The following is a 60,969-nucleotide window of genomic DNA, read 5'->3' as shown; positions in this document are numbered from 1 at the left end:
TTTGATTTAATGACATTTTACAGAGATCTTCAATTGAGAGTTTGAAAAAATGAACGATTTTTTATTATGAATTATGTACAATAAAAATACATTAATTATAAGGGGTGGACAAGGTGGTGCACGGTACACCTCATCTAATACAATTATTTTCGTAAAAGGATGGGGGTCGATTAAAGTAGAGGGAATCAAAGGAAATGAAGAGCAGCACTCAAGCAATTTGATTCGTGCTAGAATCGCCAAAATGCTGTTAATTCAACCTTTAGTTTTCTTTCGCCCAAAAGTTGGTCCCTAAACTTTTGGAAGTGTCGGTTACATATAGTTGAGCATGACCATGTTTTGAATGGCACTTTGTAACGCATATATTCTTTTCCCACAATGTACTTCTCTACTAGAACGTGACTGCTTGGGTCAAGGTGCATTCATGCTTAATATGAAACAAAAGGTATACGTTAGAAAAGGAGTGTGAATGCCCACTGGAAAAATAATGTGAATGAAGACCTTAAAAGATGATTAAAGTTTACTATTTACTTGATGACTTTGGTTTCCATTAGTATATTTTTTTTTACAAGATGAGTTTGTTAGGTCCTGACTTTTGCCCATAAAAGATTGAAGAATAAAGGAAAGAAATGAGGTGAGAAACATAAGGAGGAAAGGAAAAAACAAGAGGATAGGAAGAGAGAAGAAAAAAAAGAGATGAAAGAAAATTTAAGTGAGCTAGGCTAGAGAGAAGAGAGAAAATAATGAGAATTATTTTGTATTTCTATTATTTCAGATAATGAAAGAAAGTACTATTGCTGCCTCGAGGACGTATGCACATTTGTCAAACCTCGTAATATTGTGTTTTATTTACTTTATTCCACTACACACGTATAGTCAATCTCACAATATCCCTTTTCTTTGTCTCTTATCTTTCTCTTCGATCTTCAAAAGTTATGATAGTTTGGTATTGGGTTGAAAAAGTGTCTTGTTGGCCTAATGAGAATACAATATATATATATATATATATATATATATATATATATGTATGTATGTATGTATGTGTATATATATAAAACAAAATCAAGAGCTGAAAGCGAAATTATCATCAAACGACTTCTACAGATTATAATATTATCTCAACAATGTAGGCATTTGTGCAGTTCATGTGAAAGGTGACACACATACGTGGGACAGTAGAAAATAGCGTAGAAATTATGACATGAACTCGTAGTCGTTATATACATATACACACACAAGTAACTTAAAGCATTCGCAACCAAAACGATATAAAATGATAGTGAGTTGTTCAGTCTTCCTCATCAATTTGATCTTGTCTTCCTCATCAATGACATGAACGCCGCAAAGCAAAGAGCCAAAAGTATAGCCGTTAGTGCAGCACTTAGTCTAAAAAGAATGATGATTATGCGAATATTGCTTGCATGCGTATATAGTGCAACAACTTGTTTAATCAGTAATCAGGAATGTGCGATTAGGCGAGTATAATCTGCTGCGTACCACGTCAACTCTAAAGTCAAACAGCAGCCGTTCATAGGGACACCAGTATTCCACAATATCAACTACATGGACTTGACTAATTTATATTTCTGTTTAGTAGTATTCTTTTTAACTAATAGACGAAAAATCTCAATTTTGACTCTCATATATGACGATGGTGTATTATATTTATGATGAATTTAATACATTGTTAATAGTTGATCAATGTGTGTCCCAATTCCTAACTCAACTCCTCATCTTACACTAGTATATCCCTATCCCCTAGAATATCATTATATAAAAAAAAACTAAAATGACTTGCATAGAATGAGAGTCATGTTGCGTTCCAATCCAAGAGCAAATTATTATATATAATTATTTTTTACATGATAATATATTATTGGACCAAAATGATATAGCAACAAGGGCCGCATAATTCAAAATAAGTGGTCCTTAAACTCTGGAAACAAAGATTCGGAGAGAACATCTCAATTCCTAGAAACCCTAGCTAGATAATATATATTTTTATTGGATTTAAGTTAAAGAAGAGTCAAGATTTGCTGACATTAATTTGTTTGAAGACAACATACAGAGGAGAAGAATAGAAGCTCCTGAAAGCAGCTCCAGTGTACGCTGGAGCCCGATGGACATGCCACTTTGAAGACCCACACCTCTAGGCCAGGCAGGCGATTGGGGAAGGAGGGCGCCCAAGTGAGAGGCCCAATGTGAATTGGTGGATTGAGAGCCCGAGGGCTAGATGAAGCAACACTAACGTCAGGGTGGTGTCAGCCACTTTTTTATTATTTTTGCATCAGGCGTTTGCATAACATGCGCGTGTGGGGACGCATCTCTACAACATTTCAGAACCTTGGGGTTCGCGATGCAGACAACAGAATGTTACAGTTGGTGGCCACATGGCTTTTCTTCGTCTGTTGGATTTCAACGGTTACTTGTTTTGGACCATTGGATTTCCAACGGTAAAAAAGATTTGAAATCTACCTAAACATCAATCGTTGGATTTGAGATCAACGGTCCATGTTATTCGCCTTTATAAATAAAAAAAAATCACATTTAAAAATCATGAAATGTTATCGTTGTGCCATGTGGCACAATCTGGAGGGTTGGATTTCAATTTTTTTTTTAATCCAACGACATAAATTAAATAAGTTAATAAAAAATGTTAAAAATTAATAAAAAGATATGAATTTTTTTTTTAAAATTAAAAAAAAAATTTGATTGTACTTTTCTTTAAATACATTCTCATTATCTTCTACGTTATTCCAATCTTTCTCTCAAATGCTTTCAACCATATTTTCTCAAAGTTTCAACCATAATTTCATATTTTCTTAAAGTTTCAACCACAATTTCATATTTTCTCAAATACTTTCAATCATATTCCAATCTTTCTCTCAAAGTTTCAATCCAATTCGTTTCCAACAAAATGACTAATGATGTAGGTACGAATTGAACACTTATTGAAGATGTTACATTGTGTTCTAGCTGGGTTGAAGTTACTCATGATCCAATTACGGGTAATGTTATGTAGTTGCGAGAAATGTGGAGTCTTATTCATACCAATTATCTTGAGAAAATTGGTGGGAAAAGAACCAAAGAATCGATATTCAGTCGTTGGAGAATGCTCAGCCAATCGTTTAGTGTTTGGAGAGACGCCTTGGCATAAGATCTTCGAAGTGGGGAAAATTTAGCGGATCAGGTAACAATATATTATTTATTTGTTTATACTATACCCAAATTTAGATTAGCTACTTTGATTATAATTAGTTCTTTTCCCACATTGTGTAGACACTTCAAACACAAGCTTGGTATAATGCCAAAACCAAAAACAAATCATTCACCTGGTGGGAATGTTGGAATATTGTCAAAGATTGTCCTAAATTCAGAGTTGTACCTGTCAATCCAGAAGTTGTCATGAACATCACCCCTCTACTACTCTACGTTCGTTCATGACTCGCATGTTCATGAAACCAAAACAGAAGAAGTGCCGGAAACGCCCCTTGAACAAGCATTAGGGTCGACCCGATATCCAATTAGGCCTCCAGGTAAGAAGGCTTCAAAGAGAAAAAAGAGTTCTTCCAAGAATGATTATGGAAAATATATGGAAGAACTTGCTTGCCAAGGTGGATTGACTGTGGCGCGGGAAATGGTTAAATTTGAGGCTGATAAGGCTAGAGATGAGGCAAAAGCTACAACTGCTGAGAGATTATTTCAAGCAAATGAGAGAGAAAGAGAGCTACTTAGGCAAGAAAAGGAAGAGATTAAAGAAGAAAGAAGGGCTCAACAAGATCGTGACATTATGAAGGAGCCTGTAGAAGGGAAGTCACCGAATTCTAAATATTTTTGAAATTTGGAGAAAGCGGATGTGGTGTGAATGAGGTGTGCAAGGGAAGTGAGAGCAAAAGGAGATGGTCCTAGCACCACAAGAGGAGATGATCCTAGCACCACAAATTGGTTAGGTGATGATTTTCCATTCACGAGGGACTACGAAATTTGTTTTTAATCAGAGCCCATAATTTTCCAATCACTTTGGGTTGTAATTTCTTATTTATTGAATATAGTACTTTATATTGTTTTCAATTTATTGAATTTAGTACTTTATTTAAACTAAGAGTATATTTATTTAATTTGGTAATTTATTTAAACTAAGAGAATCTTTATTCAAAGGACATAAACACACCAAATAAAATTACATAAAAATACCAAATAAAACTACAAACACACCAAATAAAAAAAAAAACTCACTAAATGAACTTAAAAAACACACCAAATAAAATTAAATAAACACACTAAATGAACTTAAGTTTCTTTAGCTTGTTTCAATTCCCACTGGCGCTCTATCAAGTCAATTTGCCAGGCATGGTGCATATATGGATCCTAAAGTGCAGTATATCGTTGAATGAGCCTTTCATTGTAAAGTCCATCGCTTTGTAATAGCTCGTGTTGCACGGGTTCTTCGGTGGCGTCATGAGCACAATATATTTGTGTTCTGGAATTGTTCATCATGTATGGCTCTTATTCATCAATGACATCATAATCGCACTCATCTTCCACAATCATGTTATGAAGAATGATGCACGTCATCATGATGGATCATGATGGATCGAAGCGACTCTAAATCAAACATTATGGCAGCACTTCTGACAATTGCCCAACGAGCTTGGAGGATACCAAAACAACGCTTTACATCCTTCCTACACCCCTTTTGACAACTTGCAAAGTGTTTTTCCTTTGCACTTCAATGACATGGTAATGTTTTGACAAACGATGATCACCTAGGGTAAATGCCGTTTGCTAGGTAGTATGGCCCATGGTATTTACATTCGTTGACCTAGTACGTGACTCTTAGTGCTTTTCCTTGCAGGACATCGTTGAACACTAGGGATTGGGCAAAGACATTGAGGTCATTTTGAGCCCCCGGGACACCGAAAAAAGCGTGCTAAATCCATGTATTAAATGATGCCACCACCTCTTAAATGATACTTTTTGCTCTTTTTTTGTCCTCATAAGCTCCTTGCCATGCACTTGGACAGTTTTTCCACGTCCAGTGCATATAGTCGATGCTTCCAATCATCCCAAGAAAACCTCGCATCTCGGTCTTCTTCAGAAGTCTTTGCAAATCCATCTCAGTAGGTTTCGGAGGTACTCTACGATGTAGATAGATTCGATTGCGGAGCAAAACCTCATCAGAGACTCAAGAATGGTTGATTTCCCCATCCTCGCTATCTCATCCACTTGGTCTTCAGATGCTCCATATGCAAGCATTTGCAAGGCAACAATAATTTTTTGCCTAGGAAAGAGACCTAGAACACCAAAAGCATCATTCTTTTGCACAAAGTAAGAATCATGGTTGCAAACAGCAATCATGATTTTGTTGAACAAATGTCGTTCCATTCTAAAATGACGTCTAAAGTACATATCAGGGAATGTATTGTTAAGGAAAAAATAATCGTCCAAGAGATTCGTACCTCGTCTTTACCTGCTTCTGTCAAGGTTTACGGAATGGCTGGACCTGGAGATCTAAGCCACAGCTTAGATGACTCGACGGGAATGTGAGGCTCTTTGGCTTCTTGCTTCGTTATCTCTCTTTCTACGCTCCTCATTCTTTTCCTCTTCTTTCACATTTTTGCCCACCTGGAGATTGAACATTTTTTCCCCTTGCTTAAATAATTCTGTCTCTTGCTCATCGATTTCCCACAACATCCTTGAAGAAGACATTGTAAGAAGGAAACAGAAACTATGAACAATGATAGGGATTTTGATTTTGATGAGTGATTTCTTAGGATGGATGGTGGGTTATATGGAGGAAAAAGAAAGGATTAGGTTGTAGATAATGCCACGTGGCATGTCGTCATTTGTTAAAAATCTGATCGAAATCTATCCTCAAAGATTGTAAACAAATTGTGATACGTGGTGCGACGTGATTGGTTAAAAATTTTATTGGAAATCTATCCTCAATGATTTTGAAAAGGTAACAACACGTGGCTCTTTGGCATTGGATAAATATCTTATCGAAATACATCCTTAACGACGACATTGGATAAATATCTTATCGAAATCTATCCCCAAAAATTGTCTTTTCGGATAATGACATACGGCATAACGAGAACGATTAAAAATCTTATCCGAAATTACAAATAAAATTATTTTGTATTATTTTATAAAATAAAAAATAATAATATTTTATTGCCTATTGCCATGGCTATTCAGTGTAGAGGTGGAGATGCAAAATGCAGTTACTGTTCATTAAAGGCAATTATTGTTCATTGGAGGCTATTCAATAGTGACTTGCCCTAAAGGGCCTTTGCAACGCTGGAGTTGCTCTGATTGTCTTTCCCTTTTATTCTTCACTGTGACAAAGCACATAAGGAACTCCATCTGTGTGTCACTACTATAGCACTGTCAAGCGTCAAGAATTTATTTGTGTCACGATGCCACTCAATTTGTACCTAACCCAATTAGACTTTATAATTTTTGCATTTCTGTGCTGGTCCATTCAATTTTGTAAATACTACGACTTATTTAGGACTTGGCTCGAAACAATTTGGGCTTGCATCGGGTTTTGCTCGTGTTTGGCTTGTCAAAGCTCAGTTTTGCTTTACTATGTTTGGCTTGTAAAGCTCGTGAGCAGTTCGAAAAATTTTACAAGACAGCTCAAAGTAGGTTCAAGCTTAATTGTTCAAGCTTGACACGTAATAATATTTAAATAAAAACATGTGTCATCAACTCTTGATTAAATGTATTGTAAGAATATTGTTTTTCATTTCTTGCCTAACACGTATCTGGAGGCCCAAGTCAAATGAACCCAATTAATAATACAACTTGTTGCTAAAAGAAAACAAACAAATTACAAAATTTCAAAAAGCCTAAGTTCTATTGCCGACAGCCTGAAGTGTTCATTATTTTTAGTGCTAGTGTCTACTTCAAAACGTTTTAGAAATAAAATAATGCTAATTTTTTTTTATTCTACGCATGTCGATGAAATTTTTTATGCAAGGTATTCTTTTGAAATGAAGATTATGGGTTGAGATTTTTCTTTCCAAGCGTAAAGAAACTATGGGCTTGATGACATAGCCTCTCACTAGCTTGTAGTCATAAAGAATTTTTTTTTTTAATGTTCCTATCTTTAAGTAGCGTGTTTGAAAATTTGTGTTGCATTTTTTTATGTTTTATATATTTTATTATTGACATGCATCGTCAAGAAATAGTTGTGGGAGAATAGGATCTCATATCTAGTATATGAAAAAAGAATATTCAACTTATATATGTGATGTTGCACTCCTAGTATCACTGAGACTCTTGTGATAAAACTCAATATTTAGCAATAGATGGTTAAGTTGAGACAATATATCTACGACCCCTTCCTAATTTTATTGTATTTTATGCCTGTAAAAGGGCTAAGTGAAATTCTTACGTGTCTACTTCAAAACGTCTTAGAAATAAAATACTACTATAAATTTTTTTTCTATGCATGTCGATGAAAATTTTTTATGCAAGATATTTTTTTGAAATGAAAATTATGTGTTGAGATTTTCTTTCGAAGCATAAAGAAACTATAGGGGTGATGACCTAGCCTCTCACTAGCTTATAGTCGTAAAGAATATTTTTTCTAACGTTCCTATCTTTAAGTAGAAAATTTTGGGTTGCATTTTTTTATGTTTTATATATTTTATTATTGACATGCATCATCAAGAAATAGTTGTGAGAGAATAGGATCCCATATCAAGTATATGAAAAAAGAATATTCAACTTATATATGTGATGTTGCACTCCTAGTATCCTTGAGACCTTTGTGATAAAATCCAACATTTAACAATAAATGGTTAAGTTGAGACAATATGTGTACGACCCCTTCCTAATTTTATTGTATTTTATGCCAGTAAAAGGGCTAAGTGGAATTCTTACTCGTCTACTTCAAAATGTCTTAGAAATAAAATACTGCTATAAATTTTTCTTCTACGCATGTCGAAGAAATTTTTTATGCAAGATATATTTTTTTGAAATGAAGATTATGTGTTGAGATTTTTCTTTTGAAGCATAAAGGATTTATAGGTGTGATGACCTAGCCTCTCACTAGCTTATAGTCATAAAGAAAAAAAAGTATAATGTTCCTATCTCAAAAAATAGTTGTGGGAGAATAGGATCCCATATCTAGTATATGAAAAATGAATATTCAACTTATATATGTGATGTTGCACTTATAGTATCACTGAGGTCTTTGTGATAAAATCCAACATTTAACAATAGGTGGTTAAGTTAAGACAATATATGTACGACCCGTCCCTAATTTTATGGTATTTTATGCATGTAAAAGGGCTAAGTGGAAATTTTACGTGGATATTTGAGCTCATTTCATATTTTGAATCTCCTTTCTTGCCATTTTTAGTAGTACTTGTCGATACGACACTTGAGCTGTAATAACCCGTCCCTAATTTTACGATTTTATTAATTTTAAAAGAGTGAATTAACGAGAATGCCTCTAGTGGCGAGATTGTTGACTTTCGTTGACCGTCATTTCGTGATGCGTACGAGCTACTATTTTACTGTATTCGTGTAGTACTCGTTACTATAAACACGTAGGTGCAACCATAATCGAAATTGGAGTTACGGTTAAAATTTGTTGGAGATATGAACGTGAGGGTACTTTAGTAATTTTGTATTTTGAATTTTGGTACTTGATTATTTAAATATTTTTTGTGGGATATTTTATTATTTTAATAAATTTTTAGGCTTGGGGACCCACACCTCACCCAAGCACTCTTACCCATTTCTGCCAAGTGTCTTCCTTTTTCCCCAACACTCCCAGACCTCTCTCTCTTCACTTACCCTCTCTCTTGCTGCCACCCGAGGCACCACCTTGCCTCGCCACTCCGGCAAACTCATCCACCACCAGCCATCACCATCATCCCTGCACTTTCCCCTTCCCCTCGTCGCAAATCCATTTAGTGAATTCCTAAGTTTTAACGTAGTTGACCTGCTCGAAGTTTCGGTTGATTTTTTAGGGTTGATCGTTGACTTTTTACGAAAATTGTCCGGCATCCTTCTTAGAGTATTTTGACACTTTGATTCCAAATACGTGCTCGATTTTCCCAAATTTAGTTGTCTCAATTGAGTTTTACTAATAGGTCCCAATATTATGCTTAGGTGCGATTACTATCGGAGACTCCGACTTTCCTAGTTCAAATGGCTGCGACCTTGCAAGTATTTGTGAATGAGTCTTTTCTTTTATATAAATTAACACTTATAAGAAAGGTCGTATTGTTGAGAAATTATGAAATAATCCTACGAGATGATTGGTAAACTTACTATGAGAGGATGCCTTAATAGATTTATGACTATGAATAGTATTATGTTGACTAGAATTATCGAATTACTGCGGCATGACCATATTTACGTTATCAGCTCATCATGTGCTACACTGGTGTTCGTACTTACCGGGCCAGGGCCAGTCTTCAAGTTTATGTTCACATCGCACAGTACGCTTACTTTGGATCCATTGTAGGTGTCAATCCATTCCTAGATTGCTATAGGCAATTAGGATTAGTATGTGATGCGCATAGTGCCAGTCTTCACGTGATTGTAGTACTAACGCGTAAATCATTTCTTTACATCCAGTCATGTTCATGTCAGAATACCTCTGCATGAACTCGTGTGTCAACATATGTCGATGAGCATTCGATATGATATGTTTGTTTATGCTATATTGTGATTACCAAACATTATGTGTTTATTTACAAATTATTGTTAAGTATTGCATTCTTGAGATATTGATGGCTACAATAAGTATTTTCATATTATACGTAGTATGTTATATTTGGAAACTATACTTGTTTTACAGCGAGGGAATATTATGTTTTCAAAAAGCTTTTACAAATTTTTATTTTTAGGCCCACTCACCCTTGTTTTTCTCCCCTCCAGGTTTTAGTGGCAGAGCTTTCGTGTCAAACAGGATTCTTAGCAAATGTTGGTATAGGTGACTACCTTCGATGGTATAATTCTCATTCTACTTCTACTGTACTTTACTTATACTCTGACATCACGGGTAAAATGGGTTCATTCCCACTCACATGTGCAATGCACCATTCCATTTAGGCACTTTTAGGTTTAATTTATTCACATTTTCCACCTTACTACACTTTATGGCTCATTTTGGGCGTAGGCCAACAAAGCTCGATTCGGAGTCCAGTGGACATTTTGGGCCAGGGTATGTCATGAGCACAAGCGGAACATAAATTAGACGTGAATGAAGAAGTAACGCATGTTTTAAGGTCAAGGGCAATTTAGTAATTTTCTATCTATACAATTGGATGAAACCTTTCAGATTTTGCACATGGGCTTTATTTAATTATTTTCTATTTACTGTAATGTGTTGTTTATTCACCTTTTTCCTTCTAGGGAATCAGCTCACACTCTTTCTCCTTCATCATCTCTCCACAGACACTCTCTCTCTTCCTTACTTTGTCTTCACTCTCTCTTTCTCTCAACTCACTGTCACATTCCCTCTCCTTCATGTTGCAAACATGATGAGTCAATTTTATATTATACATGTTACCTTATTCTTTGATAGTTTGATTTATATTTCTAATATAGGACATGCAACTTACTCTTGAGCAAAAAGTAATCAAACGACCGAATTTTGGAGTGATTTCTATTGGAGGGTGTTCACAAATTTTCAACATGTTCGTGTCAAAGTTTTAGATTTTTTTACCAAGTGGTTAATTTATGGCGGACCAGTGCTTGAAGCTGTCAAAGTGACATTTTGGGCTAATTTGGGCTTTTTGCCGTCCAAGATGGTGTTTTTTGGTGATGGGCCATTTTGTAAATATGTTTAAGACATCTTAAGCTTTAAATTAAGTCGTTTTGGGCCTGATTGGAACTTTGATGGACTAGAAACGTGATAAATTACTTGTTGGACAAATTTCCTTTGTTGATTTAGATTGTGATTTTAAGTATCCTTTTATTATTTTGTTTCTTAGTTTTTAGAAGACCTTTTCTAGGGAGGATTAAAAATTGTAGTAGTATAAGACCTTTTCTGAGAGGGCCCCACGGAATCAGAGAGGGCTAAAATGCTGGAGGGCTGGCCAGAAAATATAGCATTCCTATCGGTTATAACCGACAGGATTGCTTAAAAAAAAATTTGAATACAATGGCTAGTTAGCTAGCTGTTGTATTCACCTTTTTTTTTTTTTTTTTTTTTTAAATTCTTAAAAATTCTAATTTTTTTTTCCTATAAATACCTAAACCATTCATTAAATTTAAGTTCTAATTTTTTTGGTTTTGGGCCAGTTATTGTTGTAGTTTTTAAATTTAAATTGTTGGATTTGAATTTAAGTTGTTGTAGTTTTTAAATTTAAATAATAAATTATGTTTGGCCTTATGGCCCTTTGGCCCTCAGTTAGAGACGGTTTTTCGTGACAGGGCTAAAACGAGCCATATGGCCCTCGGTTGGAGACGGAGGCAATTATAGCCCTGTACTGTTCATTAAAATATTAATATCTTAGAGAATCTTGGAGGGCCAGAGGGCTAAAATGAGCCTTGTGGCCAGCCATTGGTTGGAGATGGCCTAAATATAGCGAGCCATCAATTAGAATTATCTACGCACAACTTTGAAGAACATGGCTTAGAGAGCTTTTAATGATTCAACTTTATTTTTACAAGGTGTTTTCTATCCATGGTTTCAATAATATTTTACTTTTTAGTTATGAATATGATTAAGTAATCTCATTTTTTCTAGGGCGAGGTTATGAGCCTGTATCTTTTTCGTTTACTTTCACTTATTATCAATAAATTGGTGGACAAGGGACCAGCAGAGGGTTTCTGGGTGTAACGATCGTCACCCCTTCGAGGGAGGGTAGGTGCCTCGTACACAACCATTGTCGTAGAGCTAATCTCATCTAATCTTTATCCATTTGAAAAAAAAAAGAAAATACACACCTGAATAAAAAATATCGCAAGTGTTAATGATGATTGGATAGTAATTTCTATGGGTATTATAGTAAAAAGAGAATAAAAATGGCAAAGGGAGAAAAGAAGAACTTAAATATTCTAATCTCACTCCAACTAATATTGAGGCATTTTGTGATAAAACCTCACATGTGTTAGATTATGCAGTGGTAATTAACAAGTTAGGGACAATATTAGTATTGTTGGAAGTAGGTTTTTGGCTCGTCTCTCTGATGATTTGACATGGTATCAGAGCCAAAGAGCATGCTCGTACTACCAAGTAATGAGTGGGTCCTTTTGGCCCCGCTCGATGAGGGTGGATTCCTTGGCCTCACGTGTTGGGTGAGTCCTCTTGGCTTCACATGATGACCGATATGTGGATCTCTCAAGTCTGACCCAGTCATTGGGTCTCACGTGAGGTGGCGTGGTGAAATATTCTAGATTGACAAGATGAGGGAGAAAATAAGCGTTTAAATGTCCCAACTCCACTCCAACTAATACCAAGATCTTTGATGATAAAACCCCACACCCGTCAAACTTTGTAGATAATAATTAACAAGCTGAGACAATATAAGTGCTAATGAAAGTGGGTCTGGGCACCTCTCTGAGAATTTGACCGACGGTTATCGGAAGAGAGATGGAGTCCAAAACGTGGAATAGAAGAACAGTTCAACGTCTATTTGTTCTCGATTATCTAAAGAGTAAATTTCTTGCTCTCTTTTTATTTAATCTGGCGGGTTTTTCACTCAAGAATTTATTGCTAAACTACCAATCTTACATTATTAAATTTTCAGTCTTTTTAATGGATGGTTTAGTTTTCTTCCCCTCTCCGTCTCCGTTCATATATTTTTCTGTAGAAGTATGACTGATGTCATATGCAGGTCTGCTAAACAGAATATGGCCATCTAATATAAGCAGAAAATTCAAGCATGTAGCTAGAGGCGGATGAAGTTGGTTTCTCAACGCTTCTTCAAAAAACAAATGCAGTCAAAGAGGTTGAGATAAATGCTAAAGGCTTTGTAGTGTTTTTTGCTGTGCTGTGAAAAAAGGGTTATTTTCAGAAACAGGGTTAGACTTACTTCTGTTTTTTGCTGTTTTGAATCCATAATTTTAATAAAAGATATTTTTTTTTTAATTTATCAAACACAACTTCAGCGTCAACTTTTTTGAAAAGTTACTTTTAAAATAATTTCAGCAATGCCAAATCAGCCATAATTCAAGAACATTACATAATTTATTAGTGTATAATATACTTTAATTAGCATCTTATTAAGCATTGTATGAACACTCTTCAAAAGCCTCATCATACGCCAATTACGGCATGGAATATTCTCCAAAAGCTAACAAAACTATTTGATTTAGGGTATAATGACAAACGAATAACACTTTAGTTCATAAAATTATATCCAAATCGCTAGCTCCTATCTCGTCATATCCATCCACATCGCCCTAGAAATTAAAAAAGACAAGGCCAAATACAAATGTCAATTGTGGAGAGAAACTATCTTGCATTCAATGTATTTCAGTGGCACACTATTACCACTGTAGATGATTGTTATGTATTTAAATAATATATTATACATTTGTTAAGTCATTGTCACGTGATGTCATCGGTTGCAAGAGAGAATCACTTCTCAATAAGAAGAATGACTTATAAGAAGCAAGTTTGCTGTAACGGTGATGTCAAATAATGAAATGTGTAAATTTTTCAACACATATTATTGTTTTAATTGTAATGCTATATGGCGGTGAATCATTTTCATGTGAATTGCTCTCTTCAATGAGAGGAAGAAAAAAATAGAGGAGAGATGTTGCTATCCATATATCTTTATCATGGGGAGACTCTCAATTTACTGGTCAAGCGTCAGACTGAGAGAAGGGAAAATGATGCTTCTTGGCAAGAGGTCTAGTAGCTCAATTTTCTACTAAAGTCTACTTTGGACGGGATCGTATACATTTGTCAAATAATAGGTTAAGGACCATGGAATACTAGTGATGATTTGGAGATCCTTCAATCCGTATTTGAATTCAAATCAAATGACCCTACCATAATTAGTAACTGATCTTTTGCACCTAAAGCTTTGGATGGTAACTTTAATTTGAATAATAATGAAATTAAATTTGAATAATAATGCAACTAAGGCCAATAATACTATGATTTTATTTTTCATTATTTGTTAGTAAGAAGTTCTAAGTTAGAGTTCTAGATTCCAGGTTTTGGTAAATTCGATGCTAAATTATGGCCCAGCCAATGTATGATTTAGCTTAAATCATCCCCCTTCACTATCGCATTATTACAAAAATAATGGAAATAAGGGCATGTTTGCAAGTATAAAAGCAATTTAAAATCAAAAGCACTCGTACTAATCTTGACCTAATCACTTCAGCTACAAATCAGCTCATGTGATTTCCTCTATATACAAGCAAATTCAAGAAAGCTAGTGCTCTCCCCACTAGCACGTTGAATTTTTGCTTAGTAAGTGGGAATTCTCCTAAGCTCTACTAACATGCTTCAAATTTAGGTTCTCATTTTGGCTTTTTTAATCATTGAGGAGGACATCAATGCCTAACCAATTTAGAATGTTTATTTTAAAATTAACTGGAAATAAAGTGATTAGTTAGATTTTTTGTAAGTACATGTAAGATTTCTTAATTATACGATGTGAAACTTTAATGTCACATTCTTACGATATAAAGTAATGCTATACTTACCATATGTGGGTCTCATCCCTATTATACAGATGATACAAATATATGGTAAAAATAACATTTTTACACAATATAACAAATCCCTTATGTCTATTTGGTCTGAGTCATGCTCGGATTTAAGTACTCGATCACATTTTCTTTACAATTATTTTATGTCTTATACTTTTCCTTCATTCCAATCCTTCCTCCAATCTCTGAACTTTTTCATTTTCTCAAGCTATATTTCTGCCTTTGACTTGAAGGACTTCGTTGTGATTTGCTCATGTGCTTTTGGCCGTCTTTGTCATCAAAACTTTCAGCAACTATTATATGCAGTTCGATTGGTAGAGACTGATTCTTCCCTAAGCCTCTACATGTTTATGATGAGATGTCGTGGTTTCTACAAGGGAGTGACTTCGACTCGTGGTGGTAGTTATTCTTTACGCTTATGATTTCATACAGGACATGCTAGAGTTATAGGAAAGCAATTTTTAGACGAATTATTGTACGTTTTTCTAGTTGTTTGTGCAAATTATATATGCATATGTGTTTTCATAAGCATAAAAATATTTAAAATTTGGCTTAATCTTCAAGAAGATTGACTAGTAGTGGTGGCTTCCGCTATTTACTACTAACAATGAGGTAATTTTGGTGTAAAACGAAAACGACAAATGAGATTTTGCAATTTTTATGATTTAAAAATGAGTTTGGCAGTTAATGGTGGATATGATGGTTGAGACGAGAGTTGTGTTGGTGGCAATGTCGGTTGTAGTGGCGGTAGCAGTGGTGACAACAGAAGTGTCAGTAGTGGTCAGATATAGGTGGTGGCAATAACGGGGTAGGAAGATATGCTAGAGGGAGTGGTGGTGGTGGTGGTGATGGTGATGGTGGCGGCAACTACGATGGTGGCAGAGGATGATTGTTTTAATAGTTGTTTTGAGGGATGATTGTGCTAATGGTGGTGATGATGATGGTAGAGATGGTGGAGGTGGTGGTGGCCATGGTGAGGGCAATCGGGTGAAAAATGTGGTGATGGTGGTGAGAGGTGGTGATGGTGACCACAATGGTAGATGGTAAAGATTTGTGATGTCCATGGTAGCGGGGTTTGGCAGTGGATAATATGGTGGCGGTGATGGTGTAAATGGTGGAGGTGGAGGTGCATGTTGTGGTGGTCACGGTGAGATAGTGGTAGCAGTGTCAGCTGTGGCTATGGAGAGACGGTGGAGATGGTGATGACCATGGTGGTGAGGGTGATGGTGTGGACGATATGATGGTGGAGGCAATAATGGTAGGAGGTGTCAAAGATGGTGGCAATGGTGGTGATGACGGTGAGATCGTTGAGAATGTTGTGGCGGTGGTGGCAGCGATGATGATGGTGGTGGTAGTGATGACATACATGATTGTATTTTTTTTATTAAAGATTGTTTTTTGCGATTTCTATTTTTTGAGTTTATTTTCACAAAACAATCTGCCAAACGTATTTTCACCCTTTCTGTATCTATAGAACGAGAAAAATATGTTTAGCAAAACGTTAACAAACATACCCTTAATTTGTTTATATATTTATTCCTGTTCAAGCTACCCTCCAACAAATGAGGGTTTTATTTATTTATTTATTTTGACAGTGGTGTCGTGATCACAGATATATTATTTTAGTCCCCATATTTGACAAAAGGTTAGTACAACACGACGATTATAAGTTTTTTTTATACAAAAACACGTCAAAATTTTAAATAGATAGAAAACAAAATTCATCATTTATCTACTTGTAAATTAGGATTTTTCGATGCTGTTCTCTCGTTACAAAGTAAATTGAATTTGTTGTCATTTTAAATTATTGAATTTGAAGTATTTTTGTAAATGTAATTTTATCAAAGCCTACAAGTGATTTTATATATTTTTTCTATTAGCACAGATAATAATAAAACAAATTAATTTTCTTATATAGAGTTAGAACGTTTTTTTAGCGTTACCCTGAGCCTCAAAATCTCAGAATTTACATTGTTGGCCCATTAAAATTGTTTGTGCAATCGTCTTACAATTCGTGTTTATACAATTGAGGCTTTTATTTCAGTAGAGATTTTTAATAAAACACAAGGTGATAACTGTGTGTTATAATAAAAGTGCACGACAAGGTAAACATGTGTTATTTGGATACATTTTTAATATCCCCTTCTATTATGACACGTAATATGCTGCTCCGGGACTCGGTTTGACTGAAAAATCTCTCTTATTCAAGAATGTCGTTGTTTTGTTCAAAAAACAAAAAGAGCACAAAAATGTTTCTCCTTTATTTTCTCTAGAGAAAAACCAATTTGCATCATAAGGTGGGACTGTTCCTTTTTCCTTTCCTTTAGTACAACCATTATGTAAATACAAGCCTAATCCATCTACATATTTTATTTAATTCTCTTGTCAATTAATCCTAATCAATCTCCTTGCTTAAAAACAAACTTGTATTTCTTTACTTAACAATAATTTACCTGCAGATTTTTACAAAATAATAATAATAATAATAATTTACCTGTAGATGGAGCCATTTGTTAGGTCGGTAGCATATTTTTCTTCCTTGTCCTTGTCCTTCCCCCCCCCCCCCCCCAACCCTATTTTCTTTTTTGGGATCTCCTTTTATGCACAAAGACAATTATTGTTTGGAGTGAATAGTAAAAACAATTTCATTGCTTGTGCCCTCTAATTACCTTTGCCTTCCACTAACAGGTGGAGATGCTCTTAGAGCTACTTAATAATTGATCTAATATATATGCTACGTACCTTAATGATTCAATATTGAAAACTCATAAATTTGTAGACACACAAAAAACTAAAATTAGTGTTCTTTTCCTAGATGCGATAGGGCTTTACAAATAAGTCTTTTGTAACATGATGATTGACTAATAATGCAGTGGCAGGAGAAAGGATAAGCACTTATGCTTTTCCTTCCTCTCCTTTGCCATTTCTATTTTATTTTTAGTATATTGTAGTGATAAAACTCCCTTTTGTGAAGACTTAGTCTTTGTCTATGCTGTTCTTAAATTTGAGTCCTGTTATAAATAGACAAAAGTTAGCGAGATAACCTTTGCTAGGGACAGGAGTGAAGCAGGTGCAATGTATCACATTGTTTAGTTTCGTCATTATAACACAAAATGATTGTAGGTAAAGAGAGGAAGGGAGGGATAGTGATATTATTACTTTCACTTCTTTTCTTTGCTATGTGTTGTGATCACACATGGAGTGCTCTTTACATAGAGCCACATCCGTGAAGAACTGAAAAAAGGAAATGATTGCTTTTTTGAAAAACATCATACAACAACAATTACACTACTATTCTCAAGTCTTTCTCACTTTTAGCTAAAGTATGTGGGCATTCATTCCCACAACTTTTACAACACTCCCGCTTGGATGTCCATATATCAACATCAGTTGCCTCGTTAAAACCTTTCTTGGAAAAAGCGCAGAGGGAAAAAACCATAACAAAGGAAAAATAGTGCAACTTTGCTTGGATTATTGATATAGTGTTAAGTATGATTATGTAGCCTCATTAAAACCTTGATAGTAAAAAACCAGTGGGAAAAATCCTAGTCGAAGGAAAAAGAGTACAATAGGCATGTATCATGGATGCTTCCCTTGATTTCGCATTCTTCAAATTTAACTGATTGGTAAGCCGACGTAATCTGATACCATGCACTAGCTTCTGAAACATGCACTTTGGTAGAGATTTGGTGAATAGGTTTGCCAAATTTTCATTGGAATGGATTTGTCTAACTTCAATAACTTTAGCCTTCTGAAGCTCATGTGCACTGAAAAACTTTGGAGATATGTGTTTAGTCTTATTGCCCTTGATGAATCCCTCCTTTGGAGATTTGGGTAACACAGACAACATTATCGTCATGAATGCCTGTTGGAGTGTCTGTCTTTGAAGGTAGATCATTGATATTAACCAAAAACATTCACGATTGGCTTTATGTAGAGCAGGTATTTTCAAGTGATTGGAAGATGTAGCGACTAACATTTCCTTTGTTGAGCACCATGAGATCGCCATATCTCTATTAATGAACACATATCCAATTTGTGAGCAGGTTTTATGTGGATCGGAGAGAAAACCATCATTTGCATATCTAACAAGGTTATGGTCGTTTGTGGACTTTCTTTGAGTAGAAAAAACCAATTTCTGTTGTCCCATGAAGTTATCGTAAAACATCTTTGATTCCCTTCCAATGACAAATTGTTGGAGCAAAGCTATACCTTGCTAACAAGTTGGCTGAAAAAGATATATCTGGTTTAGTACATTATGCTAAATACAATAAAGCACCTATTGCACTCAATATATGGTACTTCTGGACCAAGGACCATTTCATCATCTTCTTTTTGACGATATAGATCTTTCTTAATGTTAGGAGAACGAACGACCATTGGTGTGCTGAGTGGATAAGCATTGTCCATGCCAAATCACTTCTGGATTTTTTCAATGTAAGCTGACTAATGAACCAAAATTCCATTAGCATAATGCTCAATCTGCAAGCCGAGACAATATTTTGTTTTCCCAAGGTATTTCATTTCAAATATTTAGCAGTATTATTGAGCTCTTCAGGGGTTCCAACTAAGTTCGTATCCTCAACATATATTGCCACTATAGCAAATCCAAAATTGGATTTCTTAATGAACACACAAGGGAAAATGACATTGTTGGTATATTCGTCTTTGATCAAATACTCACTGAGACGATTATACCACATTTTTCCAGATTGATTGAGCCCATATAATGATCGCCTTAATTTGATTGAGAGCATACCTCGTGGTTTGTTAGTCGTTTTAGGTAACTTAAGTCCTTTTGGGACCTTCATATAAATGTCAATGTCTAATTTTCCATATAGATACGCAATGATGACATCCATAAGTCGCATGTCAAGTTTTTCAGAAACCACCAAACTTATTAAGTAATGGAACGTAATTGCATCTATTACATGAGAATATGTCTCCTCATAATTAATTCCAGGTCTTTGTGAAAAACCTTTTTCAACGAGTTGTGCTTTATATCTTGCCATCTCGTTTTTCTCATTTTCCTTTCTTGTGAATACCCATTTGTAACTGATGGGGTTTACACTTGGTGGGTTTAGACTACCGGTCCAAAAACACTTCGCTTTTCCAAGGAATTTAATTCTGTCTAGATTGTATATTTCTACTTAGGCCAATCTTGTCTCTGTTTGCATTCATCAACAGAGCGGGGCTCAATATCATCGCTTAATATGATTTCAGTGGCTACTGCGAATACGAACATGACGTCGATGATTATTTCATTTTGATCCCACAATTCGTTAGTACATGCATAATTTATGGAGGTTTCTTTGCTTTCATGTACTTCTGTCTCTTCAGGAACATGTGTCTAATTAAGGACATTTTCTTTTTCTAGAAGTACAGAATCATGAATTGTTGTTTTCTTTTCCTGAATGAATTCATTTGGATTCAGCTGCACCCTCATCTTTCTTTTTCGAGGGGCTAAATCTGTTGAACCTGGGGGTCTACCACGCTTCAAGCATGCACTGATTGAATCATTTGCTGCCACTTTATTTTTTCTAACAGGGACATCAATTCTTGCAGGCGCATTTGCAGCTGGTATATGTGATTTTGTCACTTTCGTAGCATCATTAAATGCATTTGACATTTGATTAGCAAGAAGATGAACGATCATTTTCACTTCATTTTCACATTAAGTGCTTCATGGATCAAAATGAGATAAGGTGGGTACAACCCATGTCAATTCTTGCCGTTATTTTGGAACGCTATTTTCTCCCACTAATGATGGGAAGACTGTCTCATCAAAGTCACAATCCGCAAACGAGCTGTAAAAATATCACCTGTCAAGGTCAAGGGTTCCAAATATCTAATGATAGATGTTGAATCAAAACCCACATAAATTCCCAATCTGAGCTGATGTCCCATTTTAGTGTGTTGTGGCAGTGCAAAAGGCACATAAACAGCACAACTAAAAACTCATAAATGTGAAATGTTTGGCTGATATCTAAACACGAGTTGTACTAAGGAGTATTGGTGGTCGGCTATAGGTCTCAATTGAACCAATGATGCATCATGTAAGATGACATGTCCCTATGCAGAAACTGACAATTTTGTTTTCATGAGCAGTGTGCGAGCTATTAATTGAAACCGCTTGATAAATGCTTCTGCTAAGCCATTTTAAGTATGAACATAAGAGACATGGTGTTCAACATCAATGCATAGTGTCATGCAGTAATCATCAAAGGTTTGAGACATAAATTCATCAGCATTATCAAGTTGGGTAAACATCAATGCTTGGTGCTCGCAACTTAATTATCTAAGCAAGAAGTCTCACAAAAGCTACATTTCGAGTAGACAAGAGGCAAACATGTAACCATCAGGTAGATGCATAAACCAAAACTATAAAATATCGAAATGGTCCACAAGGTGGTTGAATAGGCCCACAAATATCCCCTTGAATTCTTTGAAAAAATGATGGGGATTCAACATCAATCTTTAATTATGATGGTTTAATTACCAACTTTCCTTGAGAACAAGCCTTGCAAGGGTTACATTTGATATAGCAACATGTCTACTCAATAATGGATGTCCATTAGAGTTGTTAATGATTCTACGCATCATGATAGATCCTGGATGACCCAGATGGTCATGCCAAAGCATGTAAATTTTTGGATCAATGAACTTCTAGTTCATGACAGTATGTGTTTCAATTGTCTTTATGTATATATAATACAATCCACTTAATAAACCACACAATTTCTCCAGTATACGCTTCTGGGTACCATTGGAAGTAATGCATAGATACTCCACATTTTCTGCACTTTTTGTTTCAATGAGGTATCCATTTAAACATATATCTTTAAAACTCAACAAATTTCGAGTAGATCGAGTAGATACAATGTATTTTGTATGGACAATATTGTTCCATTTGGTAACATGATCTGGGCTTTTCCTAAGCCTTCAATTACATTTGATTGGCCTGATATTGTTGTTACCTTTACTTTTGTAAACATCAAGCTTGAAATTTTTTTTTTATCTCAAAGTATTGTATGCGTGGTTACGTTGTTTGCAAGACAAATATCTCTACCATTGCTCTTGTTTTGAGAATAACCATAGTTTTTATCCATGCTCTCTAAGTAAGGGAATCATAGTCAAAAGCATTTTATTCATAATAAAAGGAAGTTGAAATGCAAGCTTAAACTACAAGTTCAAATAATAAGAGTACATCAAACAAAAATGATTCAATTGGACCGATACACTTCATTCCCTCTTTCCACAATGAAGTCTGAAACATCCAAGTGGGTTGTGTTCAATTGCCCTGATAAATCAAACATCGGATCATGTATATTCATTGGTTTAGCCAGGTCGATGAAATTGGTTTTGACACCCTTCTTCTTGAGGGAGACTTGATGCAAGTCCACCAATTATTCTGGGGTACGACAAGTATACACCTAGTGCCCATTGCTATCACACCTATGTCATACTCCTTTAAGATTTCTAGGAATGTTATTCATATGAGCTTTACCCTTGTGACGGTTTACATTTTTGAAGCTCGGGCCTGAATTATGCCTTGGACCCTGGTTGTAAAACTGGACACCATTATTCTTGCCTTTCTTGTTCTACAAGCCTCGCCTATGGCCACATCCTTGTTTGTAATTATTGCCACGAGAGGATGTAGTGTTCACTTCAAGGGAAGCAACATTCATTTCTGGAAATGGCACCGAACCAGTGGGTTGGGACCAAGGATTGAAATATCGGCCGATACACCGATATATCGATATTTTCAACTGTTGATACCGATACTAGGGGGTAAGGCCATATTTTCCCCTATATCGACGATATATCCCCAATAAATGCGATATCTTCGATATTTTGCCAATATTCTCGGTATTTCTCGATACCTATAACAAAACCCAGAAAAATTAATAAGTTTTGAAGCAAATTGAAACCCTAAAGATTTTTTGGAGGTATGTGGGCAGTGATTAGATATGTGTGAAGGCTTTTGGCAATATCCAATTCAAAAGATTTTATGGAGTATCCATTAATTATTACTATAAAGAATCTATGCACAATGAATTGAGGGGACATACGTGTCTTATTTGAAGAGAAAGAAATACACAAATCCAAATATTAAACTTTTGGTCAAATATACCTTTAATACCCGCAAGAAAATGATGCACATATGTATGAGCTTCTTGTGGAACTCTTTATCATTTAATATTTGTTTTGTTTTTTGGATGTTTCTTTTTCACTTTTTGAAGTCAGGCAATTGGCAATATGCAATGCACTGCCCATATACCTCCAAAAAAATCTGACTACCTTTATTTCCATCAAAGCCAGAGAATCATCCAAATGGAATCCATAAAATAAAGTCTGCAAAGCCTATATACCATTGTCCCCCAACCCCCAAAACTTCCCATTGTTATCACAAGAGAAGCCTTCTTTAAATCAGAGGTTGTTTTACTTTTTTGGGGCACCAAATCTTCACTTCTCTTCTTTCTCTGCGAGCTTTTCAAATTTTATTTAGTCTGTGAGCTTCTTTCCTTGTTTGCAAGTTCTCTTTGACTGCTATTTCAGGTATGTGGCTCTCCCTCATGGTCTGTATTATTTTTGTGATAGATTTGATATTGCAAGTTAATTTAATATATTTAAGTGTGATAGATTAAAAATGGCAAGTAGTAGTAGACCGAGTGGAGCTAGTGTGCCTGGTGGTCTTGATGTGGCATGGAAATATGATCGTCCAATAGAAGGCAATAAGCATGGCACAATATGCACATTTTGTGAATCCACATTTCAAAGTGGTGGAATTACACGGTTAAAGTATCATTTGGCCAGATTTGATCCACATTAAGAGTGTAAAGAAGTGCAAAGAAGTACCACCAGATATTAAGAATGAGGTAATTGCATGGATAAAGGATAAAGAGTCTAGCAAACAATATAAGAAATTTGTTGAAGAAAACATAAGATCTACAGCAAGAGGGGGATACATGGGCAATAAAAGAAGCAATCCTGTTGATGATGATGATGATGAAGATGGATATGCATATCCTCCAGACATGCACCCTGCGGAGAAAGAAGATTACCTTGCTGCCATTAGAGCGTCAAAGGAAGAATAATGGTTTAGACAAGGAGGAGTTTACGGAATGGGAAGCAAACGATTTGCAAGGGGAGCAAGTGGTAGTAGTCAACCACAATACCGTTGCACTTAAAGCCTTCGAGACCCACTCCGATCTCCTCTGGTACCAATGCCACACAAGAACACCAGAGCAAAACAGAGAACAATCAAAGGCATGATTAGAAACTTAGCAGAGGTACTTGGAAGATACTGTAGCAAATTCTTCATACTTGAGAATGTGGCTCCTCAAAAAGCAAGTTCCCCTCATTTCAAGAACATGATTGCTGCAGCCCAACAAGCAGGTTTTGCTTTATTCCTTATGACTTTCCTTTCTTGAACTTAAATATTCTAAACACACCAATTGCTAATATGAGTTCGATTATATTAGGTCAAGGCATAACCACACCATCGCCGTATGAAATAAAGCATAAGTACTTAGATATGGAACACACAGATATGCAAGCCTATGTGGAAAAGGTAAAGGAAGATTGGGGCATGTATGGATGCACCATCATGAGTGATAGATGGACTGGCCCGACGAGGTTGTCCATAATAAATTTCATGGTTTACTCAAACGAGAAAATAATTTTTTTGAAATCAATGGATGCTTCAAATAAAACCAAGGATGCAAAGTACATTGCCAAATTGTTGAAGGATGTCATAAAAGAGGTTGGGCCGTTGAATGTTGTTCATATTGTCACCGGCAATGGTTCAGCCTTTGTTAAAGCTGGAGAGATAATGATGGAGCGGTATCTTATTTATTGGACTCCTTATGCTGCACATTGCATTGATCTAATATTTGAAGATATTAGGAAGCAAGAGTCGGTGGCTATGTCATAAATAAAGCCAGGAAATTAACCAACTACATTTACAATCATGGTTGGCTATTGGCTCAGATGAGGATCTTCTGTCAAGGAGATTTGGTCCGACCCAGTGTAACTTGGTTTGCGACAAACTAAATCACCATCAATAACATCTTAAATAAGAAAGCTGGGCTGAGGCAACTTTTTACAAGTGAAGAATGGTATAATAGTCGATTCAGTGAATCAGAAGAAGGGAAGAGAATTGAAAGTCGATTCCTTGATCATAGATTCTGGGATGCCATGGAAGGAGTGCAATCCATCTATGAGCCTTTGTATAGCATCCTACGAATTGTTGACACAGAGGTAGTTCCTAAAATGCCTATCTTATATGATATGTTTCATATAATGAAAGAGAAGATTTCTAAGTTGAAGGGAAAAAAATGGATTCTCAAAATCATCAATCACAGATAGGATGTCACATTATCTCGTCCATTACATCAAGTTGGTATGTTTTAATCTCTTAGTAAAAATGTGCATCAATTTTTAAATTTATACAACGGGCATTAACTAATCTTCATATTTGTAGCCCACTACTTGAACCCTAGATATCAATATGAAACAAGGGTTGGCCACAATAAAGAGTTACTTTCAGAACTCCAACTCGTATTTGAAAGGTTGAATCCAACTGGGGATAGAGGTTTGCAAGCATTTGGGGCCGAGGGAAGTGAACACAAAACAATGTCTTCCTTATTAAGTTTAGTTTTATGCATACTGAACACAAAACATTGTGAATCCAAGTGATAAATTTTAGAGACTATAGAAAGACATTTCACACCGAGATGGCCGTCAAATCAAGAAAATCGATCCCCCCAGCAGAATGGTGGAATCTTCATGGTGATTCTGCCCCGAACTTGCAAAAAATTGCTATGCGTATATTGTCACAGACAGCATCATCATTGGCATGTGAGCGAAATTGGAGTACATTTACTCTTATTCACACGAAACAAAGGAACCGTGTCGCATATACTAGGCAGGAAAAGATTGCCTTTTGCTATTATAATATGAAACTTAAGCTACGTGATGAAGAGGCCGAAATGAACAAGGTTGCAGAAAATGACTACTTAGACCTTCTTGACATTGCAGGGAAACCATCTAATGATGATAATAATCCAATTCAACAATGGATTATGACAACTCACTTGGATGATGAACAAGGCAACCCTGATGTCGTTATAGCATAACATGCTGCCCAAGAAGGAGTTGATGTTGATAGAGTCATATCCGAAGATGTTAGGAGTAGAAATACTTCATCATTTAAAAGGGATATGCTTGGCATTCGGCAAGGTCAAAGACGTCCATTGAGAGATGATGTCAGTACTAGTAGAAAGGAAAGTTCATCCAATTCATTAGATAATGATGAAGGAAGTAATGCTGGATCAGAGGTAATGAAGAAGGAAGACAATAAAGCCCATTTACTATCGAGGCTGATTTTACTTATGCCACCTAAGATGAGGATCATGGATGCAAAGAAGCTGAACCAGGCATTGGCACAATTGGGAAGCAATACTCAGGGAAAAGAAGCCAACCAATCAATCCATCTAAAGATGACATGGCGATCAATTTTGGATCTATGAGCATAGGATAGTACTAACTCAAATGAATCTTATGATGGTTATGGGTATGTCATGTCTGATTATAGTGAAACTAGTTATGGAGCTCAAGATGATGAAACAGACTATGGACCTACTAGTTGGGTTAATCCTAACTATCCCATGTAGGCGAGGACAGTAGGGAGCTCAAGAGCGACATATATGCACCATGTTCAAACATGGCTTACAAACTGGTCGGGTTACATGACTTGGTATGACTATTGTATGAATCTAGATGGTTGTTCCTCATTGTTTGAACCTCATAGGAGCTCTTCATTTATGTAGTTGGACACTTATCTAAATTGTAATCTAATGTTTAAACAAACTATGGATTTATGCATGGTTTATTCATTCTAATAAACATTTTATTAGAAAACTTTTCGTTAACATGCATTACATACCACTTATATTTCATCATATGTATATCTTATTATTAGTAAATTTTGAGTTTTATTTGTTCAATACATTCATTGATAATGTACATGACATCTATGAAAGTTTCAGACCAAAATTATGTGTTTCAATGCCTATATCTGTCATTTTTGTTGATTTTTTCCCGATACCTAAAACGATAATGATATATCCCCCGAAATATCAATAAATTGGAGGCCCGATATTATTTGCACGGCCGATATTTTAATCCTTGGTCGGGATTAATGATTTTTCATCAAGAGCTCATTGTTTTGTTCAGCCACAAGGAGCACCGATATCAGTTGGCTGTACTTAGTAAAGCCTCGCTCTCTATACTGCTGCTGCAGGAGCACGTTGGAGGCATGAAATGTGTTGAAAGTCTTTTCCAGCATATCTTTCTCAGTGATGGTTTCCCCACCAAGCTTCATCTGGGAGCTAATTATGAACATTGCAGAGTTGTACTCATCAACCGACTTGAAATCTTAGATCCTCATGTGTGTCCACTCATAACGAGCCATTGGGAAAATCACCATTGGATCCTCATGAGATATGTAAGAACTTGCAATAATATGTATTATGGAGGAATGTAGTGTTAGAACTTTTGGTTCTTACAAATTTTTCATTTTGATCTTTAGACCAAAATGATAAGCACTCAAAACTTTAGGCTCGATATTTACATAATTAATGAGGAAGTCGATTGTACCGAACCACTCTCATTGAAACAATATAGCGTAGGATGAGCGATTATATCGCACCACTCAAGCAGCAGAAAAATTTAAATATGTAGAGCAAGGTGGGCGATTATACCGCACTGCCTAAAATTGCAGTAAAATTAAATCTGCAGTTGAAGATGGGCGATTGTACCGCACCGTCTTTGATCGTAGTAAAATTAAAATAAATAAACACTGAGTTAGTCATCAAGAGCTACACAAAACAAGAAAGCAAAAATATATGTAATTGTTATATTGAGAATTACGATAAGGCGTAGTGCTAGCAGATCTTGGCAAGGTACATCAAGCAGGTGAGGTAGAGGAGGAAGAAGAACAGTAAGATCCTTGAAGGAAGAATTTTTCAAAAGCAAAGGGAAATGAGAACTAGTTAGGGTTAGAAAGTCGTGTTGATAAGTGTGATATTTTTTTTGAACGAGATAATGTGTTATAGACATACAAAAGTTAGAGAGATAACCTTTACTAGGGGCAGGAGCGAAGCGTGTGCAATGTATCACACTGTTTAGTTTCATAACTATAACACAAAATGATTGCAGGTAAAGAGAGGAAGGGAGAGATATTGATATTATTGCTTTCACTTCTTTTATTTGATGTGTGTTGTGATCACACACAGAGTGCTCTTTATACAGAGCCACATCCGTGGAGAACCCAAAAAAAGGAAATGATTGCCTTTTTGAAAAACATCATTCAACAACAATTACACTACTATTCTCAAGTCATCCTCACTTTTAGCTAAATCATGTGGCCGTTCATTCCCACAACCTTTACAACAAAGCCACCATTATTTTTGTAATGTCATTTTTTCAATCCAATCATTTTCCCAAAACCCCTACTGAATCTTTATAATTTTCTCTAAGTTTTTTCACCTTGCTTATAAAGTTGGATCATTGGTGACCGACCTCAAGATCCACCCATTAATATATGATTGTTTCTTAAATAGTATGATTGAGTTGATGGCGTCGTTGATTCAATTTGTTTTTTTTTTTTTGTAACATATGATATTATCAATACTAAGGAGAAGATGTGGGCTTTGCTTTATAACGGGCTAGCAATAATGTGGTTCAACTTCGTCTTTGGCAAGAATCAAACCTAAGACGTCTCACTTATAAGTGAAAAGAAATACCACTAGACCGTAATATAAAGTGACTTGACTCAAATTGTTTTAGTGGTACTATTTTGGGTTTAGGTTGTTTTGAGTAGCCTAGGTAAGAGATTGTGAAGAAATTAAAATCTAACATTTAAAAAGTACGAAATTTCTTATTCTGCGGAACACTGTAAATTTCTCCGTCTAATTGAATGAGATTTTTTTAGAGATAAATCTCCAGTTTCTTGAGTTAACCAAAAGAAAAAGATTAATTACGTAAATTTAAAACTAAATTTTTTCTTAATAATCAGTTTTAGCTTTACTCCCACCTTCAAAAAACTAAAGCATAAACATTTTTACAATTATTCCAATTTTCTAAAAAATAACTATCTCGATTTCATATATAAATAAATATAAAATATTTGTAGAAGACCTTCCTTCGTCAAAAGGAAAATACTCACATCTTCGGGATCTGATGCAACACAGCTCCTCAATACCACAGGAGAATTTTTTAACAAAAAAATTCATAGACTGATAGTTATGTATCATTTTCAGCTTGGAAGTGAGTGGAGGAGCAAAACAAAACAGAAGTGGAAAGCGTCGGCAATGACGCAGGAACACCAATAAGCGCGCACTCATCTCTTCTCTGATTGGTCTGCCTTTCCCCAACGCGTGGGACGGTGTTTCTGCATACCCCATCCCTCTGAATCATAAAAAAACAACATTAAAATCCCTCACTGTAGTGCCCAATGGCAAAAATACCTTAAAAGGAAAATAATACCCAAGGGATATTATATTTGAAATACTACCTACCTTCACAAAACATAAAGTAGCACATAACGTATTAACAATATATATGAAGTCAAACTAAAAAAATATATCATTTGTTCACTTATGTTATTACACATGGTATATTCACTTATGTTCTTAGTATATGAAAAATTTCTCCTTAGTTGGATTTTCCTGTTCTATCTTGTTGATTTTATTTTTTATACTATAACATTTCAAAATTGTTTACTTTTTAGTTTAACATTACAAAATGAGACTAAAAGGAAATTATGATACATGCTAGACCGACTTATGTTCTGAAAACATAGAAGAATCTCTCATTAGTTGGATTTTGTCATACTACTTTGTTGGTTTCATTTCTCATGCTAATATACTGTACAATAATCGGACTTGTTTATTTTCTCATTTATCATTACAAAAGGAAAATGAGAGCCGAAAAGGTAAAATGTGAACTCTCAAATGAGAAGACTGTATTTATGTTGTTATATATGCTCATGGAATACAAAACTTCATAAGCTTTCCAACAAGCTTCAACCCACACCCGAATTTCTCTAGATTATTATCCTTACCAATATTCCTTCTTTGTCCTTCAGAAAGTTTGGTTCTATAGCAGCAGCAGCAACAGTATAATCTCGATTGATGAACTGATTGTCTTTGGGTCTTGGACGGATCTTCAATTGGAGCCACATATTTCAAATTTTCAAGCAAATCGCTTTGACTTTGGAGCTAAAGAGCCAAAGGTGATGGGAAAAAAGAGCAAACCCATCTCAGATTTTTCTTTATTTTATTGTTGCTCTTTTGGGAACTCTTTGTCATTTTTTTGGTTCGTTTTATGTGACTTCTTTTTTTTTTTTTTGAACGCTTTTATGTGACTTTTTTGAGGCTTCAAAGGTCGAATTTTGTTTTTGGAATTCTTTGGCACGATCTTGGTTGCTGTGCTTACCTTTCCCTGTTTTGCTCCTTGGATTCGTTGGTAGAATATAATCTATCTGTGTAGAAAAGTAGGTAGCTTTATTGGACTGTGCAAATATCTTTGCATTAGTGTGAAAGGGTTTGCTTCTTATTAAGTTTGGAGGAGCTTACTGGAAAAGTGCTTTTCTGGGGTTTCTGGCTTGTTTTGGTTTATGTGACGGATTTCAAGGTTAAGATTTTCTGGATTTTGAGCTTTGTTCAAGTGGTTTTTGTTCTTTGAATTACAAGAAATTTTTGTTTAGTTTTACACCTTGCATTATTGGGCTTGCTTGTTTTTATGTTTTGGGTTGTGGGTTTTGGAGGAGCTTACCGGAAAAGTGCTTTTTTGGGGGGTTTTGGCTTCTGGGTTTTGCCTGTTTTTGGCTTAAGTGACGGATTTCAAGGTAAGGGTTTCTGGGTTTTGAGCTTGTTCGTGTGTGTTTTGATGTTCGAATTACAAGAAATATTTGTTTAATTTTATATTTTGCTGAAGTTACAGGTTTGTGTACTCTCAGTTTCTTGTGTTGCTTATTTTGGTTTGGGGAGGTTTAGGGATTGAGCGGTCCTTATGAAAGTTCCTTCGATGAATGTTTGGCTTCGAAATTCTATATTTTTGAGAATTGGTGTTTGTTGCTGGACATGCTAGGATTTAGTTATATTTGGGGGTCTCGTTTTAAGCATCATAGAACGTTACAATTTGTATTCAACTGACGCCTTGAATTTTGACTAAAACATTATGAGTTTCTAATTTATGCTGTAATGACGCCTTGGATTAACTAGAACTGTACGAATTTCTAATGTATTCCGTAAGGTGATCTATTTCGAATTGGCTTTATATGTTTTTAGTATAAAATTGTTCAGTTTAGCTAAATGCTAAATATCTGAGCTGAGTCTTTGGAATTAACTAGGTGGTACTTTCCAATTTTAGACCTTTAATTTTGGAGCGACTCGAGTTTTCTCAGAAGATCTTTGTTGTGCTTTGCCAGGTTAACTTCCTAGGTGTTTATTAGCATGGATTCTCCTCAATCTGTTGTGTCTCCATTCAAAAGCTCTGTTGCCGAGCCTGAGAAGCAGTTCATTTGTACCAATGGGCCTGTATCCAATGGAACTGATGCCAATATAGATAGTAACTCAGAGAACTTCATTGGTGTTCTCGAGGTTTACGTTCATCAGGCTAGGGACATCCAGAACATCTGCATATACCACAAGCAAGATGTCTATGCTAAGCTATGCCTGACGAGTGATCCTGAAAAAACAGTCTCCACCAAGACCATTAATGGTGGTGGTAGAAATCCAGTCTTCAATGACAATGTCCAGCTCAATGTTCGGACTGTTGATTCCTCCCTCAAATGCGAGATTTGGATGCTGAGCAGGGTCAAGAATTATCTTGAAGATCAGTTGCTGGGGTTTTCTTTGGTGCCTTTGTCAGGGGTCCTCGTTAAGAATGGGAAGTTAGAGAAAGAGTTCTCTCTTTCTTCAAATGATCTGTTTCATTCCCCATCAGGGTTTGTCCAGTTGTCCCTCTCATACACTGGAGATCTGCCAGAAGTAATGTCCCTGGCCTCAAATCCTATTGTGCAGGACTCGGAGATAGCTGAGTCATGTGAATTAGATAGGTTAGAGTTCCCAGATCCGAACATTGACAATGAAGACCAGAGGATGGTTTCAGAGTACATTAAGATCCCATCTTCTGAGTTTGAGTCTCAAAGCTCTGACAGCTTTGTCACGGCTGACACTGAAACTCAGCCTAGTTACAAAGTGGGTGTTCATGCTGTAGAAAGCTTGTCGACTGCTACTATTGAGTCTGCTCATGTTCGGAAGCTTGATTCTCCCCCAAGCAGTGTGTCAACTAATGGTGTATCATCTGCGTCGGGTCATACAAGCTCAGAGTCATATGATGCTCCATCAGCTTTGAAATCTCCAAATCAAGAACAAGTTTCAGCTTCGGAAGAGAAGAAAGTGGATAAAGATGGTGAGATTAATTCGTCTGATGCGGTGCCGAGTGATACATTTGAGAAGCCTACTGTCACAGTCACCGTTCCAGAGCATACGGCGGTGCAGCAGGATTTTGTAGACATGTACATGAAAAGCATGCAGCAATTCACTGAATCGTTGGCGAAAATGAAGCTTCCTTTGGACCTTGAATCACCAACCAGTTCAGGAAACTCGAGCACTGATCAGAAAATAGAGACACCAAAGAGCAGTGGTTCCCGTGTGTTTTACGGTAGTAGGGCGTTCTTCTGATCTTCCGTTTCACTTGTTCGGAGGGAAAAAAAACAGGTGACTCTAGATTTTAGATTCCTCGTACTTATGTATAATAATGCTCTATGTATTGTGTTGTTTCCCTTTGTATGTTGAGTTGCTTTAGATGACACGAGAATCTTGACGTACCGGTTACAAGCTTTTGTTCTATCACCAACCTTGTATTAGTAACTTCTGTTACATCTTTCCTCTTTGTATCTACTTTTAATTTTACCTTAATTATTGTGATATCGAATTCCGTCTAACTACGTGTTAATCATGTTTATAAACATGAGTTATGCTGTGTGATTAAGCTCAAAATTTTGAAAGGTGGCCAAAAGAATACAATTTGGTTAATCTTCCATTAAGTCATTCCATCTCCTTTACAAGTTGAAGTTTTTGTGCCCTTTGAAATTTAGGTGAAATCATAGGCTCTAATTATGATAGCGAAGGTAAAGTAGAATTCAATTACGTAATTAGTGTAATCTCTCTGACAACTGCTAATGTTAGTGAGAAATATTTCAAAAATCAAAGTATAGAAAAAATCCCTCGCGGTTATCAATCGTCAATATCAGGTGCAATAATAGTTGGGTCCCGTCCTGAGTTTCTTATCCTTCACGATGATGCTTCGAGCGATTTTTACTGTGAGCTTATATCGAAATTCTGGCATATAAACTTAGCAGCAGAAGCAAATGCTGCAAATAAAGGGAAATTTAGATGCATAATATCGAAAAATATGCATTACAACATCAAGGGAAATTTAGATGCATAATCTCAAAGTGGCACTTCAATTATTTCATGTGCTCTGAGGTTAATATGCCTCCTGCAGATCCATGCAATCTGACCGTCGTCTCTGTACCGCACTCTCCACAAACCAAACTTCTCGGCAATATCCTTTCCGGTTGAGCATTTCCGGTCCCTTAGGAAATCCAGAACCCATTGTTGTGCTGTTCTTTGATCTTGCTGGATGTCTCTTGAGCTTTCTGCAGCCCTACTTCTGTTCCTTCCCTGCCCAATTGCTGCAGCTCCCACTGCGCCAGCATGCAACTGCCCCTGCGGCTCCATAAAGGAGGGAAGAGTCAGCCAGGTGAGCGACTTCCCTGCTCAAATCTGGTATCATTTCTCCCATGCCAGCGGCTAGATGTGCTCCTATCTTGAGAGCAAATGTAAGCAGTTTCATGAACTTTGTGGTGTACGGTGCCAAAGACTTCACGGTCCTGTTGTCAACCTGCATCAGTTCACACCCCATTTGATCTTCAACAACATGCATTTCTCGTCGAAATTCACATAACATGTGCAGTCGAATAGCATTCATGCCAGGAACCATGTTGGTGATCAATCTCCTCGAGTAGTTTTCTGTTCTAACAAAGTAGAACATATTCGGCACTTTCCTCTCTTCAATTTGGACATTGTATGTCACAAGGTAATTCACTTTGCGATGAAGCTCCGCAAGGAGTCTGTGCTCGTAATATCTCAGCCCTTGGATCTCTTGCTTCAAGTCTCTGATTTCTTGCTCAATGATCTTCAGCCTCTGCAAAACCGCTTCAACCCCCTTGGCAATTCCACCGAAGGTTGGATCAACTTTGTCAGGCTCGTCACTTGTGGATAATGTGTTCTCTGGGTCGCTCTCAGGTGGTATCTGCAGTTCCTGAGCAAGGTTGTATAGGTCATGATATCTCCGATGGAGCACTTCACGGAAGTCATCATCTGATAGGAGGTCTCGGGCCAGATCAAAACCAGGTCCTAGAATTTGTCTTCCGGAGTCCGAGATTGGATCCCAGGTATGCTGGTAATCATACATGCTGTCTGCAGGAACAGAAAGTAATGCCTGTTTTAATTGTTGCAAGGGCGCAAATTGCGTCTTCCTGTATCTTGGAGGAGTGAGATTTTGCACGCATTCTGGCCGTATGACATTTTCAGTCAAGGTGATACCGTTACAGAGGCTATGAATTGCTGGAATTATAAGCTGCTGGATAACCCTCAGGGTTTCTGTCAGGTTCTTGGTGGAGCATGCAAGAATATCGACGTAGTAACCCAGCTGTCCTCCCAGTTCTACTCTGATATAGATTCCATTGATAGTTATCGAGATCAGGTACTTCTCAAGGCTGTAAGTCGCTCCATGTTGGTTTTTCAAGGCCATGATTCTGTTATGCAGATGCACCTGGGTTCACAAGCATACAAAGTTTGATAAGAACAGATACAACCAAGGGTAACTTGATGAATGTTCAGCACATTGTAACCGTGGAATCGCTAGTCACAAGGAACATTAACTGGTACTGGTTTTTATTGAGTAACGTGACTCATAAATCTAAAATAGTTTGAAGACAAAACTAAACAAGAATCGAAGAGCAAGTTAAAACAAGGATTAGGGAAATTCTTGCCTGTAATCGAGGAAAGAAGCCGGGTGTGAGGAACATGTGGCTGGAATCATCGCATTCAAGATGCCTCCCAGCATAAAGGGACTCCGGTCTGCTTAACTGCCATCGTTGTGGCTTTCCTCTTCCTTCTTCAAGAATGGAGGGGATCAACAGCAAAGAATTACGATCTGAAGGGTCTTGTTCGTAACATAGTTCCAGTTTAAGCATCATTCTCACAAGATCAGTTGCATCCAAGTTCTCAAATACCTTCGTACCCACTCCAGGAATTGGACTCTGCAAGCTTCCTCTTAGAATCTTCTCCAAATCTTTCTTGCTGATGAATCCATTGTTCTCATTTGAGCTTCGACTTCTTAAATCTAGTCTTATTAGTTGGCCAAGCACCTCGCCGCAGAACCACTCACAATCTAAGATCAGAAACCCGAGCTCATCAAAATAAATTACCTCTCCTATGTGGTGAAGGCAAGTAGCAACAACCCGCCTCCTCATTTCCACCTTCTCTTTGTTATCATGTCTTGATCGGACTCTTAATGATGGAACCTTAACTTGGCATAGCTCGTTGAACTCCTTCCACTGCATCGCTGGCTTGTTGTAGTTCTCTGATCTCCAATCTGATAATATTTGTGTCAGGTCATTGCAGAGCTGATAGATTCTTGGGACTCTTTGGAGAACTGTCTTGCTTGTCTTTAGAAGGTGATGAGTGAGCTTACTCACTGATGCCGATGATCTTGCATCAATTGTGAACACTGTTGGATAGAAGTCAACAAATCCCTGGAACTTGTCTCGCAATTTTTGAATCGAGTTCACTGCAACCTGTAAGTTTTGTGACGGTTGATTGATTTTGTCATAGTGCGTGAGTACAACCGTGACATTTGGTAGCATGCATTGCTGCACTGCTCTTCTAGAGTTTGAGACTATGAACCTGAGCCAGTACTGGAGGTCCTCTTCTATCTCCATTGAGTTTTTCGGTTCTCTGTTGTTCGTTTTCCTGAATAAACTGGATACGATGACAAAGAATGACGCACTGCCATGCCCCGGGAACATGAGATCATGGAGAGAATAGAATTCATGCTGACCAGCAAGATTCCATATTGAAATCTTTGTGCTGTCATCATCTTTGAAAGTCTTAATCTTCATTCCAACTGCTCGAACAGCTTGCTCAACCGGGTTCACTAAAGATCGTACTTGGTCCACATACGGAACCTTTGAAGAGGAGACACTCTGCAATATGGAATTGCACAATGTAGTCTTACCTGAAATCGAAACCCGAAATTTTTTATGAGATAAAATACACTTGAGCGAATACAACTTTATAAAATAGTTGATAAACTTTTAACTTTCACAATTACCTGCATATTCTTGCCCACAGAAGAACACTCTACAACTTTTTGGTACTGTAAGTGGCATGTCTTTAAGCAAATCCATTTCCGGTTCAGGCTTCCCATTCTGCCCGAGTCTTTGATAGACCCCATCCGTCTTTCCTGAATTCTGCAGCGGCGTTCTTGCAAGATCAATATTTTCAAGCCAAGGATTTACCTGCAGTGTCTCCATGATTGCCTGCAGAACCTGCTCTCCTTGAACGCCTTTGCAGCCCTGTAACGACAAGTGTCTCAAGCTGGCATTCTTCTCCAAGCTTTTGAAGAGTTTAACAAAATCATCGGGCCTTAAACTCTCATCATCGTATATCCCTAACCGCGTCAAACTTTCATTAGTTGTCAGCATCTGTAAAATTGCTGCAAGCCCCTCCCTTCCAATCTTGGTTCTTCCACCTCCAAGTGTTACCGATTTTAAAGTAATGTTTGCTTGATATTGCAAGGCAGAGAACCTGCTCAAAGGGCAGAGTAAATGCTCAACTCCGATACCTCCAAACGCGTTCCCATCTAAACACAAGCACTCCAAGCTCTGGTTCTTGAAGAGTCCAGCTGCTACATACACAACCCCCTTATCTTTCAGCCAAGTTTTAGACAAGTTTACCTCTTTGAGGGTCTGGTTCTGTTCCAAAACCCACCGAAACTCCTTAGCCCACCTTGATTTCAACCGCACTCCAGTAAGGTCGAGGGACTTAACCGTTGAGTTCCACCCGAGAGCACAGGCAACCCTGCAAGCGCCCGAAAGGTCGAGCCTGTAAATCCTAAGCGTGCTGTTTTCGGGTAGAAACTCAACCACCTTCGAGCTTCTCTCTCCGTTTTCTCCACTCCAAACATGGACTTCCATAGACCTATTCCTTGCTAAAACTGCAGAAATAAGTGGAGTTGCAGTGATCGAATTCGAGTCAAATATTGTCAACACCTTCAGTGTTGAGTTCACTTCAATCATCTTCGAGAGCTCCTCTGCGCCTTTCGACCCAATAGAGTCTTCCCATATCTGCAACTCCTCCAAGCTCTCATTGACCTTAAGCGCAGAAGCAAGAAACCCGGCTCCAGCAAACCCGATACCTGATTCCGAAAACATAATCTCTTTGATCACTCTATTCCTCTTCACGATCTCACACAACTCTGCCAAGCATTGTTTGTCAAATCTGTTTCTCCGAAACCCCACTTGCTTGATGCTCGAACTACTCTCAAGCAACGCCGAAAGATGGCGAAGCTGCTGCACGTCCCACTGAACCTGGTGAAACTCCAAGTTCATCAGAAGTTGGTTGGTTTTGGATGTTGCTAAAGCTGTGAGGAAGTGGGAGAAGAAAGAGAGGCTGTCGTTCGAAACGTTGATGTTGACGGAGTTTTCGGTTTCCTGGAAGCCGAAGGAAGAGGGTTGAGAGAGGTAGAAGGAGATGTTGTGGAGGCTGAGGCTTTCGGATTTGATGGCATCCAGAAGCCATTGGAGATCCTTGAGATTGTTCTGGCTTGTTGCCATTGCTAAACGAAACAAAAGGTCCAAAGATTTGTTTTGTGAAATTGTGATGATAATATCAGGATCAAGATCATATCAGTGACACTTTTGATAAATTGGTCGGTAAAATAATAAGAATTTGTAGTTAATTAATTGGCAAACCGCGTATTCTTTCGGTGTAAAAGTCCAGCTTTTGCCTTTTTATGGTTCATATTCTCAACTTCCATCTCAAGGTATGTAGCCTTTAAGCCACATTGTTTCAAAAGGAACAATATGAACATTTCTCTCCTTGTTTTGCACTCACTTTATTTCATTGGCACGGGATGCCACCGTAGCGGTATGCTTCTTTTCCATCTGCGGAGGTCAAGTCTGGTGTATATGATTGGACTTGATTGGATAACTTATTAGGTCCGTAGAAATGCAAACTAACTTCCAAATTTTGTCCAAGTTGAAGTTAGAAGGTGATTTAGTCACGAAGGAAACTAGGCACCACATTATGTCCCTTCCAGTCCTACCATTTTGTGGGATTTGGAAGCGATACATTTCTTTCATGACTAATCCATATAATTTGATCCTAGACACTAAACGTAACACGAGTCTTCTAAACCACATAACATGTGTTTGTATACACCGCAAGATCGATGCACTACGCTCCACTGATATGTTGATCAAAACAGTTTATACAATTATTTTTTGTTACATTAGATGATTTCGAACTCTGAACCTAACTTAGTCGTACGCATTATCTTACCGACTTCACCACTAGGCTAACCCCAATCATCAGTTTATACACTTCAGTGTGAAAAGTCTAGGCTGATCACTGGCCGCTTCAACAGAGGAAAAAGACAGGTTTTTAGGGTAAAAACAAATGGAGTAGTACACTTTATTGACATTTTGAGCTGTGAGCACTGAGCAATGCTCCTTTTCCTTCTTTTCCCATTGAAAAGAACAAGGGAATCCTATAAAGCACAAGAAAATGACAGTTGAGTGTTGGGGGACAGATAAAAATCTCCACATGGGATTTCCAATCATTGGGACTCTACCGTTTAGTTTGAATTATGATCATCAGGGCGAGAGCAATTTTCATGAAATGAATTAACCGTCAACATAGCATCACAGCTCAATAATGCGTTATCATGTGAAGGAAAACTCACACATGAGAATGCATTGTTGAACCAAAATGCCACGTGACAATGAACTTGTTTCAATGCCACATGAGTGCAAATGTACTCAATAAACTATTTACATTTTCCACATAATGTAGAAGAAGCAGAAAATAGCATGGGAAGAAAGATAAGAAAACAATGAACTTAAAAACAATGAATCTAAATGTTAACTTATTGATGGGGGTTTCACCAGTTGGGAGTCCTATTGTTTCACACGAGTAAATCAGAAACCTCACATACAATCTGAGAGAAAAACCAAATCCCAGAAGAAATATAACCACCAGCAACTTTGCCAGGCTTACAGAAACGAAATGAAATGGGAAGAAAAAAACACGAAAGTTAAAAAATCAATTGCTCTATCTCTCTCGACAGACTAACGCTGGCTCATCCCACTGGAGATGGAAGGTGCATTAATGAAACCGTCTTCCTGAGTATATATCCCGCGATCTGATACTACACCTCAATCGAATTTTAAGAAAGGAACCTAAATTTTCGAGGAAAAAAAGCAAATCCCAAACCTTGGCACAAATTTCCATGTAACTGCTTTCTCTCTGAATATGTATACTTCCAAATCAAGGAACCTCGTTAGAACTATATGATCAGTTTCCTTACAAGCTGAAAATCTTAATAAGGGAGACATAATATTCACAATCCTTCAATGCTTGACTGGTTTCGCTTCACCTCTTCATACCAAACAAATCACCTAAGCAGCAATTCCTGAAGTACATATTTATCCAGCAAAAAAGAGCAGAAAAAAATAAAGTGAATTCGATGAAATAACATTTAACTGTCACTCTGTCAGCATATAACTAATTTGACAAGTAAAAAGAGAAGCATTCGAAATTCTTTATATCTGTGACATATAATTTAGTTAACTTCAACGTGCATGACTTCTAGTTAATGAAAAGTCGATTAACACCATCCACGTCAACTTTCAACAATTTAGGTTGGGCTGCTGGAATGTTATCTCTTACATACATGAATGTGAACATAAAGTATGTCGTGGAATCAATGTTATTAGTATGATTGTAGAAAAGGGGGTGGTAGTTTTTCTATGTTGTGTTTAAACATGCATAACTTTCATATGAATTATTCGCAATCGAGAAAGATATAGCTTCAAATCAAGAATAAAAATAACTGAGCCATGGTATGCAGTCAAATCTTTCATATTCCAGAAAAGAGTTGTTCATTTGGAATTAATCTGTTCTCTTAATTCAGTTTTAAGGAGATAGTTACCTCTATTTGGTTGTCTACTGGTAACATTGTAACCTCCAATATAGCCACCAGAACTTTTGGCTGTGACGTCTGCAGGTAAATCGCCCAGCCCATAACCAAATGTGCTAGAACCATCTAGATCAGGACTGCTAGAGCGCCAAGTTGAGTCGCCATAAACTGAACCGTTCTGGTACAAGTCCCCATAAGACCCCTCATAACCAACAGTTGATCCATGAAATGATGATGTTGGGGCTACACAAGTGTCACCGTTTCTTCCATATCCTCCCCCTCCCAATCCAGAGCTGCTACTTCCACTTCCATAACCATTAGCACTATTATAGCCCGAAGCAATGCCTCTACTTTCAGTTGTAAAAGAATTAGCGCCCCAATTTGAGCCATTATTTCCAATCGCAACTTCAAAACCTCCATTTGAAGAGTTCAAGTAAGCCCCGATACTGGCAGGGTTCGAGTTATTGTTGATGCCATTATTTCCCCAGACATTCCGAGTAGTTGTGTTTAATACAGGACTGCTCCTCCCATTACCCACATTATATCCAATAGGGGTATTATACCTGTTTGAATTGCCATTATAGAAGGGGCTCAACAGTCGTGCATATCCTAGACTACTGCCAAAGTTGGAATTACCACCATACGTTGGTCTCAACCCCGGCTCCAGATTCATACCTAATCCATATCCAGAAGGGCCAAATGGAGACAACCCGCTACGACCGCTAGAGATTGGACTGAACCTGGTGTCCATACTGATGCCAAAACCTCCAATCGGGCTCATATTATAACTTTGAGCATAGCTGTTGAGGAAACTATTGGTCCTCCCTGGACTATAGTTGTGTCCTATCATAGGGCTCCGGCTGGGCCCTGGGGATAGCCCTTTAGGGACTGCCCTCTTGACCTCAACCATCTTACCATTGAGTTCATGAAATGTTTTATGCAGAACTCTGTCAACAGCCTCCTCCGAGTCATACGTAATAAATCCGAAGCCTCTTGGCCTTTGTGTGTTGTGATCATACATTACTACAACATCAGTGACTGTGCCAAATTGATCAAAGTACTTCTTAAAGTCACTCTCGGTGACTGTGGACGCTAAACCTCCAACAAAAATCTTTTTTTTGCTTCCAGGACTGGAGGAACCATTGACAACCCCAGTTCTGTTTAAAATGTGCTGATCCTCCTTAGGAACAGCCTTCTTTGCTTCCACCTAAAATTGGAAACAACAAACTTTACAAAACTATTGGTGCCATCCTAAATTTGCGTGTTGCAAACTCAAAATAACTAAGTCTATGAGAATATGATCCCTTCTAAAAATACAAGTCTATAGGATATATTGCAGCACTGCAACTAAAAATCTATAGCAGAATTGACATAAAGATCGATTAGATGCTTTACTCACTGTGCGGCAATCGATCATGTGCTTATCCATAACTACTCTTTCTGCAACAGCAGGATCCGCAAAGACAACAAACCCGAAACCACGAGCACGACCAGTTACACGATCCCTCATGATCACAGCCTCCACCACCTCTCCATACTTCCTGAAATATTCCTTGAGCCGTTCCTCATCTGTGTCCCAGGAAATCCCACCAATGAAGAGCTTCCCATGATCTGGTTCCATCTTTTTTCTGCAACAAAACATCACAAATCCAACAACCCAATTCAATTCAACTGAAAAAACACACTTAGGAATATATGCAATTCAATCTGAATTGAAAATCTGCCAAAGAAACTTCATAATTCAATAGTTAAAGGCAAACTTTTCATCGGGATTACATTAATAAATCCGAAAAGACTCCGATATTCAATCGAAAAATAGAAACAAAGAGATCAAAATGTGGATAAGCACAAGACATTACCTTGTCCAAAATTCAGACAGAACCCAGATAGTGCTCTGACTGAAACAACAATTAGGAAACGTCAAATCCAATCTTGGAACCTCCGATCTTCATGAACCAATCAGAACAACAAAGCGGATTTCCTAAACAAACAAAAAAACCCAACAAATAAAAAAATTGAGCAGAATTGTGGATCAGAAAATCAGAGAGACCCAACAATTCAAATAGCAAGATCAACCAAAAGAAAAAAATAAAATAAAAAGCTGAGAAATTTTACCATTTGAGGAGGACCCAGATGAGAAAAAAGATGAAAGCTAAGATCTAAGGAGTGGGATTGGAATATATGTAATGAAAAAAACAGAGGAGGATGTGGTGCTCATCCTCTCTATTTCTCTCTTTTGCTATTCTATGTTTCGTGGCTATCCCACTTCCTGTCTTATAAGTATATTTAAATTTAAATCTAATTTATAAAAAAGAAATGGGGAATTTGGAGGACTTTTTATATAAATAGACTGACAATCCACTGGTTTAAGAATATTTGGAGGAGCCAAAGGAGGATGATGACAGTGGATGTTTCTTTTGCTCGAAGAAATTAAAAACAAAACACAAACTAAAAGTTTCTCGATTTCCTTTCGAAGCAACATGTTGCATTGTTGTACTACTCACCACACGCTCTTACTACAAATTACAGACAATTCAAATACAGTTGCTTGACTTCTAAGTTTTTCTTTTGGAAAAAACGTATGATATTCATTTACGAGAAGAATGAAAAAGTACGGATTTGGTGCATTTATATGGGCTTGGGTAAAATTTTTGTTTGAAATTTTAACTCGGTCAAAGTGAAAAAAAAAATGTCATGCACTAAATTTTACAAGTTATGACCATCCTGAAATAATATATCATCAATTAACTCCTGAATACCTTGAACCAAATCAATTCATTTTCCACCGATAGTTCAAACCGTGCAGCCCCTAAGTTTTTTCAAAATTATTTTTGTCCATCTTAATTCTTAGATTGGATTGCAAACTTGCATGGAAGCACCAAACTAACATTAGACATTTGCGTTTTGGTGCCTTTAAAACATGCTCGTGTAATACAAGTTATAATTAAATTTAAGGTTTTGGGATTATAATGTGTATATGTTTGACAAGATTGCCAGTGTAAATTAAAATAAAAGCAAAAGACAAAAAGTACAACCAAAATACAATTCTGGTTAAGATTTCTATGGGATCTCAAACTGCTAAATTAAGTAATGTGGGCACTTTATGAGATTTATGGAGTTCCTAAAATAATCCACATATCCAAAAATTACCACGCAACAACAAGAAGTTTGATTATCACTGCATAAAGTATTTGATTTTTTTCAGAATTAGTTTACATCATTTTCCAAAACTAACTTTAATTATCGACACTCTAATTAGAATCATGAACGTGAGAACTACCAACCACCAAATCTCCATGTGACACTAATTCAATGAAGTTTTGCAGGTATATATCCATCTCTCAAAATTTCTTAATATAGTACCCAAAGTCGTGATGTATTTATTGGTTTATAGAACGGGGATATTATAATTTATACTCTAATTAATAAGCCACATTATATTAGTCATCATTAGTAATTAGATATTCAAAATACGTTGAATTTAAGACATTTTACTTATAAGCAGCAATAAATATCACTAGTCGCTTTGCATTATGATCGCATTATTACGAGACTGTAAATGCTGATTAGTCGCCTTCTATAATGATGAGGTGCTGTTGTGATACTCGCAACTTCTCAAACAGCCGACCCTAATAAAGAAAACATATGCAAACATGAATACTGTGGAGGTTGCACCCATCGTTATAAGCTTTAGAAATTTTCAAGAATGTCATTTTTTTGGGGTAAGAAAATGTCGTTTTCAAGTTATAGATCAAGGGAAGCTTGGAAATGTCCTTTACTTGTGGCCAATTTGTTCCTTTTCTTTTGTTCAATACTCGATAGAAGGCCTATTAATTTGTTCGTTAGTGAGTTATAGTACATGGAGGGATATATAGGACCACATGCATTCCATGTCTCCTGTGATTCTAAAAAAAAGAGAGATAAGAGCCAAAAACATTTGTTTATTTATGCATGGAATGGACGAAAGGATAAGAGTCGATGTGACCACACAGAAGATTAGCCTCACGATCGATATCAAAAACTGAAAATCCATGAAATTGCTTACAAACAGAAAGGTGGCATTTAAATGAAGGGTTAATAAAACGTACTTACGAAAAGAATTGAAACCATATGGTAACAAAACTATATTGTCGCCCATTAAAATCATCTATCTAAGCTTACCTATCGTGGTTACCACTCGTATTTTATCTCCCTCCTTATATGACCCAACATGTGAGAAGCAGATAAAGAAAAAGGTCCATAAGTTCGGTTCCAATTTGTTTGCTAGATCCTAAGAGACGTATGTATTATTGATTTTGTCTTACTATTATGTCGTTACAATTTTGAAGAAATGTTTCAAGCTAAAAGGCATATAGACATAAAAAAATACTTTTGAAATTATTTAAATTAGTATTAAAGATAAATAATTAAATGAAAACCAAGTATCGATGTGCATGTTAGCATGATCAAATGTTTGTTGACCTAAAAGATAAAAACAGCAGCAGCTTACCCCAACCAAATATATGAATAAGCTAACCTAAACCTCACACATAAATATTTTGGACTTACCCAAATAGTGAATAAATATTTCAATAGTTTTAGTGACATAAATTAAGAAATCAATTTCGACTTTTCCAACATAGTGCCAGTAGAAAGTAATATGTTTTTGGAAATTTCCGTATGTTTGTTTCTTTCACAGAAGATATTCCGGCAATGTAGTTCACCTAATTACATATAATTTAATTGTCACTTAGTATTACGGTTAAGTAGTATTCTTCAGTTGTAAGTGAGAACTCTTAGGTTCTATTCTCGCCAAAGACGAATTTGAATCATTTGCTAACCTATTATGAGGCTTAATCCACTTCCCTCCTCTGTATATAAAATAATTGACAAATATGATTTAATTCCAAAAAAAATGAAAAAAATATTATAATTCTTTCCTTTTTTTGGTCATATTGTTTTGGGGTTAGAGCTTTGATATAGAGTAATTTAAATTTGAATTACAAAAAAATGAAGAAAAAAAATTACAATCCTTTCCTTTTTCCGGTCATATTGTATTTTGTTTACAAGTTTAGTCTCCCTAACATTACTCCTCTATATATATATATATATATATATATATATATATAAGAGTAATGATAGGTGGACTAAATTTGTAGACAAAATTTACAAAATGATATGTCACCAATAGAAATGAGCACATTTAAAATCCTAATTAACTCTAATTCTCTTGGGTGTTGTGGCTTATTTTAATCTGATAGGGGGAGAGGGGCAGCACAGAGAGAGATATGTTTGTAGGATTGTGTAGAGGATGTGTTATTCCCCTATGCAGTGCCTTTATTTATAGTAATAAGGGAGGGAATAATCCTTCTCCTCTAAGGAATACAAGTTCTAATAGGGAGAATTAAATCTAATATAGGATTTACACAATCACACTTACATACAAAGTTTATAACATTCCACCTTGAGTGTGTAAATACTCAAGTAGATTAGGCATCATGTAGAGTTAAGGAAGTTGACTCGTCGACACTGATTCTAGGAACATGCTAGTCTCAAAGTAAAGTAGGAACTTGCATGGAACTAAGTCTCACAAAAAACTCTATGGCTATGGTAAAACCCAAGTAGGAACAAAACCCATAGTCTAAGGAAAATGCGTGAGAAAATGCAAAGTCAAATGAAACATCTATTGGATATCATCAGGGATATGATCAACCCAAAGTGTGTGCCTTGTCAAAACCTTGTTAGATAGCAAAAACCCAGTGGGAAAAATGCTCCTAATCGTAGGGGAAAAGAGTACATTAAGATCAAGCAAATATACTTCAAGATACTCCCCCTGAGTTTGACATAATTCCAAAGAGAACTAAGTATGTTACAACTCAGAAAGTTTACGCATACCAATTCCTTGAACAAGCTTATGAAACGTGGCATTCGGTAGTGATTTGGTGAAGAGGTTTGCCAGATTGTCTTGTGAACAGATTTGCATGACTTTAATCTTCTAATGCTCTTTCTGTTGATGTGCGAAGAAGAACTTCGGCATAATATGCTCGATGTTGTCTCCCTTGATGTAACCCTTCTTAAGCTGTTTAATGCATGCTACGTTATCTTCATAGATCATCGTCGGGACATCAACGACGGGGTAAAGATCGCAGGAGCTTCGAATATGGCCTACAACTGCTTTCAACCAAAGCATTCCCAAGTTGTTTCATGTAAGGCGACAATCTTAGCATGGTTAGACGAAGTGGCAAATAAGGTTTATTTAGTTGACCTCCAAGAGATTACAGTGCCTCCAAGAATAAAGACATAACTCGTTCGAAAATGCGCCTTGTGCAGATTATATAAGTATCTTGCATCAACATAACCAACAAGGCAAGAATCGACTCAAGATAAGGGGGTGCAACATCACTTGAGGATCCGTAGGGATAAAACAGGCCCAGATCCGTTGCACCCTTAAGGTAATGGAAAATGTCGCCAGTCCAGTGTTTACGTGTTAGTGCATTATTGTATCTTGCCAGAAGATTAACAACGAAAGAGATGTCGGGTCTAGTGCATTAAGCTAAGTACAATAAAGCGCCTATCGCACTTAGATAAGGAACTTCAGGCTCCAAAATATCTTCATCATCCTTCTTCAGATGGAAAGGGTCTCATTTTGCATCTAGCGATTGAACGACCATAGGAGTACTCGAAGGCTTCGCTTTATCCTCGTTAAAGCGGCGCAACACTTTCTGGGTGTAGTTCGATTGATGTACTAAGATTCCATCCGAATGATGCTCTATCTCAAGATCGAGACAGTATCGAGTCTTTCCTAGATCTTTCATCTCAAATTCTGACTTTAAGTGCGCGACAGTTCTCTTGAACTTTTCAGGAGTTTCGATGAGGTTTATGTAGTCGATGTAAACTGCAACAATTGTAAAACCGGAATATGACTTTTTAATTCACACACAATGGCATAGTTTGTTGTTCACATATCCCTGACTAGTTAAATATTCATTCAATGATTATACCACATTCTTTCGGATTGCTTCAAACTGTAGAGTGAACGCCTCAGCCGAATTGAGAGCGTGTTTCGAGGTTTGGGAATATTTGATTTAGTCAATGTAAGTCCTTCAGGAACTTTCATATAAATTTCCGTATCAAGATCCTATAAACTACATACTCAATTTTTTCGAAAACTACCAAACTGATAAGGTAGCGAAAAGTAATCACATCCATAATGGGTGAATAAGTTTTGTCATAGTCATCCCAGGGCGTAGTGAGAAGCCTTTCGCAATAAGATGAGCTTTGTAGCGCATAATTTTATTATTCTCATTACGCTTCTGAACGAAAACCCATTTGTAGCCAATGGGCTCACATGTAGAGAGTAAGAGCTACAGGTCCAAACACTTTATGTTTCGCAAGCGAATCGAGTTTGACTTGGATTCCTTGTTTTCAGTTTGAGCTATCAGTTCTACATTGACATTCATCAACTGGAACGGGGTTCAATGTCATCGCTCAACATGATCTTAGTAGTTACTACATATGCTAATGCATCGTCGATGATCATCTTATTTCTACACCAAACATCATCCAAGCTAACATAATGGACTGAAATCTCACGATTCTCGGGAGGTGGATTTGTCTCTTCAAGGACGTTTCGTACTCTAGAATTTCCTCATGAGTTTGATAGAATGAGTAAGCGACGGTCGAATTCCCAATAAGCTTAGTAAAAGCTTGTATCGTGGGTTTCCTTTTCTGAAGGTGTGAATCCTTTGAACCAAGTGGTCTGCCACACTTTTGTGTAGGGGCAGAGGATTGGCTAGCAGCTAATGTACGTGGATCGGTCAGAGTGGCATCTCGGGCCTCCATGAGGGAAGTCCATCGTACATTTGGTACATCCATCTTTGCAAGCACATTCGTAGCTGGAATATGTGATTTTATCACTCACGCTAGATCTGTGCAAGCATCTGGCATGCTCTGAGCTATGCTTTGAAGATCTAATGTGCATTGCACTTCAGTTTCAAACTGAGTAGTTCGGAGACAAAGTCGGAGTCATCCATAATAATTCGCGTCGTTCTTCAGGAACATTAACGTTCTTATCTCCCCCTAATGACTGGAAGACAGTCTCATAGAAGTGACAATCCGCAAAACAAGCGCTAAACAAATCACCTGTCAAAGGTTTTAAGTAACGAATAATTAAAGGAGAATCATATCTGACATAGATTCGATATTTCGCTGAGGCCCCATTTTTTGATGTAATGGTGGCGAAATCAGCACATAAACCACATAACCAAAAATCTGCAATCTGGTAACCAACTGAAGGGCGCTATATGGTTATGTTGCAACAGGCCTCACGCGAACCAATATGGTTGCGTGGAATATTGCATGGCCCTAAGCAGCGACCAGGAACTTGGTACGTATGACCAACAATCGAGTAATCATTTGTAAGCGCTTAATGAATGCCTCTGCCAGGCCGTTTTGGGTGTGAACATGGGGTACTGGATGTTCAACTTCAACCCTAACCGACATGCAATAATCATAAAAAGTTTTCGATGTGAATTCTCCAACATTATCCAATCAAATGGATTTGATCAACGTAAGCCAACAGTTTAGAGAATGTAACGTTCCTTGTGGACAACAAGCACGCATGTGACCAACGTGTGGAAGCATTAACCAAAACCATAAAATATCTAAATGGTCCGCAGTGAGGGTGAATCGGTCTATAAATGTCCTCCTGAATCCTTTGTAAAAAATAAGAGGATTCGAACGAATCTTGTCATAAAAAGGCCTAATAATAAACTTTTCCATGGAGCAGGTTTGACATGCGATTCCTTGAATCAAACCTAAACTTCAAGTTAGTGGATGCCCGTGTGATGATTTGAGGATACGACGCATCGTTATTTGTCCATGGTGTCCTAAATAATCATGCCAAAGTGTAATTTCGTGTGTGGTCCCAGAGGTAGGGCTGGTCACATAGTGGTTTTTTTATAGAACATATGTTGTAGTATATAGACTACTCGGGATACACTCCATCTTCTTTAGAATACGCTTCTGGCCATATTCGTAGGAAATGATGCATAGAAATTCAACACCATTTTCTACATAAGTTTCAACGTGGTAATTATTATCTCTAATATCCTTGAAACTCAAAAACGTTTTTGCAGAACGTGGAGAATAAAGTACCTCATCAATGGTCAAGATTATATCATTGGACAACATTATACGTGCCTTACCATATCCTTCAATCAAGTTAGATGGCCCTGAGAGGTTTGTCAGAAGTGCATTCTTAGGTATGAAGTTAGTGAAATAGATGTGTTCATGCAAAACGGTGTACGTGGTTACACTATATGCCAGACAACTAACTTTCCCACTAGTCATACCTAGAAATAAAAATTAATTGAACTAGTCACATGCATGAAAGTTCAAAAACTTAAATCCATTCAATTAATTTTTTTCAATAAAAGTTTATGAACTTCAGGTCATAGTACTTGCAAACAAACGCATATATATACAAAAATATGCAACAAATATATACGAGTAGGTCTTCGGGGCTATGATTATAATTGAATTAATTATTTAGACTTCGGGGCCAAAATTAAAGGTTGGATGAAAAATTATAAAACCCCAATTGTCTAAAAATAATAAACAATTAAACTAAGGGCCAAAAAACAAGGACCAAAAGCCCACAGTTGGGCTGAGCAGATTGGATTGTGTGGCCCATGCCCAAAAATTAAGCTAGATTGGGCTCAAGCCTAATATGTAGGCAGGCCCAGCATCACAAAATAAATGGGCTGCAAGCACAAGCCCAAAAGCAGGGGCCCAAAAAAGGCTCTGATTTGGTGCAATGTGTACACAGGTACACTAGTGCATGGGTTGAGATCCGGTGCAACGTGGAATAGGTGCACTGATACACTAGCAACAGGTTGGGATCAGGTGCGACGCGGATATAGGAATCGGGACAACCATACGGGGCTGGGTTCCTCTATACGAGACATGGAAACATCGTGGCCAAAGAGGGCCAGTGTTGGGTCGAGGGAAGCTTCAAAGCCCAAAGGGCTAAGTGGGTTTGGGTCCGTGATCCAAACACCTCAGCGCGAGCTGGGTGAATGTCGCTGGAGAAGAAAATCGGCTCCACTACTTTAGGCGGTTGTGTCGTGGCATAAAAATCACCACAAACGAATTGTGGGTTCATTGGTGGCCCATAAGAGTGGACTGATAGTGAAAACTCTCAACGTTCTAGAATCCCTAAAAAAATTTATCGAAATTTTGAAAAATCAGATGAGATTTAATGGAATCTCGGTCAATTGAGGTCAGTGGATGAGCTTCAGGCTGTCGTGACGGTGACCCAAGGTTAAGGTTGGGTTGCAGGCCCACTTGTGAGGGAGAAGACGCTATAGAAGATGTCGGGTGTTTTCTGGGTTTCAAACCAGGAGCCTATGGCTCCAACTTCGTGGTCTCGCAGCTCGGCTCAGCCACACAGGCTACGGGCTTGGTCCTGGTGGCTCAACGTGGCGCGGTTTAGGATCCAACAGCTGGTAGTGTGGGATGGTGACGGGATGGGTTTTGTGATAAACCCTAATTTTAATTTTTTTTCTTAATTCCTAGATTAATTCAATGCATTCAACATATAATTTAATGCATGAGTAGATATATGATGCAATTCATGGCAGTATCAATTCACATAATTCAACAATTATAGATATAATGCATGCACAATTTATGTAGAATCTAAAATTTGAAAAATGTAAAGTTGGGTCATGCATTATAGTGAATGTTCATGCTATCAGGGCTACAAAAATATTGAGGAAAAAACAATTGTTTTGAAAGAACCTGATTGCGTGACGATATTGATGAACTGGTTTGATGCAGAAGACTTCCATGTCAGATTTCTAAGCACATCGGTAAGAGCATGATGATAACATGTTGTGGCTTATTTTAATCTGACAGGGGATATAAGGTCGGCGACACAGAGAGAGAATAGAGAGAGATGTGTTTGTAGGGTTGTGTAGATGATGTGTTATTCCCCCTACGCAATGCCTTTATTTATAGTAGTAAGGGAGGAATAATCGTTCTCCTCCAAGGAAAGTCCTAATAGGAAAGAATAACAAGGATCAAATATAATCTAGAATTTACACAATCACACTTAAATACAAAGTTTATAACATTGGGTGCATTTTTGCTCACCCACACTAACTTTGGGCACCATACACCTTATTAGGTGCCATGTGTCCACCCTTTTAACCTTAGTTACTTGCTAATTAAATATGAGTGGTACTACGCCCACCCCATTGTCTTATTTTCCCACCCCATTTTATCTTTGCACCCACCAAAAGTGTTGTAAGAAGAAAACACTCTTTTCTCACACACCATCATTCCTAAAACACCCTAATGTGATTTCATCCCTCGACACCCCTACTCCGCTGGAATGCCGCACCAATTCCCAACACCCAACCCAGGTCCCCTAGCCATCAGAACACCACCATGGCAACAAAATTACCTTACCATCCATCTTCTTGTTCCTTACATAGTCTAGATATTTTATTTTTCCTATGAATGAATTTCAAGTATTGCAGATTGTAATGGAATTCAATGGGTGGGTTATGTATTTAAAGTTTTAGAAAGAAGGAAAATGAGATAGAAGAAAGGTGAGGTTTGGGTTGGGATTAGAACCAAAGAAGGGGCTGGGAGGACATAGAGTTTAAAGTCATGGATGTTATGAAGCAGTGATGGGTGATATATGATCGGTTGGTTCGTATTTGATTAGATCCTTGAAATTAAGGTTTTGGAGAAAGAAAAAATGGAAGTAGAAATACTTGTTTACAAGAGATGGGGATTTCATCCCAGAAATGCACAATAATTAAATTGAAAGAAGATTTTTCTTTTTTCTTTTACAGAGATGGTGAACGGGCATAAGGAAATGGGCAATCCGGCAATGTGCAGTTGGCATAAGAAAATTGGCAATCTGCAGTACGTTTTTGTTTTGATCCTTACATGTCATTTTACAAGGGTAAAATTGATATTAAATTTATACTAAAGTGTGGGTGAAAAATAAGACAATGGGGTGGATTTATCATCACCCTTAAATATATCATTTTCAATTTTTAAAACTAATTTTAAACATTAAAATAAAAAATAAAAAAATAAAAACTCAAACCCTTCAAGTTCCACACCCAGCCAAATCCCAGAAACAACTACCCACCCACACCACCCCTTCATAGCAGTTCCACCGGGGCTTGATAGCCCGGCACCCAGCCCCCCAAACAGCCCGGCACCTAGTCAATCCACTCCAGCCCAGCTTAAGCTGGTTTCCAGGCTAGCCCAGAATCGACAAAGGCATGAACTGGCCTATCTGACGCCAACGTGGCATTGGAAGGAAGCTGAAATTTGTTTTGGGCCAAGCGCGTGGCAAGCACTCGCGACTGGGAGCGCGTCACCGACAAGAATTCAGACATGGGGCTCGCATGTGCAACGCACTTAGTGAACATATGGGGAGGCCACGTGGCCCGTCCTGGGCCGTTGGATTTCCAACTGCTAGTTATCTGGACCGTTGGATTTCCAACGGTAAAAAAAAATTGAATTTGAATTTTGATCTTGACCATCCGATCATAAATCAACGGTCCACATTTTTCCCCCAAATTTTTTTTTTTTAAAAAAAAGGCACAACGGTCAGAATTATGACTGTTGGCCACGTGTCAACTTATAGGCTGTTGGATTTGAATATTTTTCAAATCCAATAGTCCAGATTGATTAACTAAATTAAAATTTATAAAAAAAAATTATGAAAAATTGTTAAAAAATACAGAAAAATTAAAAAAAAAATTTATAAATACTTAACCTTCATATTCCACCTTACACCACATTTCAATATTTTCTACGCTTTGAGAGAAAAAAATGACTACATGAAAGCTCATCGAAGATCTTAATTTGTGTGAATGCTGGGTTCACACTACTCATGACCTGATTACGGGTAATGAGATGGATAAGCGAGAAATGTGGAGTAAAATTACAAAAGCGTATTGCGATGTACATGGAAAAGATGCCAGAAGTAGTCAAGGTCTTCAAGGTCGTTGGAAAAAACTCAACGCATCCTTTACTTGTTGGAAAAATGCCATCTTTCATGCTTCCGGTAATCTGCGTAATGGGACAAGTTTAGCAGATTAGGTGACAATATTTTTATTTATTTATATGCATTCCACCCGCATCAATATTTTAATTTATTTATTTGTGTTACACCCGCATTTTATAATACTGTCTTATCCCACATTTATAGAAACTACAAGCACAAGCATTCTACAATGCGAAGAACCAGAACAAATCATTCAGTAGATGGGAATGTTGGCAAATTATCAAAGATTACCCCAGATACAAAATTGTGGCAACCGGTCCATAAGTTATCATGCACGGCATAGGTTTACACAGTTTGCCAAAGGTAGAGACAGTCGAACAAGAAGGCGACACATTTGAAAAGACAGAAGGGACGCTTAAAGAAGTGCTGGAGACCCAACCGACTCGTTAGTCCCTCAGGCCTCAAGGTTAAAAGGCATCAAAGAAAAAAGTTAGTTCTTCCAAAAATGACTACACTAAATATATGGATGAACTTGCTCGCCAAGGTGAACTGAACATGGCGTGAGAAGTGGCTAGAGATGAGGAAAAAGTTGCTGCTATGGCAGCAATATTAGCAGTTACTAAAAGACGTGATGCAACGTCTGAGAGACAAAGAGAAATAGTTAATCGAGAGAACGAGATGATTAGAGAAGCACTTAACCAAGAAAATGAGATGCTCAGAGAAGAAATGATGGCTTAAGCAGATCGTGACACTATGAACAAGCCTCTAGTAGGACTGTCTCCAAATTCAAAATATTTTTGGACTTCAGAAAAAAGAGACATGCTGTGAAAGAGGTGTGCAAGAGATGCGGAAATAAGTCGAAGGGGTTTTAGCTACACAGATCATAACAACGAAAATCCTAGCACCACATATCCTAGCTCCACAGACTTTGTATAATTTTGTATTTATTTGTAGTACTTTATTTAATTCCATATCCTAGCTCCTAGGGAAGCCTCGCATCTCACCCTTCCTGAGAAGCCTTCGCATTTCCCTTGGTGTGGGTTTCCGAAGGTACTCATTGGTGTAGAGGGCTTCAATTGCAGAGCAAAACCGCATCAGGGACTCCATAACAGTTGTTTTTCCCATCCTTGTGATCTCATCCACTTGATCTACAGATACTTCATATGCAAGCATTCATAAAGCAACCGTAATTTTTTACTTAGGAAGAAGACCTAGAACATGAAAAGCATCCTCTTTTTGCACAAAGTATGGATCATGTTTGCAAATAGCACTCATGATTTTGTCAAACCAACTTCATTGCATTCTAAAACGACATCTAAAAACATGATCAAGGAATACACTGTTGGGAATAAAATAATCTTCTAAGAGATCTTCACCTCGTCTTTCCCTTTTTCTATCAAAGTTTACGGCCCATTTGGGCTTGCCTATCTGACCCACAACTTCCATGACATGGCGGGAATGTGAGGCCCTCTACCTTCTATGGTCATCATCCTCATCCTTCTCCATTGTAAAAGCCTTATCTCCACCTCCATCTTCCTCGAGATTGACCAATTCTTCCTGTTGTGCCAACAATCTTTTTTGTTGCTCCGCAAACTGTTATACACTTTCCTTGAAGAAAACATTGTAAGAACTCAATATTTGAAAACGACGAAGAAGTATTTTGAGCTATAAAGAAGGATTGAGTTTGGTATGAGGATAGATGTAGGAATGTAGGGTTTATATGGACAAAAAAAGAAAGGATGAGGTTCTGAACAATGTCATGTGGCACTACGTGATTGGTTGAAAATGTTATTGAAATCTTGGCTAAATTATTTTAAACAGAAGTGACACGTGGTACATCGGGATTGGTTGAAAATCTTATCGGAAATCTATCCACAAAATAGTATGTTCGGATAATGACACGTGGCGTGACAAGATTAGTTGAAAATCTTATCGTAATCTTAGCTAAATTATTGTAAACAGATAGTGACACGTGGCGTGTCGGGATTGGTTGAAAATCTTAGTGGAAATCTATTCACAAAATAATACGTTCGGATAATGACATGTGGCGTGACAAGATTGGTTAAAAATCCTATCCGAAATTAAAACTATTTTATTTATTTATTTTTTTATAAAAAAATTTAAAATATTTTAAATGGGCTGAGTACCAGCGCAATTTGTTAGGGTGGAGATTGTTTGTGCCAAAGCATTTTTTAGACTTTGTGCCAGCGCATTTTTTTAGGAGTGGAACTAGTCTCAATTGATTCTTCAAAGTCTACCCCCACCCAGCCAATCTTCTTCGTGCCATGGTGAATCACCATGTGTCCGTTCTCTCCTTACACTGTAAGTCTAATTTTATTTTAATTTATAAAGAAACCCAACAAACTGTCCTCGCCAAGAAAATAATCCTAAATTGGAAAGTCAAATCTGTACGTGCACAGAAATATCCTCGCAAGAAAGAGAAAGGGTTGATTCTTTAGGTGATTTTGTTATCGAATTTCATGGCTTCAAAGGCGCAGCCGTTGTGGTGGTCTTCGGCTGTTGTTACGGTAGAAGAAAAATGAGGGAGGGCGGAGGACGAAGTCATGGCAGATTCGCCACGCTCCCGAAGAAGAAGATTGGCTGGGTGGGTGGGGAATGAAACACTGCTGGGCAGGGTTTGAGTTTTTATTATTTTTAAGTTCAATGTTTAAAATTAGTATTTATTTATTTATTTTTTTTTTTTGTTTTTTTAGCAAATTATATTATCTACATTAAGGGGAAAGGGGTTTACTAGCAATAATGTGGTTCAATTTCGTCTTTGGCAAAAATTGAACCTAAGACATGTCACTTACAAGTGAAGAGGAATATCACTATACCGTAATACTAAGTCACAATGTTTAAAATTAGTTTTAAAAAGGAATTGTTATTCGCACTCTAAAAATCTCATTTTGCACTACCAAACTTTCCATAATTAAAAAGAAACTTACACTTATGAGGAGTGTAGAATGAGATTTTTGGAATGCTAATAACAGTTTCTTGTAAAAATTGGGAATGATATATTTAATTAACAAGTAACTAGGGTTAGAAGAAATGACACATGACAGTTGATAAGATGTATGGTAAGCATACATCAAAATTAATTTGGGTAAGCAAAGAAGCACCCAAATCTCTTCCCTCTCCTCCTGATTTGTTGTTCCCACCACCATGAGGCTCTCTACTTTTTAATCACACGCCTCTTCTGTTTCTCTGGTAACTCCCTTCGCTTCAACACCACTTCTATTCCTCATGCTTGCTTCTATATAACTTTAGCCCCTAAAACTAAATTTTCTCTACATAAAACCCGACATAAGTTTTTTACTCAAATAAAACCTATTTACTAGATTCCACATCAGCAAATTATTAATTATGTTTGACTTAACACATTTAAATTTTTTTGAATGCCTAAAATACCCCTATTTGAATGTTTGATGTACACAATTAATGCCATGAGAATTATAAGGGAGAATTAATAATTTTACAAAAAAAAAAAAAAACATTTGTTATAAATTCATTGCCTAATATATAATAACAATAAAAATGTCTAATATATTGACATGCTTATTTAAGTCACTAAAATTATATTTTACATATTAATGTAGGTAAATTATTTCACACACATATACAAAAAAAATGACTAATATATGTAAAGCTTCATGCAAAATAATTTACCTAAAAAAATGTTATTTGATTCAAATAGGGCACCTACTACTAAAAATTTTAAAATGTCAGATTGCTCAAAATAATTTACCCAATTTATGTAAAATACATGAAAAATAATTTACCTACATACTAAACAAACCCAATATATGCAAAATAATTCACCTACATAATAAAGCAATATTATTTTATTTAATACTAATTTACCTACAAAATATATTATTTGCTAATCATAAATTTACAAATAGGTAAACTAATTACATATAATAATTTTTTAACATATATGTTAGTACTGCACATATATATATATATATATATATATATATTTGAACGTATAGTAGTACTATATACATATAGGTAAATTATATGTATATTGAACTTTTAGTAGTATGATATACTTTTGAATGTATTTATGTGTGTGTGTGTGTGTGTATTTATATATGTTAGGGGTAATAGTATGTGCAATAATTATTTGTTCATTATAATTAAGGTAAGTAATAAGATTTATTGATTTGATATGAATATTGTAGCACAAGTTGTAAATATTTTGTAATAATAGGTCAATTACTTTTCTATTTGGCAGTCTTTTTCAAATTTGGATTTTATTTTGATGTTTAGATTTAGGTGGATTTTTATCCAAGAAATAAGAGTTACAAGAGTCTATATTTAAAAAACCTATTTATAATTGGTTCACTTTGTTGGATTATTATCTTTTTTGAAAGGTGAAAACCTAAAGGGTGGGAGCTTGAAGGCATTCTTGTTGCAAAATAACGTGGCTTCAGTGAAACTTTAGAATCGGATTCTAAGGAAACTATTCTCGCATTACACAACTCTATTGAGAATGGCAGCTGAGAGTCTTTTCCTACACTAAGGATAATTTTGGAGGTTAGGGGTTCCTTCCAAGTGTGAAGTGTCTTAGGTTCCTCAATCAGCCAACAAGGTGGCAGACTCTTTGGCATTGCAGACAAGTGCAGAGATGAGCTATTCTACTTGGGTCGATAGACCACTGTAGACATCGAAATTTCAGTGAAATAAATGTTGACCAATGCATTAAAATTACAACCTTTATTCATTTCACCTACATCACACACTCATTTCACCTACAAACTACACTCATTTCACTTACAAACTCCACTCATTTGACTTACAACATCCACTCACTTCACCAAAAAGAATGGATGGTGGTGATTCATTCTCAAAGCCTATAAATAGGCTTCTCCATCAAGGATAAGGGGGGAGAAAAGACCAATTCACAGCACACCAAAACCTTGAAGCTTTGAAACTCTAAAGCTCTCAAGTAAATCTTGAATGATCAAGAAAGCCTTCTTCGTTCTTCGTCAAATCCTCCATCAAGATCAAGCCCCGACGGCCCTTGAAGAAACTTCCCTCAACCTTCAAGATCAAGCCCTGACGACCCTTAAAGAAAGTGTTCATCGTTCATCATTCGTTCATCCTAAGATCAAGTCCCAACAACCCTTTGGATCAACAACCTCAATAAATCCACACACCAGTTCTTTAAGATCAAGCCCAAAAGCCCTTGAAGATCTGTTTATCCTAAGATCAAGCCTCGACGACCCTTTGGATCAATAACATCAACAAATCCACACACCAGTTCTTCAAGATCAAGCCCAAAAGTCCTTGAAGATCTGTTCATCCTAAGATCAAGCATCGACGGCCTATTAGATCAACAACATCAACAAATCCACGTACTCGTTCTTCAAGATCAAGCCCAAAATCCTTTGAAGATCCATTCATCCTAAGATTAAGCCTCGACGGCCCTTTGGATCAACAACATCAACAAATCCACACAACTGTTCATCCTTAGATCAAGCCCCGATAACCCTTTAGATCAACAGCTCATTCACAAATCTACACCTTACAAAGATAGAATCAGAGGATCAAATTGTAAAAGAGATTGTAACCCAAAATCATTAATACAAAATATTATTTTGTACACGTGTTCTTGTTTCAGGAAAATTCGTGTTTACAAATTTGGCACACCGAGTGGGACAATCTCTACCTCTCATCTCTTTCTCCGTTAAGGAATCTGAACACACCTCAAAATCCATGGCATCAAGCAAGGGATAAGCCATTCTAACAACCACCAAGGGAAGGATCTTGAGCACTTCCAGTACGAACGGACAATCCATTTTCTCCATAACCGCTCCTCAACATGCCGCTTCAAAATTGGCGCCACTAAGGGAGCAAGGGGAGCATTAAAGGTGCCAGTCCATCATCAACCTGACCTCATTGGGGGCACCGAAGCATGCTGCTGAGGCGCACAAAATAACATCCCAAAACAGCCAACGGGGTTCTTAGTCAACACCTTGGATGTCTGAAGGAAAGTCGTGTTTATTGGTTGCACAAGTCATGACCATGGGCGTTACCTCCATTGAAGAACAACTAGCTCAAATGAGTGAAGCAATTGCAAGGCTTGCAAGGACCGCAGAGGAGAAAGACTTGCAAATCACTGCACTTATCAACTGCTTAGAGGCTCAACATGACAAAAAAGTTGACCGCAACCCAAAGGTTGATCCACTAAAGAAAGAAGCCGACGAAGAAGAGAAACCTCTGGTGGAGAAAGTCGAGGAGAAGCCAGACCAAGCAACAACACTCATAGGTTATTTTTCCATACAGCATATCCAGGACATGATTGCCAACACCGTCAGAACACAGGTAAGAGGCACTTCGTAGGATGCACTGATGTACTCAAAGCCATACACCAAGAGGGTTAATAGCTTGCGGATGCCGACAGGTTATCAGCCGCCAAAATTCATACAATTCAATGGAAAGGGAAACCCTAAGCAACATGTCGTCCATTTCATTGAAACTTGCAACAATGCTGGTACGGAGGGAGACTACCTCGTCAAGCAGTTCGTGCACTCACTAAAAGGTAACGCCTTTGACTGGTACACCGACCTTGAGCCCGAGTTTATCAACAGTTAGGATCAGCTAGAAAGGGAATTCCTCAACCGCTTTTACAACACTTGCCGCACTGTGAGCATGCTGGAGCTGACCAGTACGAAACAGTGGAATGATGAACCTGTCGTCGACTTCATCAATAGATGGCGTTCATTAAGTCTGGATTGCAAATATCGACTTTTTGAAACCTCCGCCATTGAGATGTGCGTTCAAGGCATGCAGTGGGGACTACACTACATCCTTTAAGGCATCAAATCACGAACCTTTGAAGAGTTAGCCACCCGTACCCATGATATGGAGTTAAGCATCACCCATCATGGGAAGAAAGAACCGATCACTGACTACAAGAATGACAAAGTTTTGGGGCCAAAGGTGGATAAGGCTGCGTGGAAACCCACCAAGGAAGCAATGACGATTAACACAATTCCAGTCAAAATCTCTACACGAGGCAAGGCGATTCAAACCGAAGCTTTTCGTGATCAAGAAGTTGGCTCAGAAATGAATCATCGAGCTAGATCTTGACGATGTGGTGAAGTCAAACTATACCATCATCACTTCTGGCTCTTTCAACTCAAAATCTTCACCTCAACCGCTGGGGGCATGCTCTAAAACCATGTCAGTCAAGTCAAGTGAAGTTAAAGGATGGACTCATGTCACTCTAAAGAAAATGCACAAGAAGCATACGTCTTATCCACAAGTTCACCAATCGGAAAAGGGGCAAAGCAACTATCGTCAACTTTCAAAGCTACACGAAAGTGTTGAGGATGATGAAATTGTGACACAAAGATCGTCCATTGCCATCACCATACGAGATTTCTTCCCCAAAGACTTCTTCAATCACTCGGTCAAGACTCCTTGCTATGAAGATTACAAGGAACGCCTTTCCAAGATCATTTGACAAATTCACAGAGCTCCTCGATCGCACGAGCCTAAAAGGCAACAACAAACGCTCCTTGCCTGCACAAGCTGAAACTGCAAACGGCACCAAAAGCTCATTGCCTGTACGAGCTGAAACTACAAATGGCACCAAACGCTCCTTGCCTGCATGAGCTGAAACTGCAAATGGCACCAAAAGCTCCTTACCTACACGAGTTGAACCTACACGAGATGAAACTGCAAACGGCACCAAGATGCTCCTTGCCTGCATGAGTTAAAACTGCAAACGGCACCAAGACGCTCCTAGCCCGCAAGAGCATAAACTGTGTAAGGAAAAATAAATGAAGATAAACAAAAAAAAAAACCATCACTCATTTGAACTATGTTATGACTTGATCTCTTCTTTGGAAGGGTACATAGGCAGCTTGACCATTCAACTTTGAGTTCAATCACATCAAAATAAAATAAAAAAATAAGGTTTTATTAAAGGCTCGACTAAT

General features: G+C 37.2%; 3 protein-coding genes across 5 annotated transcripts; 1 reads left to right on the top strand and 2 right to left on the bottom strand.

Annotated features, from left to right (window-relative positions):
- Positions 1-29,737: 29,737 nt before the first annotated feature.
- Positions 29,738-32,668, top strand: LOC103951446. Of its 3 annotated transcripts, none has more exons than XM_009362815.3 (2): positions 29,738-29,950; positions 31,148-32,668. In XM_009362815.3, the coding sequence occupies exon 2, from the start codon at positions 31,173-31,175 to the stop codon at positions 32,403-32,405; it is 1,233 nt and encodes a 410-aa protein (XP_009361090.2). In that variant the 5' UTR covers positions 29,738-29,950; positions 31,148-31,172; the 3' UTR covers positions 32,406-32,668. The 3 variants fall into 3 exon arrangements, with proteins under 3 accessions (XP_009361090.2, XP_009361091.2, XP_018503977.2); XM_009362816.3 differs by lacking the exon at positions 29,738-29,950 and adding an exon at positions 30,062-30,351; XM_018648461.2 differs by lacking the exon at positions 29,738-29,950 and adding an exon at positions 30,417-30,565.
- A 436-nt stretch (positions 32,669-33,104) lies between these two features.
- On the bottom strand, positions 33,105-37,769 carry LOC103951448 (protein TORNADO 1). Its single transcript, XM_048573331.1, is given in 4 exon segments — positions 33,105-33,449; positions 33,451-34,563; positions 34,784-36,030; positions 36,127-37,769. Coding segments are annotated over 4 exon segments (4,137 nt in total). The 5' UTR covers positions 37,631-37,769; the 3' UTR covers positions 33,105-33,176.
- Positions 37,770-38,926: 1,157 nt separating this feature from the next.
- On the bottom strand, positions 38,927-42,528 carry LOC103951449 (heterogeneous nuclear ribonucleoprotein 1). The gene is made up of 5 exons (XM_009362818.3): positions 42,112-42,528; positions 41,856-41,977; positions 41,396-41,624; positions 40,009-41,203; positions 38,927-39,489 (listed from the first exon to the last, which is right to left on the bottom strand). Exons 3-5 carry the CDS (start codon positions 41,615-41,617, stop codon positions 39,476-39,478), a joined length of 1,431 nt encoding a protein of 476 aa, XP_009361093.2. The 5' UTR covers positions 41,618-41,624; positions 41,856-41,977; positions 42,112-42,528; the 3' UTR covers positions 38,927-39,475.
- Between the last annotated feature and the right edge of the window lie 18,441 nt (positions 42,529-60,969).

This window comes from the organism of the source record quoted next, unplaced genomic scaffold (assembly GCF_019419815.1).
Source record: "Pyrus x bretschneideri cultivar Hongxiangsu unplaced genomic scaffold, Pyrus_bretschneideri_v1 Contig66, whole genome shotgun sequence".
NCBI classification, from domain to species: Eukaryota; Viridiplantae; Streptophyta; class Magnoliopsida; order Rosales; family Rosaceae; genus Pyrus; species Pyrus x bretschneideri.
Note: the sequence above shows the minus strand (reverse complement) of the source record. Positions and strands in the feature narration are given on the sequence as shown.

Bases quoted from the DNA above. Each gene is read 5' to 3' on its own strand.
- LOC103951446 (XM_009362815.3), top strand. From the start codon at position 31,173: ATGGATTCTCCTCAATCTGTTGTGTCTCCATTCAAAAGCTCTGTTGCC.
- LOC103951449 (XM_009362818.3), bottom strand. From the start codon at position 41,617: ATGGAACCAGATCATGGGAAGCTCTTCATTGGTGGGATTTCCTGGGAC. The intron at 41,204-41,395 runs GTGAGTAAAGCA...TTCCAATTTTAG, and splicing joins ACATGATCGATTGCCGCACA to GTGGAAGCAAAGAAGGCTGT.